At 34.7% G+C, this 72,089-nt stretch overlaps 3 protein-coding genes and 1 long non-coding RNA gene across 4 annotated transcripts in view; 2 read left to right on the forward strand and 2 right to left on the reverse strand.

Annotated features, from left to right (window-relative positions):
- LOC147070847 (uncharacterized) overlaps nt 1-3,029 on the reverse strand; it is a 12,746-nt gene extending 9,717 nt beyond the window's left edge. The window contains exon 1 of the mRNA XM_085948954.1: nt 802-3,029. Within this exon, the coding sequence (XP_085805080.1) occupies nt 802-2,821 (2,020 nt within the window). The 5' untranslated portion in view covers nt 2,822-3,029. The remainder of the gene's footprint in view (nt 1-801) is intronic.
- A 4,789-nt stretch (nt 3,030-7,818) lies between these two features.
- Nucleotides 7,819-13,109, forward strand: LOC147070848 (uncharacterized). Its single transcript, XR_015070893.1, has 5 exons — nt 7,819-8,153; nt 9,981-10,728; nt 11,830-12,012; nt 12,282-12,435; nt 12,822-13,109. It is a non-coding gene; the product is annotated as an uncharacterized LOC147070848 (long non-coding RNA).
- Nucleotides 13,110-35,519: 22,410 nt separating this feature from the next.
- Nucleotides 35,520-54,127, forward strand: LOC147070849 (uncharacterized). Its single transcript, XM_085948959.1, has 6 exons — nt 35,520-35,798; nt 35,881-36,778; nt 44,155-44,337; nt 49,354-49,507; nt 51,609-51,755; nt 52,258-54,127. The coding sequence occupies exons 1-6, from the start codon at nt 35,649-35,651 to the stop codon at nt 52,460-52,462; spliced, it is 1,737 nt and encodes a 578-aa protein (XP_085805085.1). The 5' UTR covers nt 35,520-35,648; the 3' UTR covers nt 52,463-54,127.
- Nucleotides 54,128-66,994: 12,867 nt separating this feature from the next.
- Nucleotides 66,995-72,089, reverse strand: part of LOC147070850 (uncharacterized) — a 10,201-nt gene continuing 5,106 nt past the window's right edge. The window contains exons 5-6 of the mRNA XM_085948958.1: nt 68,871-69,017; nt 66,995-67,552 (exon numbers count right to left, since the gene is read on the reverse strand). Of these exons, the coding sequence (XP_085805084.1) occupies nt 67,390-67,552; nt 68,871-69,017 (310 nt within the window). The 3' untranslated portion in view covers nt 66,995-67,389. The remainder of the gene's footprint in view (nt 67,553-68,870; nt 69,018-72,089) is intronic.

The raw sequence follows: 72,089 nt of genomic DNA on the forward strand, positions 1-72,089 counted from the left end.
AAAGTTTGGAAACCACTGCACTAGACTGAACCGGATCACATATCATCTAAATTTGTCTCGTCTGCGACACAGCCATAAACGAAACCTTGTTGAAATGTCGCATTCATGTTGCACAGTCGGCCATGCACATAGGGGCTTAGCGACAGTGGCGATTGCAACCTCTCGAAACGCCAAACGCTAAAACAGCAATTATTATGTATTGGAACCGCAGAATTTTTTGGGAGTGGTCTCTCCTTGTATCATCATATAAGCACGGATATTTTTTAATCTCCCGGATTAAGTAAATATTGGTGCCCTCATCTGCCATTTTGAACGCAGGTAAGTAGGGGATACGGCAACCGGACGGTTTGACATTTGAATTATAAAAATGGCTAACATACAGCGTTTGCGCACGCGTAACTGCAACACGGAGGACGAGCAACATGCGAATGCAAGTCGAGTGAAAGTTATTGCTACACTGGCTATTTTTTTCAAATTAAAATGTCGCACTCCAACTGTGTGTAGAGGTCCTTTAGGTAACGTGTGTTTTGTGAATACCAATAAATTCGAGACGAATTTAGATGTGCGAGCCGGCTGGCTAATGCATTTAATGCATTAGCTCAATCCCCTGATGTATGTGGGTGGATATATTACGTATTATAAAAGCCTATACAGTAACATTGCACACTGCAATTGCTTAAACTTTGATACTAAAATTATGTTGTATTAAAATATTTTATGATTGAATTTAGATATGTGCTGCATCTATAGCATTTATGAACCACACGCCATTGATAGTTAGTTATACATAAGAACACTCACCAATAATCGTAGAGACGGCTATCGGTTGGTTGTTAGGTTTGTATTGGATTTTATGAACGGCGTCCTGCAGAACGATAGACCGTAGTGATGTCTGCGGTTTGCCGGGAACGGCGGTGGTTTTCTGTTTTTTTTTCTGAGATGTTTTCGGCGCGACGGGGTGTGACACGAGTGAGGGCGGAGTCATTTGAACATGAGGAGCGGTCGGAATCTGCTGAACGCGGGGGGCGGGCTGATTCATTTGAACGTGGGGAGCGGGCGGAGTCATTCGAACGTGGGCAGCGGGTGGAGTCATTCGAACGAAGGGAGTGGATGCAGGCTGAGGCATTCGAATATGGGGAGCGGGCACAGGCTGAGGCATTTGAATGTGGGGAGCGGGCGCAGGCTGAGACATTCGAATGTGGGGAGCGGGCGCAGGCTGTGACATTTGAATCTGTGGAGCGGGTGGGTAAAACAGAGGCTGACTGGGAGGGGGCATGTACACAATCGGTTCGGGTTCCTTGTACATGAGAGGCATGCCTCCCATATACGGGTATGGGGGTGCAGAATTCGAATCGAACTGGGGTGGCAAGTGTTCATGCTCAAAAGTGGGGTATGCATTCAGAGGGGGCCCCGGGAATGGCATAAAATACGGGGGAGGATCGGAACTGACGGAGCTGGGGTAATTGACGGAGTTGGGATAATTGACGGGTACATCGACCTGAAACCGCAGGGGTGGATCAGCATAAGCGAGATCCATCGGAGGTATGTCTTCTTTGACCACTTTTTCTCTTGACAAACTCTTTCGGACACACATCCGGTCGTCCTTGTTTGATCGCCGTCGCGGCCGAATCTTCAGTTTTGCTGCCAACACCAGGCGCTCTCCAGAATCACGGGACGGTCTCAGGGGCTGACGACCGATGGGACTACGTCTAGCATCGGGCACTCGACGACGCCTCGCAAGGTCAGCTTCAGCAGAGCGTCGTTCTCTCGAAAAAGATCGTGGCCTTTGACGTAGGATTCTTTCTTTGGAGCGACGTTTGTCCAGCAGAAAGCGTTCTCTGGAAGAAGATCGCAGCCTCTGACGGAGGATTCTCTCATTGGAGCGACGTTCTTCTGACAGAAAACGCTCCCTGGAGTTGAAATGTCGCGGACGCCGTACCCGGTATTGCGACAATGGTGGGCGAATCCGTTCTTTAGAAATGCGGCGATCTTCGTGTTCGTACCGCAAAAAATCACCATTGACGCCTCTCCGCGAGTGCAGTTCTTCGGTTGCCAGGAAATCTCCATCGAAATATTCGTCTTTTACAAAGAAATGTTCCGGCCGGTCCTCGCAGCGGGAGGGTGAGAGAGATAGCGACCCATGCTTGTCCATCAGAACATAACGATCCGCAGATCTATTCGGGATGGGACTGCAGTACCTGATGGGCGAAGGGCGGCGGGTCATGCTCGATTTCGAAAACCGACCCGGTTGTCGCGGCGGGCTGGCGGACAGGCGCCTGGGCCGATGATTCTTTTCGGAAATCTGTCCCTCGACGTTGCCTGCTTCCATTTCCATGCCAGGCGGGATCAGTCCCGTTTCAAGTTTCTTCACAATGTCATCTTTGGTCTTATTGAATTTGTCTTTCTCGATGTCTCTCTTGGTCTTGTTCAGATCCCTTCTCTGACCGAGGGGATTCGAGCCCTGCGAAGTCGACGGAACGCCACCACTGCCGGGATTCAACTTCTGGCGGCCGTCTTTGATCCCGCCTCCATGTTTATATCGACAAGCTGGCGGAGCGGCGACTTTTTTCTTGGGAACCACGCCGTAGTCCGTTAGGTAATTTTTGAATTTGTTCACCGCGCTCTCGGACGTCTCTTCAAATGGGAGCGCACGAAGGCCGGCTTTACCTGTCGGGTCCCGGGCCGAGGGAGGTGCATCGACGTCTCCTGTTTCGGCGAGCATGCGGTCACCGGGTGGAGCACCAGGTATGTCGGTCTTCAGTCCTGGCAAATTGTCTTTATTAAACGCAGTCTTAATAGGCCCGTCTCGTTTTTCATCCATGCCGACGAGTCGGTGGAAAATCGTTCGACATTGTTTTTAAGGAAGTATCTATCAGGTTATTGCCAACTGAGATGATAACAACTAAGTACCTAAAAAATATTATCAAACAATTACTAGATTTATTAACAATTATTATTCTGAGAACGAAATATGAACAGTCAAGCCATAGCCATCATAGATAACAAATATCATACATCATAGATAATATACGCAGCAGTGTTGCCATATTTTGAAAGTGGAATTATAGTACAGAGCCTCCAAAATTATAGTATTTGGGGATAAAATATAGTACGCGTTGTCATCTGTTGAAAATTTATAGGTTTTTTGTTTCTCAATAACGGAGAATTTAGTAGAATGTGTAAATATTTCACCGCGGGCCGCAGATTCCCAAATTTTCAAAGACGGCTCGATTGCGGCATGGCAAATGCGAAATTATAGTATTTTTTGCATATTTTTTTCCGATATTCAAAATTATAGTATTTTGGGCGTACTTTACCTGTTTTATATCGTACATAGTACGCGGACCAAAATTATAGTACAAATACTATAATTATAGTACGGTTGGCAACACTGACCCACTGACATTTGTGTGCTCCCTCTGTGGGAGGAGTCCAATCTCTTTGGAGGATGGCCCTGAGCGTTTTTGGTCGGTAGAGATACCTTCTACCTAAATAAAAAGGGGTCTCGGAATTTTTAAAATTCTCCGTTATTTTTTTTGTGAAACAAAAATCCTATACATTTTCAAGATGTGACAACGCTTACTAGGTATGTACCAAAGAGATTGAAGACTGGAGAGGGAACACGCCATCATTTATGTACTAAAAAATACGAATCGGAGAAAGACAGTTGGTAATGTTGGTATTCTGGAGCCGCTACTTCAAGTTCGTGTAGTAAAACAACATGGCGGATATAATATTGTTATTCTCTCGATATTGAAAGAAGTAAGATATTTTCGTCGACGTTTTAAGTAAAAAACCATGGTCTCTTGCAGTGCAATAGGATGCAAATCCAGGAGAAATGCCGGCGTATCTTTTCACAGGTATTTATAATAATAATATTACATTTTTCTTTACGTTTATTGACAAATAAGTGTTGTATTATTATACGTTATTATTCGGTAAAAAAGTGTTTATTATTGGAAGAATACAAATGAGTAACAGCATTTCGGAACAATATGCATACTATTAAGGGGGGACATGCTCGTCGAAGGTCAAAATTGAGTTTTTATTGTATATTCAAACCATGATCCTGGACACTCCTTAAACGTTGTAGATGATCTATTTATATAATTTTAAAGCCTTATTATCCTTTATAGTTATTTTAAACATTTGATGACTGCATGAAGTATTTTTGATACATAAAATAGTATTCTTTTAAACCTCTCGCTCTAATGTTTTAGAATATAGTCATATTTCGGTACATAACTGTGCAGTGGTGTTAAGATTTTTTACGTTTATTAATTTTTAAACGCATTTATAAAACCATTAGTATAATTTATTACGAGATAATTTTTGTAAAATATTCACGATAAAAAAATATTTTGATAATCTCTGTGATCCCAAATTTGACAAGAATTAGGCATTTTATTATTCAAAAAATCGGCAAGATTAACACATTTAAAGATAAATCTAAAGATATTTATTATAAGCTATGTCTTTGACCATTCAAGTGCGATAAAAATCCTATGAATAATGATTGCTTTATAATAATTATTGACCTAAGAATAAGGTAGTGTTTTTTTGAAATACGCCATTTCTTTTGTCATTCCCTAGTAGTTAAGCTACAACATACGGCCGTAGCCATAAAATGACAAACTATAATTAAAGTAGGAAGTATAATTATGTTAACGCGCGTGTTTGAACATGTACTTAACCGAATTTTTTTTTATTTTTTTTTAAACGGTACATGTTCAAACACGCGCGTCAATATCATTTTACTCCCTACTTCAATTATAGTTTGTCAATTTATTGCTACGGCCGTATGATGTAGCCTAACAACTGGGGAATGACAAAAGAAATGGCGTATTTCAAAAAAACACCACCTTATTCTTAGGTCAATAATTATTATAAAGCAATCATTATTCATAAGATGTTTATCACACTTGAATGGTCAAAGACATAGCTTATAATAAATATCTTTACAATCATCTTGAAATGTGTTAATCTTGCCGATTTTTTGAATAATAAAATGCCTAATTCTTGTCAAATTTGGGATCACAGAGATTATCAATATAATTTTTTATCGTGAATATTTTACAAAAATTATCTCGTAATAAATTATGCTAATGGTTTTATAAATGCGTTTAAAAATTAATAAATGTAAAAAATCTTAACACCACTGCACAGTTCTGTACCGAAATATGACTATATTCTAAAACATTAGAGCGAGAGGTTTAAAAGAATACTATTTTATGTAACAAAAATACTTCATGCAGTCATCAAATGTTTAAAATAATTATAAAGGATAATAAGGCTTCAAAATTATATAAATAGATCATCTACAACGTTTAAGGAGTGTCCAGGATCATGGTTTGAATATACAATAAAAACTCAATTTTGACCTTCGACGAGCATGTCCCCCCTTAATTATTTATACATTGATAGTTTTTCCTAAAAGATCTTTTACAATAACAATTCACAACTTTTACATCAAACGTCAAATGGTTGTTTATTGCGAAAAATCCAGGGCCGTATGCATAATATTATTTTGAACCCAAAGTAATATACGATCTGTTTTTCAAAAGTAAAAACTGTTAGTGCTAGTTAATGACATTCATTATTTACATAGATTTCATATTTCATTGCAGTGTTAAATATATTTTTAAGAATACCAAACAAAAAATTGTATTTATATGTAGCAATTTTATAATGTTATATAAATTAAATTATTTCAGATTTCCGAAAAATGAAGTTCTTCGGAAATTGTGGATTGATGCAGTCGGGCGGGAGAGCTGGGTGCCATCTAAATATTCATTACTGTGTGTGAAGCATTTCTTGGAAAGTGATTTCATCAGAGGTGGACACATTATCAGCCTGAAAGAGTCTTCAATACCATCGATATTTTATATTAATGTACTTTTAAGACTTTGTGCATTTTATACATTTTACTATAGTTTAATGAAATGATATCTCTATAACAACTTGCCTTAAGTTTCTTTTGAAAATTTTGCAAATAAAATTCAAGTATTTCTTTGTCAATGCCGAAGGTTCCTAACCCGCCAACACTACATCTAAAAATAGCGCTCTACCAGCAATTTCATTTGGTTCTCCCTGTACACCTCGACGGTTTATGTTAAAGCATAAAGTTTCTTTATTAAGATCAAAAGTAAAAAATCTTCGTCAGAAAAATCGTCGACAGGCATTAAAAATCCCTAGTTTAGATAACATTATATTTCAAATAAAAACATTTTCGTTTTAAACAATCGATTTTTTTTGTATAAATTCATATTATATATGCAGGGCTTCTCTGATAATAATATTATGTTAAATAGACAAAATATTGTAATTAACTATATAATCAAATTTTCAACATACCTACCTGTATTTTGTGACTAATAGGTTTATATAAACAAGTAATTTTATACACAATATGTCAAAAACGAACCCATGTTATATTTTTATTTCATAAAATATTTTCAAAATACACATGTGTAAATAGGTAGGTAATATAATAAACTTTTTTTTTGTTTATAATTAACTGTAATTATTTGTGTTTTTTATTTAACCGTTTTATCTAAACAATAATGCTATGTTATTTTGTATAGAACAATATGTAAAAACAAGACCATATTTCTTATTCCAATATTTTTTTATTGCGGGAACTTTTTATAATGAAAATACGTTTATCATAAATTGGTTGTAAGCTTGTGTTGATAAAAAAAAAAAAATACTCAGTGGGGCGTTTTTATGTCTGAGTATAGCCCATTTGCAGCAAAGTGTACCTAATTTCAGAGAATTAAAACTTTGTCTCACAAAACGAGTATACACTGACATTTGTGTGCTACCTCTGTGGGAGCAGTCCAATATCTTTGGTATGTACCTAGTATAATTTTTTCCGAAATTACTTTAATTTCTTGGACCGCGTCAAAGGGACAATCTCTTGACCGCGTACTATTCGGTCGCAAAAAGATGGCAACACTGCGCAGTGTTGCCAACCGTACTATAATTATAATATTTGTACTATAATTTTGGTCCGCGTACTATGTACGATATAAAATAGGTATAGTATGCCCAAAATACTATAATTTTGAATATCGTACTATAATTTAATATAAAAGTACTATAATTTCGCAATCGAGTGGTCTTTGAAAATTTGGAAATCTGCGGCCTGCGGCGAAATTTTCCTCTCCTAAAAAAAATGAGCTGACCATGAAAAATAGGGAATCTGCGGTCCGCGGCGAAATATTTTTCCTAAAAAAAACGAGCCGACTATGAAAAATTGGGAAAATTTTCATTTTCAACAGATGACAACGCGTACTATATTTTTCCCCAAATACTATAATTTTGGAGGGTCTGTACTATAATTACACTTTCAAAATATGGGAACACTGACACTGCGTATCAGTGTTGCCAACCGTACTATAATTATAGTATTTGTACTATAATTTTGGTCCGCGTACTATGTACGATATAAAACAGGTATAGTACGCCCAAAATACTATAATTTTGAATATCGTACTATAATTTAATATAAAAGGGAACCTGCGGCCCGCGGCGGAATATTTTTCCTAAAAAAAAACGATCCGACTATGAAATATTGGGAACCTGCGGCCCGCGGCGAAATATTTTTACACACTACTAAATTCTCCGTTATTTTTTTTTCTGAGTTACAAAAAACCTATACATTTTTAACAGATGACAACGCGTACTATATTTTATTCCCAAATACTATAATTTTGGAGGCTCTGTACTATAATTCCACTTTCAAAATATGGCAGCACTGATCCCAATCCATAGTTGTTGTCTATGGGCTCAATAACTATATTAGTCTATGGACTCAATGTTGCTTGGATTTTTTGACACAACATAAAAGTACCAAATAATAATATCATACAAAGAGATTTATTAAGAGCATATTAGACTAGACTGACTAGAGTGTATAGTGATACGTATTATTACAAAGTTTGAAAATTGATGCTGCAAGCTTTATTACTAAAGTAATAGAAATGGACAAATATTATTATCAGGATCAGGTTATCGTCAATCACGAAAGCTGTAGGGCGTGCATGAGGGTTGATGATGGGTGTGTTGATTTGTCCAAAGTGATAGACATTAAAGATACCGAATCGCAACAGACTCTTGCATATATTTTTAATAAGTGTACCGCTTTGGAGGTAATTAACATTTGTCAGTTCAATTCAATTATAATAATATATAGGTATAATCTAAGGCCAAACGGCCTTTTATCCTCCTCATCTGTAGTACTCGCGTTTGTATACCTATTAACGAAGAGCGCATAGCTCTTTGTCGTGGGTCTGAAGAAAAAATGAAAAAGAAATGGGTAAAATAGGGGATATACAGTGGTTTCTCCTTCGAATTGACTTAGTCAGCACTGCGGATATTTTATTTTTTATATCTATTTTGATGGAGAGGGTACCATATGGCCTCCTTTTTTGTCTCCTACTGTAGGGAAAAAATATAGGCTAAGAAGACTTTAAGGGTAGCATTGCTCGTGGTCTCGAAAATTTGGTGGGGATAGCTGGATCGTAATTGTTGAGATCTTTGATCGACTGCTTTGGGAAGTCTGCTATCATGAAACTGTAGATTTTTTTAGAAAGTTTCAAGACATGGTCGTAAATGGTTTCTACGTTCAAGGTCTCTATGAAGAGTGGTATTGCGTAAAAACCATGTGTAATTGTCTGTCACCAAGGAAAGAGTATAGAACTTTTATTATCTGAGGTTCAAGACCAGCTTCGAAAAGTTTAACTATAGTGCCTTCAATCCATACTTCATCTGTCTAAGGAGAGACCAGTTGTGAAATGGTGGTGATTGAATCCATCAACAATGAATTCGGTGACCCGCAGTAACTGATGATTAGTAGAATGGCTGGCTCGAAAACCATGTTGCTCATCTGGAATAAGTTTTTTGTCTCTGACAGGAGATTCTATTTGTGATTTAATGACTTGTTCTAATAATTTGCTCATAGCTGGGACCAAGCTGATTGGTCGATGATTTGCAGGGAGTGAATGGTCTTTTCCTGGTTTGGGAATTAAAATTATATCTGCTGATTTCCAGGAGGTAGGAAAATGAGCTTGCTCGAGGCATGCATTAAAAATATTGGTTAGAGCAGTGGCGCCGCTATCGGGAAGATGTTTTATTGTGCTATTGTTTATTTCATTGTTTTTGGGAGCCTTGTGGTATTTAAGGCGCTTAATCCTGAATTCTACTAGGGTAATAAGGAGAGGTTGAGATTCAATAATCTCTGCTAGATCAACAATTGTATTATACAGTCGAACTCGGTTATTACGACCTCGGATGTAATGAGGAAACATTCGTTGACATTTTGGTTTATGATTTTCTTCTTACATTTATTGACTGTTATAACGAGTAACTTATCGGATATACCGAGCTAAAATACTGTTAATGTGTCAATCGTTTTAAAACATTTCGACCCTAAGCAATAAGATCCGATCAGACAGGATGCCGCCAGGGTCGGATTACGTTTATGACACTAGTTAAGTGTCTAAGTACCTACCTAATTGATGTTTCGCTGACAATAATAAAAAAAGTATCCACGCATATGGTTGAAAAAACAACTTCATTTGTAGTTTATGAATGCCATGCTTGTTTCTGGGATTTTTACGATGGTTTTCAGATTTTTTTTTTCCGACTTTTTGTGCAATGTGACCACTCATTTAAACATACATATTCTCTGATATAACGAGTAACGCTTATAACGAGCAAATTCAGTCGGTCCCATCTTCCTCGTAATAACCAATGTATTAATATTAGGGCAGCAGGTCAATGAGATTTATTTTCGACTTTTTGCGTAATGTGACCGCTCATTTAAAAATACCTATTCTCTGATATAACAAGTAACGCTTATAACGAGCAAATTCAGTCGGTCCCATCTTCCTCGTAATAACCAATGTATTAATATTAGGTCAGCAGGTCAATGAGATTTATTTTTTAAACCGACCTGTGTTTATTTCTCCTTATAGGTTTCAACCGAAGATGGGCTTCCTAAAAATGTCTGTCAAAGCTGCGCTAAAAAACTACAGACTTCATATGAATTTCGTTTGCAGTGCGAAAAAAATGATTTAATCATGCGAAATATAATTGCGAATAGTACATCGTCATTGGAAGATGATAATATTATATTAGTGCATATTGATGATAGTGACGAGGAAATCGAACATGCAGTAGATGCGGCGAAACCTTTCAAAATTTTACCAATAAATGAAAACAATACAGTCCTAAAAACTACTTATCAATCTGAAAACAAACAGAACTTCAAAATCAACTCTAAATTGAAAAACAACCTGTTGGAAAAACCTAAATTTGACTGTAAAACATGTCACAAAGCTTTTGTTTTGAAATCGGCACTTTCTGAACATTTAAAAGTCCATAATGTTTTTGAATGCCTGCAATGTTCTGAAACTTTTCAAAATGAGAACAATTTATTGAATCATATGAATATGGCCCATAAAAATGACGCAAGTGCTTTTAATTCAAAATTAAAAGGACATAAAACATGCCTACAGTGCAATGACATATTCAGATCCCACGATGAATATATCACTCATATGAGAACAGTAGTTCATGATAATATTGCTGATGTATTCTGTTGCAAAATATGTATGGAAACTTTTACCCGAAAACTGGACTTCCACACGCATTTCGTACAACATCCGATAAAGGAGAGAATTATCCTAGATAAACCTTACTTATGTATATATTGTAATAAATGTAAGTACTTTCATTAATGGTAACATTTAAATTGTACGTATTACATTTCACCGTAGCACAGCTCGCCGTGAGCTTTCTTATCGGAAAGAGATGACTATATTATATGGTCATCTCTATAGCACCAATTTCAGACAATAATCTTCCTTCAAGAATGAAAACCTAACCTAACAAATAATCCATTTAGACATGAATTTTATCTCAGTACTCTACGACCCAAAGAGGTTGGACGGTCTTTAATATACGACCATATATTTCCAATACAACATTTCACGGTGAAGTGTGATACGGCGAACTGCATACGTACAGATTTCCGGACACGTTCATTAATATCCTTAGCCAACCAACCCAGACACCCAACTATTAATAATTAGATTCATTGTAAATTTAGTTTTTTGTTAGAATTCCATTTTACAAAATGATATAAATTACATTAAATTATATAGGCTGGTTTATTAATCGATAGTTATTTCTGTTGTCACACTATTATCAAGATTGCTAATAAGTAATATAATATAAGTTTAGAATAAATACATGGTATCATTATACGCCTACAATGGCCGATCGGCTTATAATTTAGTCAGTCCCAAGTTCGAATCCTGTATCTGGCAAATACACATATTATTTTTCAATTTGTATTTGGAGTCGGAGTATGGAGCTAAGAAGTGGCTAACATCCATTTCTCGTATAAACTAAAATATGTCAATACGAACCTTCAATCTGTGAAGGCTCATACTACGATCCTATATGGATCGGACACAGTCAAAAAAAGAAAATTATGACATACATAGTATCACTTATTTCTGAGGATCCTCTGCATAGCATCTACGCACGCTACTGGTAAGAATGTAGATATAATGCTCCGACATTAGTAAATGATGATCAAAAATAACCTCTGGAACCCAAAAATTTATTGACGGTTTTTGTTACAAAACAATCAAGCAGTTCTCACAGTTCTGGGATTTGGTTCCATTTTTATCTCTGGTTTTAACAATTCAGCGACGATATGCCATTTGCAAAGAAATAAATTATATGATAATTTACATGATGTATTTTATAAGATGAATGATACAAATTATTTGTCATTTGATTCCATGTTTTCAGCATTGAAATTCCTGAACGGGCTGATTACTCATATACAAACACACAGAGATAGCAAATCTTATCTGTGCTCAGAATGTGGCAAGCATTTTGGAACACTGGGTAATCTAAAGATGCACATTATCAGTCACTCTACGGCTACACCCTTCGCCTGTCATGTGTGCCCTAAGAAATTCAAGAGTAATGGTAGGTACTAGGCATTTCAGTGGCAAAAACTGGTAACTAAATTGTTTACGTTTACATTTAAAAATAATTTTTAATTATATAATATTCCAATGCCGCAGATAGCGCAGATCAATTAGTTTTTTTGTGCAATCAATAATATAATATTATATGTTGCTAATTGAAGTTTTTGATTTCATGGGAGTTTGAAAATTGATGACACCAAATACTAAGTAAAGTAATAAATAATATTTTTCGAGATATATGTAAATAAAATCATGATTATATTTCAGCATCATTGAAATTACATGTGAACACTCACACGGGTACCAGGCCTTGGGTCTGCGATATTTGCGATAAGTCCTTCAATCATCCCAAAACACTCCGCTTGCATAAAACAATCCACTCAGGCATCAAGAAATTCAAATGTGATACTTGTGACAAAAGGTAATATTGCACTACCTCTTGTGTGTTCCTCACTATATAAAGAAATATATCACTGCGTTAATAATTGCAATGAAGGTTCCCGACTGGTTTTTTTTTAATTTTTATAAATGAAAATATAATTATATATATTCTTTTTAATGCTACAGTAGGCCCAGAGGGTCAATTGCAGTAGTGTAGTTTAGCGTAATCATAATGTATATGAACGACCCACTGAATTCATTTATTCCTCAGCTCCGCTTAATATAACCTTTCCCATAACTTGATCCAATTCATCGCATTGTTTTCAATCACAAGTTTGAAAATCTTCAGTATAATAAACTAATACGGATAATGGAAAATATAATATGTACCGCCATTTTAACATTTTTTTAATTTTTTTCTGACAGGTTTATAGCCCGAGACCACTTGAAAAGACATAGTTTGACACACACCGGAGAGAAGCCGTTTGCATGTCAATATTGCGACAAAAAGTACAACCAAATGTATTGTTTGACTGTCCATTTAAGATCACATGTCGGAGAACATATGTATGAATGTACGGGTTGCGGTGAAAAGTTCTGTCGTAAAAATGAACTAAACAAACATTACCGTAGCTGTTGTAAAACTAACCGCGAGGATGCCGCGGTTTCTGATAAATAGAGTTAACATTATCCTAAATAATATTTTTTAATTAACTATTTCTTTTACTCAACGAATAATTCACAAGATTTAAGAATGTACCATTCTAATTATTGAACATGCATAATTTTGAAAAAATCTTTTTGTAAAAAGTAAGACACCCAGCAGGATCGAACCTGCATCTCATGGGTTTACGCCCCAATCCGCGCATTATCCACTATGTATTTATAAGTATTTTCTATTGGTTATAATATATTTTCTCAGAAGTGTTTTTCAAAATTATGTATGCTAAATAATATTGTTCTATCCCAGTGGTCGGCGTACTTATTAGTCAACAGAGCCAAATATCAACAGTACAACGATTGAGATTTTTTTTCAGAGCCAAGTTTCTTAAACTTATTATATAGGTAGGTACACCTACATAATGATCTTATTTATTAATAAAAATTAAATTGTAGGTAAGGTATCCATAAAATTAATTCATGACAATGACTGACAACCACTTAATGTGAACAATGGCCTTGCATCTCCTTGAAAAGTTTGGGTAAGTCAGGTTTGTATGTTGTTTTTAATTTTAAGCACGATTCCAGGTTCTCATCAATAAAACGACTTCTCAATCTTTCTCTTGATAAGGTTCATGCTTGAAAAAGATTGTTCGCATGAATATGTAGAACCGGAAAGGGTAAGAACAGCAAACGCCAGTTTTTTCAACTGATCATATGAGTGAGGAATACTACTCCAGGTATTTAAAATCATCATGTCTTCCTTCTCCAGGTCTTTCAAAGCAGACTACTAAACTTGTGAAAATGTGACACGTGTTCACATTTGTTTTTCTCCAATATGTCTATATCAGCACAGAGATTTTCAAATTTAGAGCTCCATAATTCTTTATCCATAAGCTTTATCTATAATAGAGTTGATAATCTTAATCACCAATTTCATAACTTTGCAAATGTCTGCGCACAAAGCTCTTCTTGAGGAATGATGCATTGGTAAGCAAGTATCTCGTGATTTTTTTTCTTTCAAAATAGCAACACCCCTCTTTCTTACGCCAGTCATACTTAACTGTTCTGTTGAAATTTACACAATTTTAACGAGTCGTATATGATGTTTTCCATACACTCAATTACAGCATTTGCAATATCCTCTCCACGTGTTTGATATTTGAGCTGCAATAATCCTACAAGTTCTTCTTAAGGACCTGTAGATGAAATAAATCGTACAAAACGAGAAACTTGTGCTGTATTATTTATGTCACAAGGCTCGTTAACTGCTATTGATAAAGCTGAAACCAATTATTTAAGATCTGTGACTTGCTGGTTGGTTATATTCGAAGACATTTTGACTGCTCTATCTTTCACTGTTTTAGTCCGTATGTGGTCAATTGTGGCAGAGCCACACCCAAGGGGCCAAAGAGCTACATGTGGCTCGCGAGCCGCGATTTGCCGTCCACTGTTCTAACCCAATCAAACGTAACCAAGAGATTAAAAAAAGTGACTGGACAAGCAACAAATTATCTAACTACTATCATTTTACTTCAATTATATGACATACATACATATTATCTTTATTTTTAAATATCTTTAATTATTATATTATCTTAAAATATAATATATTAAAAAATTGTAACTTTATTGCAAACCAAAGTCGTACAATGACATTATGAAGTGGTATATTATTTATGTCACCATCCGAGTCCGAAACTTCTTCTTCAGTCTTCAGATTCAGTTTCCGGGTTTTTTAACTCAGGGTCATAGATCACTGTGATCCCCATAATATATTGTCTTCGTGTTATCGAGAGTGGCCGCCGCAACAACTGACTTCATCACCTCCAGGGATCGTCACGACTGCTAAGACATCATCGATTATAAGGTGCCTAAATAATAAAAAACAAACACGTCACATTATCTCACTGTAAATTTGCGCCACGGGCAAATAGTTGCAATGTCGTTTTACTTGGTATTTAAATGTATCAGAATGATACATCCCTGTTACAGGCGGGCTTCTCCCGGTGTAAAATAATCATTTAGTAGTTATGAGCCGAAACGTAACCCTGACCTCTAGAAACGGCTTCATAAAACATCTAATCTGATTCCTTCCTCAACTACGTAAATATTTTATTCATAGGTAAAGGCCTTCGTCCAGTGTGTGAAAATCACATACCGGGCGGAGGTGTAATTAAGATAAATTTTAAAAGTGTAAATGATGGATGAAAGAGATAATTTTAAGACTAAATATAAATAAGTATTTAAAGGTTGTAAATTTTGCCGCGGGTAACGTGATCCTGAAGTCTTCGCGCGCCTGCGCCGAGGTGGTCCTCGTGATTCGCCAAATCAAAAGATCATCCAATCGGATTTGGCCAATCACGAGAGTCCTTTAATGAGTCGGCGTGGGTTCGAGAAGAATTTCAAAAAAAGGGAACCCCGAGAGGAAAGTTAGTGAGCGTCCTGTTTTCAAAGCATACGGACCTGATGACTGTAACTGTAAACACCCAAATATAAATTTGTGAAACTCCACGTTACGAACACGAAAGACCTTGTTTTATTTCCATTCCTTTCGTTTAATTTTTTTGTGAATCCGGGGTTCGATCAACACCTGAGCTAGCCACTGGAACCCTGGATATCTCAAAAACCACACGAAAGTCATAACACGTATCACGCTACACCACCAATCTCACGCATGATAGAACTATTTCATCTGCAAATACAAATTATTTTACATGATCTCGTGTATCAATTATTGTGTTTTGTAAATGAATGACCTACAAATGACAAGTAATCAACACAATGTTTCTGTAGGTTGTCACTGTTATCAGTTTTTATTATTGAATTTTTGGTTCATATTTCATGCTCTAAAAATCCTGGAATAAAATGTCAAACACCCATTTGTTTCCATAATGCTCATTTCAAACTCAACCAACCCTCCAAAGTCTCCAGGAGTTCTTCAATTTTTGGCCATATAGCTGTAGCTAGAACATATAATACTAATTCAAAGAAGCTAATCAGCGGTAGAAATTTTAAGAGACTAGCCCTATGATGATCCGTTAAGGTGAAAGACAATACAGGCTTTTTGATGCGTTTAGCCATGTGGATAGCTTATGTCGGACTGACAGGAAACCACCCAACAACGCTACGGACCCAATTCGGTTGTAACTTTGTTACTCTACACAAAAAAATATTACGTTGAATCCTCCCAAAATACCCAACCAAGTACAACATCTGCTGGATTATTTATTGTGGTACCTACTATTGTTAAAGGTTTTAAACATAGAAATTGAATAATTATTACACATTGAATTTTAATGAGTAACACTTGGTATCCACCACAATATTATAAGATTGCTATGCGACACGTGTTTCGCTACTGTGAGCTTTATCAAGCATGAGTACCGAAATTTGAATTTGAGTTTAATAGTAGTCTTGAGAAGTAATAAATATTATATTACATAAATCTTTCTTTTATCAGGCAGTTAAGGCTATACCTCAGTTGAGGCACAGTCCAAAAAGATCGTGGCTAGGCGATGCGCAGATTGCGGGTGCATTTGACGCATGCCAAACGAAATATAATTTGTCATATAAATCCAAAATGCGTCCATTTAATGTTCTGTTTATTGTTGTATTAGTAACAGTAATAATATATTCATTGACATGTTTTCTTTTTCAAGTAAATGGGTAACGTTTTTAGTCATCTACACGATTTAAGAATTAATACCCCCGTCGCCATCACGAAACAAATTGACGTGTTCCCAACTCGGCGTTCTCTCTCCGAATGGCAGCGAGTCCAAAATTTCGTCGTGCCTATAGTTGAAAATTATTTGCCGTATCACCTTAATATTATAAAAAAATTAGTTATATTATATTATAAAAACTTTAGTTAAACCCAATAGGTTGGGATAAACGCAGTTTTAATAAATTAAAGTTAATTATAAACGGTCTTATATCACCAAAAAGTGTTACCAGGTTTAGGTATACATATTGTTAATAAAATAAAAACATTTTCGAAATGAAAATATTGAAAAGTTAATTTCAGAACTAAGTTGGGTAATGGTATGTTCGTCCTTTTATAATATTATGTACTTCAAAATAGCAGCATTATTTAACTATTTGGAGATGAAATTATTGGTATGTGAATATAGACTAGGTATATACATTATAATATTGTAAAAATCGATTTGTCAATCGCAGTTCAACTTGATTTGTACAAAAAAGCTATTAATCAGCCAAATTTAGCATTAGCATTAGTTTAACACTGATTCCCAACCCTGTGCCTATTGCGTGCGCCAATGGACTCATTTGTCAAAAACAGGTTTTGACCCACTTATATGAATACGGTGGCCGCGCGGCATAAGCGTTGGAATATAAAGCCGTGGGTCCCAGGTTCGAATCCTGGGTCTGGCAAGTAGGTACACATATTGTTTTTCAATTTGTGTGTGTCAGGGTATGGACCTAATAGGTTGAGCAAGTGGCTGACATCCATTTCTCGTAAAAAATAAAATCTGTCAATACAAACCTCCACCCTGTGGAGGCCCATATGATCCTATCAGGATCGGACATGGTCGAAAAAAAAAAAAAATATGAATCTAAAAAATTGATTGCAGAAATCCAATGCCAAAGATCGCACTACCTAATTAAATTGACATTATTTTGGAAAGTATATATTAATATTTTGATACCTTACTTCTCTTCTTTCTTCGGCCATATCCGCCCCTTAATTGGAGCATATGGACACCATGCGGCGCCTCCAAGAATCCTTGTCGCTTGCCAGTTTTCTTGCTTCGTTCCAGGTCAAACCAGCATCCCGTAGCTCCTCCGTATATACTCTATAGATAGGATTTAGCGGCCTTCCAGGACGCCGGAATCCGGTCAGCTTGAAGAACAGGCAAGTTAGGTTGAGGTTCTCTTCTGGCATCCGCAGCACGTGGCCGGGCCGGGTCCAACGTCACCTCTTCACTCTCAGCGTGATGAGAGGCTGCTTGGTGCGTTCTCTTATGTCCTCGTTGCTCCCAGTGTCCGTCGCACAGATCTGTTTTCGAAGCTTAGTATACGGTAGCTCTGAGCCTTCGTAAGGTGCCATGATTCGCTACCGTAAAGCGGCACCGTGAAAATGTAAGCGTCGAATAGGCGGCATTTTGTTTTGACCGAGTACAATCGTGAGTTCCAGACATTCCGCATCGAGTTGAATGTTGCTCCAGCCATTCCCATTCAGATAGCGAGCTCTTTCTGGAAAATTCTATCTCCCGTGATGTGTTCCCCCAGGTACTTGAAGCTGTCGACGCACTAGATGTTTTCTCCGTCGCTAATCAGAAGGAAATCTGGATCAGGACAGGTGTTTACAAAGAAAGTATACAATATTTATTTTTAGGATATTCCCAGAATTTTTCAACATAGTCCCTGTTACGATTGATGCACTTGGTGAACCGTGGCACTAAGTCCTTGATTCCCTTGTGGTAGAACTCAAAAATGTTCTCCCCACTTCCTCAACGTCCTGTCGGTCTAGTAGCGTTTTCCAGCCAAATCTTGCTTTAGGTGAAGAAAAAGATGGAAATCACTCCGTCATCTGAGGACATCCCATTTGAATGAGTCCAAAAGCGCAGTCTGACGAAATTTCCGGTAGCGAGGTGAAGAGGGGTGGCGCCATGTAATTGATTGCCTTTTTGACTCTGGGGTTAGGTGGTGAACCCATTTTTCCAAGTGAGTCCAAAAAAAGCATGCCGTGGTTGGAAAAACTGTCCAAAAATACCTGAGCACTTTTCACATGATTTTGTTTGCGAGCTTCTGTCAGCATTTTGGGCACTCGACGAGCACACACCTTTGCATATCCCAATTGAGGATCTCCTTCCTCCCCCAACTCATCATGGACACTCGTTCTACTACTCGAAAACTCAGCACACCGGCAAACGTCCATTTCAATCGGATGGAAAAGTCACACTAAAACAGCTACCGAGCCGGCTCACCACTCGTTCTGGAGAGGTAGACTGCGCTACACGCCAGTGCTGCCATCTTTGAGAAATAACATCCGCATCGCCGAAAAAAGGTCTTTAATTCTTGGACACTCCTCGTACCTACCTTGTTCTAAGATCGTTTGAAAATTTTCCACAAATTCTCATTTCAATGAACCTTGATTTTTGAAGTAAATTTTTCATTTAGTTCAAATGAACTTAGCAATACACAACGAATTTTACAATTATTTAACAAATAATCAACCCAGACATTCCCGTTTATAATTAAATTCATGATTAATCCCAGAAAGGGTTATTCAATTGATCTGTTGAAGAAATTTTTGACTTTTTTTTTTAATTATAAAGAAAAGACCCTTCTACATCGAATGGCATTATTTCAAAACCTTGCTTTTGAGTTGTTTTCCTGTAGGCTAGGACATCCAGGTAATTTTTTTTAATAAAAAGAAGAAAAAATTACATATTTCTAATTATGTGTTTCATTTATTTCACAGGTATTTAATAAATTTAATGTTTTTGAAAAATAATTACCAACTTACCTTCGAATACTTAAATATGCATACTTATATTAGGCAATATTTTTTTAACATGGAATAATAGATTATAATAATATATAATACACTAAGTACATAGATTCAAATAGTAAAAAAATGTACCTATCTTATAAATTGGCAAAAGCCAATTTTTATAACTAAAAGTGTACTTTTATTACAATATTCAAAAATAATAATATAAAATATTATATCGAATTTGAGTTGTATTGTTGTTTTTATTTAATAAAACGCATTTTTTTGTAGTACTTATTCCACTTTTAATCAATAGATTAGGACCGGTTTCGTCCGCCTCAGAGGGACATTTTCAAATGAATACATTTTTTTAAAACAATATTTATCAAACATAATCGAAAGCGACAGAAATAATAAAACAATAGGTACATAAATAATTATCCGTCCAATAATATCTTCCCAATAACAGATTAATTTAAAATTGAAAATGTCCCTCTGAGGCGGAAGAAACCGGTCCTAATCTATTGATTAAAAGTGGAATAACTACTACTACAAAAAAAATGCATTTTATTAAATAAAAACAACAATACAATGCAGTTCCACCATGAATTGACAGTTAACTAAATAAAAGGAATTTGAGTTACACAAACATGTAATATATCGTCACCATAGATGTCGAAGGAGTCAAGCCACAAATTTGGTGAAAATGAGAAGTACACAAAAGCATTTTAAAACCATCAAAACGGTCAATGGATTTGACCCACAAAACTCTTTTAACTACCACACAAGTATGCCAACTGTGCATTTCAATATTCAGTGGTCAAGAGATATAACATACACAACTACATACATAAAATACTAATTTTTTAGTTATTCATTCAAAATAATAAAAAGATAACCATCACAAAGTACCTATCTTTTATGTTCAAAGTTTCACTGTTCTATCTTAAAATTATAAACAAAAAAATTCAATCAAGAAATGTTTCTTTTTTTGTCACACAAAATCTTTGCGCGCCGATTTCTTAGCTTTATGATTTTGTGGACTGGCTCCCTTGACATCTACGGCGACGAATTTTAAATGTTTTTATTGATGCGGATCAAAGAGATTGGACTAGTCTAAGTATAGTTTAAGTAGGTATATTTATTATTTTGTCAGAATTTTAAATGAATGGTAAGTATTTATTTCAAAGTATCGGTATAAGCCCGCCAGTTTTAATGTTGAATGTAAAATATTGGTACAGCAAGAAATAATATTCAAAAATCAGTAATAAAAATAAATAATCATTATTTAAATGACATGGGCCAATAGATAAAACCAATATCCATTATTATTTTGATAGTATGAAAAGTAAAAAACATTCAATGGGGCGTTTTAGGGTTTCCATTATCGCATATAAAGTATTCATGCATTCATGAATATCGGTAAGAACAAACTATTTATGATTACATTATTATTAAAAGAAGATCAACTAAGAAGTCTCACAGGTGCAGAAAAAAGAGCTAGATGGACAATTCACACAAGAAATGCGAATAACCTCAAAGATTAAATTAATAATTGATCAAAAATATAGGTAATCTAGGTAGGTACTACAAATATTACAGAAATCATATTAATATATATTTTTTAAACTAAGTACATTTTTATTACCTATTATTGTCTAATTCTATAAAAAAAAAATAATCTAAGTTTGGCTACATCTACAACAATAATTAATAGTATGATATTAAATTTATCACAATTAAAATTGTATCCTTAATTAATTAGATAGGGTTCGAATTTTTTTTGATAATTTCACATGTTTTGGACTCATTACTACAAAAAAGGGTTTTTTCAACGTCTTTTAAAAAATTTAATTTAAGTAAGTATTTTAATTATTTATATAAATGTATATTATTATTTTTACTATTAGTGTAAATGCCGAATCAGATAATAATTTAAAATTTTCAATTTATTATAGTATGTAATGTAAACGAGACCATGAAACTTATTGAAGGAAAAGATTTTTATGTTATTGTTTGACTGTAAATAATTTGTTTCCCATTGTTTATTCGAGGGATGTGTATACTAGATTATCATTTTCAATCATTCACATTGATCGACATCTGTCATTTTAGTACCTAATAGGTTGTATGTAATTGATACGTAATTGAAGGAAACGTCTTATTCTGTCATATGTTTGTTACCATTGATTATTATTAAGAATTTATGAACTTAACAAATGTATTTATTGTAAACAACTGAAGTCTGTCTTATTATTTAATTCTGATATTGAAAATAATATTATGTATTAAACACTACATATATACAATATATATATACAACTCTGAAGTATGTCTTATTATTATTGCAAAGTTGAAAATATATATAATAGACACTACAATTGTATTTAACTCCGCAATGAAGTAGAGATTAAGGGTTTGAATCTCACAAGGTAAGGTTACATATAACTTTGAAGTGCGCTTAGATCAAGAGTGTATGACTAACAGCTACCTACAACCAATGGTTTGGAATTACAATGAAATAGTATTTTAAAGGCACTAGAAGCACTAGAAGCTCAGGAGACTCACATTGCATCATTGAGCCATTTTATAGATACACAAATGCTGCTACACTAAATGAGCGTAATGGATGAAATAATAGAGAAATACTATTCTAATAGTACAATCTGTTCTGGAGAGCCAGATAGAAAGAACAATACTATCCTACTAAATTTAACATAATAAGGAAGCTACTAAATAAGTTATTTCTGTAAAAGAAAAAATCTGTCCAAAATAGATTTTATTCTGACAAATTGATATTTATACTTACCATTAATTATTTCAATAATTCCCTATAATAATTTAAATACTTCCATTGTTATTATTTTAATACTTACCAATAATCATTTTTTGCTAGCTGTTCATATTAAATAATTCCCACCTCTTTAATAAAATACTTGCTAGATTTTTTATTAAAATACTTGCTGTTATTGCATATATATACTTACCCAATAATTTGAAGCCGATATAAATTATTATACTGGTGGTTTTCTAAATGCGTTTAAAAATTAATAAATGTAAAAAATCTTAACACCACTGCACATTTATGTACTGAAATATGACTATATTCTAAAACATTAGAGCGAGAGGTTTAAAAGAATACTATTTTATGTAATAAAAATAATTTATGCAGTCATCAAATGTTTAAAATAAATATAAAAGATAATAAGGCTTCAAAATTATATAAATAAATTATCTACAACGTTTAAGGTATGTGCAGGATCATGCTTTGAAAATAGAAAAAAGCTCCATTTTGACCCACGCTGAGCACGTCCGCCCTTATTGTTAGAACAAAAAAATCAAATTAAATAATGGATATAGTAATTTTCGAATATACAGCGGTCAGCGTCGGCCTATAATGTCGTGGGTCCCAGGTTCGAATCTTGGGTCTGGCAAATACACATTGTTTTTCAGTTTATGTTTGAGTCAGAGTATGGACCTAATAGGTTGAGTGCAGCGGCGGCTCCTCTAATACCATGCAATTGCTACGCACCGCCTGCATTTTTGAAGACATCGCTCAATTTTTCATTGTTATTCATATGTGTATCACTCACTTCGCGAAGTAGAATACGTAGCAGTATTATGAACAATACTCCGTTCATGGGCGCAAAGCGATTGCGATCCAAATAGATTTTCAGTTTGCACAGGATTACAATGAGGTCATTGTATACTTCTTAAACCGTGGTCCAATGTTCCTGTAGTAGCGTTTTGTGTAGCATTATTTACACACTTTATGATCGGCGCACGAAATTAGGACTCTAGAAACAAAAACGCCAGTTTCTGTTTTATAACAATGTTGACGAGTTAATTTTTACATTTCGCCTTTTTCGCCATTTCACATAGCCAACATTTTACGAAAATACGAACCGCCGCATTTATTTCTAAACTATACAAATTCATTCAATATAATAAAAAAAAAACACATCAGCACTACATGAGTAGTAGGTCGTAGCTGAATATAAAATACGAACGATAATATAAGAGAAACATACTTTTAATGCCATATAAATACATCAAAAATAAAACTGAGTTCGAATGAACGTTGATTTACAATATAAATATTACCCACGTAATGTTAGTTCAATTTTATAATTTCACATAAATTAATAATAATGTGAGATTTAAAAAATAAACATACTGCTTTGCACTTTTAACGTGAATTACCCAGACGTTTGGCTGACGCATTGTACGGAGCGTAAAGCCATAAACGGTGACATTTGTATTTCTTTATTGATATTAAATCATTCTACGTGTTCAAAAACTTTTTTAAGAAATAGAATAAATAAACAAAGACATATTTAATTTACCTTCGACGGTTGCTATCACCTTTCGATAGATGACATCATCCGATTTGTAGTAGATACTGATATATCTTAGTAGCTTCACTTACCCCAAAGTTAAACTTACCCCGACTCACCTTAATTAATTATTTTTCATCGTTAGAGTTTCGATATGTTTTAATATTGTTATTAAATTAATTTTATTCTTTTACTTTTTGTGTGAAAACTCATACAAATTCCCTATCACGCAGCTAGGACCATACTATCACACTTACGCGCGAATAGCCAAGTCTACCCTCGGGACTTTTCCACACGCGTCACGAATTGAACACAGTGCACGACGATGGGTTGCCCCCTTGCGCTCGCTCGTGGAGCGTACAAATCCAACATGTTTCGGGTCACGTAGAAAAGTCTCGTGCAAAGTATGGAACAGTTCGCAACGTTGTGGCGGCACGTAGACTCAATGTTGCGCGACATTTTGTCCCCTAGTGAGTACGAGGCACATGCGAAGTGACAGCGTGCAACAAGTCTCGCGTCACGTAGAAGATCCGCATAATATGGTGCGTGCACAGTGACGTCCCGTGGGGGTAGGCAGATTGAGCGTCGCTTGGGGGCGGCAGATACTCGAAGGGCGGCAAATCGATGAGAATCATTTGGTATTATATAGAAATAGCTACCTAAACTTAGTTATATTATAACCAGAGCTTTGGAGATGTTTTGTTCCGGATGCTTTTTTTTATTATTATCCAGTCGGTACTCACAGCGATTTTAGTATGATGTCACCACGCTCCGCTAGAGATTTTTTTATTTTATTTTTGACTGCTCGGTTTCGTATACAAATGCTAATAAACTTGGCGCCTATACACATTATGAATATTTTTATAAATGTAAAACATCACAAACGAATAATAAATCAGTCATAATAATATAATGTCATTTACTCAGATTAAAGAGTTCCTTTCATAACAGTGGTAGGTATACTGCGCAAAAACCAATAATTATGTCGCGCCATAGTTATTAAAAGAAAATAATATTATATATTATATCAACGTTGGTAACGAAACAAGGAGAATTTATGGTAGAGATTTATAGGTAGGTAGGTACATACCGTATTTTTTAATTTATCCAAATATTTTTGCCAGTCATTCGCGAGATTTAAAAGTTGCCGGATGTACCTATTGCAAATAGATACCTATTCATAATGATTATTAATCCTTATTGACATTTGACATAATCAATTAGTATTCGTGCATATAATAGGTATTTACGTTAAGTACCAGCTAATTGTAATAAAAACGTACACTAGTAGGAATCTACCTAGATTATATCATATTTATCGTGCTGTGAATACAATACTGTGCAATACCTTCTTTTAAGTCGTTTGTTTTGTAAACATATTTTTTGCTGATAATAGTGTGGATTTGTAGTTTATTTCAATCATCAACGGTTGAATGATGAGACCATTAATTAATAGTGTATTTATGATTAAATTTAGGTTTATATTAAAAAATAATGAGGAAAATTATTTTGTTTACATGTTGTAGGGTACAATAACAGCATAGAAAAAATGGTGTGAAAATAATACATCTGCGTAGGTATTACTAAATGATACAAACCAAGTGTGTCAGACATATTAACCAAATGGCATCTCAGACTCTGGTGATTTGGGTAAGTGTCTAACTAATATTATATTTATTCGCTTATTTATTTATTGATATCTAAATTTAATTTTGTATGTTTCAGCTTAGTGGTAGGTGTATATTTTATTAGTAATGTATCCAAACCATGGCCACCACAAGGGGGGGGCTGACAGGGTTCAAACCTGGGGCTCGGGCTCGATAAGTGAGATAAACACTTATCACAAATTTGCTCTAATAGCAAAAAATTCGCCTGCGGCGCTATTTTCCTTCAATAATGATATTATTTAAAATTATGTGGTTACACAATACAATTTATAATTCTGTAGCGATACTCAAAAACTCCACAATTCAAGTGTATGTATTAAAATATACAAAAAAACACTAAATATACACATCAATTTTAACGCGTACACCATTTGGAAAATATTACTGTAGAGCGTCACACTGCTTTTATCCTTAGCGATAGGTAGGGGGGGCAAAGATCCTAACATGGGGCCCGCTTCAGGATGAGGGGGCCATGCTTCATACAACACATTTCTTAGATATTGGAGTAATGAAAGGATGATAAAAAAAAATGGGGCGGCATTTTGACGCTGCCTAGGGGCGGCATTTTGTCTAGGGACGTCACTGTGCGTGCAACGATGGGGGACAGCGCGCAACGTTACGCCGGCACGTAGACTCAATAGCGGCCTTTACACACACATCTTTACCGCATGCTCAGGAGCGTGCGCGCCGGAACCCGCTATTGAGCGAGTAATATCACATGTGTCAGATTTCTGCTGCTACAATTTACATGTCAACTATGTCTTGCGCGATAGCACAACGTTTTGCTCATGTTTTGAGGAGCGCGCGCCGAGATAGAGCGTCTAAAAAGGCATATCGCGCGTTCATTACGGCGTGACCGTGGAAGTCGTTGGAGCGTACAACAATTCAACGGTTTTAGTAAGAGTGTGTTTGAGTGTGAGTGTGTTATATTGACACAATGCATTTTGACATTTAGCTCGAACACAGTTTCGTAAACAAACCATTCTTGAGATAAAACAATTCAGTCGAATCCTTCCGCACACAACATAACCAAAAGATAACACGTAAACAAGTTTAGCTTTATTTTTATACAAAAAGGCATCTGTACACACTTAATTTGTACATTATAAATGGATATACAAAGAAGAAAACTAGCTGAGCTTGTGCAGGCACAAGTATAAGTTGAAGTCAAAACAAAAACGAAAAGTCTGTGTTAAAGACTATAGACCCTTAATTCGTGAATTACGTCAAAACTATCCCGATGATTTAAAAAAATATTTAAGAATGAACAGTAGGTCATCATTTGATTACAGATTCATCCTCATTATCCCCGATCTCCTAATCCATATTTGACATGTTTGCCGTTGGAAGCTCTTGGTCCTTCGTGAAGAGCAGCAGATCGTAATACCACAATGATGGCTCATATACCTACTTCATTTCTTCCGCTACCGCTACGTCGACTTTCCTCTACTTTTTTAAACTCTCCGAAAAGAACCCCTAAGGCTTTGAATTTTTTTACTACAAAGTCTCTATTAGCCTCGGGAAATTCTCTCTCTTTGGAGAAATTAATTATTTTTGCATACGCCACATCGCGTAAATTTCTATTTTCATATGCCGCCGATTTGATTCTCCACACACATGGGAATATGTTATACATGTCCATAAGGTCCGTAATAAATTGGCGAGAGAAATTGCGAACGTCCATTTGTGACGAACGTAGTAAAACGATTTGACGTACGGCACACGTGAAAGATTAAACGTGGTAAAATGTCTTAAAAAAACGATTTGACTCACGGCACGCGTGAAAGATTGGACGCGACTAACCTCACTCTTTCCGCTGTTTACTACGCGACTTTAGACACACGATCATTCCCGTGCAACATCGCGCACACGAGGCTTTCACGCAGACAAGATTGTGTGTGTGCAGGCCGCTAATGTTGAGCGTCATGTCGCGGGACATTTTGTCTCCTAGTGAATCCGAGGCTTGAGTCAACGCATATTTTCGCATCATAAATTAGAAATACAAAGAATGGAGACATAAAAACTGGCTGCGGTACCAAATAAAAAAGTGTTTCGGTGGCTCGAAAATGAAACGTGCTTATTCAGTTATGTGTAAATGCCATAGGTGTCCCGTGTAAAACGGCTCTATTAGCTATTATTAGATTATCTCATTAGCTCTGGGGCGTTCATAAACATAATACAAATGACCCTTTAGTTGAATACAAAGGCCTCCTATATTATACTAACAAATCCTTTAAATGAGCCTACCATTGACGGAGCACCATCCATACAAATTCCTCCATGATATTTTAGATTGTTCTAAATATGAAGAAATAGAATCAAAAACATATTTTCAAGTCGTACGCTCGGTGAGTTCTTTGCAGCATAGATATCGATCCACTATTTTGTTTTCATTTATGAAACGAAAACCTGTGAGGCCACCGGTAGACGCGTGCGATCGATTCGGCAACATCGAAATCACATTAGATCTTTCATAGGCTTTCATAATTTCACGAAGGACTTTTTCGGTTTTCGCTATTTCGCGGATTTTTCTGCTTTTATCATTACTTCGCGGTGTAACAAGCCAGCGGTGCACCGGTTAAGAACCACTGGTCTAGAGCCACAATATTTATGCTGAATTTCACCTAAAAAAATGACATGAATGAAATGAAACCACCGACTGTGGTCGGCATGGCCCCCACATCATGAATGTTTGGCGGGCCCCCTTACCTATCACCAGGGTTAAGGGCAATGTGATGTTCTACAGTAGTGTTCCCAAATGGTATTCCGTGGATTTATCTATATTTTTAAATAATTCCCTTGAATTCTTAATTTGTCGGACCTCACATCATATTATCGATCGTTATCATACTATGAACCACTGGTCACGACCCCCTCTTGTGGTAGCCAAGTAGCATTCGACCCTTCGATATTGGATAAATATACATTTTTATTTTTCTAGAAACACTAAAAATAATTGTAATATAAAATGATTCACGTGAATTATTATCATGTAGTTACGTAAGATATATCATATTTTCATCATACTACATATTTTTTATGTTAATTTTGATGAAGTAGTACCTATAGCACCACATGCAATTTTTTTTATAATAAGTATAACAAATTTCTGGTGTGTGTTTATCTCACAATTAGATGGGCCGCCACGCCGGGCCCTCTTAAGCCCGGGCCCCCAGGCTGTAGCCCTCTCAGCCCATGCTGGCCATGTCAGCCATGGGCCATGGTGGTGGGTGTAGTCGTTCTTTTCGCTGAATTTTTATCGTCGATTTTGGGTTTTTTAATAGTGAAGTTCCAAAATATTAATTGAAAATGGAAAAAAAGTATTATTGCATTTAACTTATAGGTACACAAACCTACCCAACAGAACACAGCCTAATTTCTCGTTTATCGGACTTTTGTCTATTGCACTCGGTGTACACCACTCCGGAATTCGGGTGGACACCGATAATTTTTTTGACATTTCCATTATATATTGATGATTAAACTGGCGCTAAGGTCTATTTAGGTCCATGGCCGACTGCACAACCATCCCCCAGGCGTCTCTGTCCAGAGCTTCTCTTTTCCAGTCGGTCACACCCAGCTTCGCTGCATCCCTGCTGATGGCGTCCGACCATCTCGTCCGAGGTCGGCCTAGAGGCCGGATACCCACTGGGACTCCCTTGTAGGCCCTGTAGAGAGCTCTGCTTTCTTCGCACCTTACAACGTGACCGGCCCATCTCAGCCTACTTGCCCTCAGAATATTTCTGATCTTCGGCTTGAAAGACTCGTAAAGTTCGGCATTCTTACGAATGCGCCACCCTTGGTCCTCTTTAATTGGTCCAAGTATTCTTCGGAGAATTTTGTTTTCAAATACTTGGATAGCCTTTTCTTGTTTCTCCGTAATGCTCCAGGTTTCGCATCCGTAGAGAACTATAGGTTTTACGATCACGTTGTATACTCGAAATTTCATTTTTCTGGACAGAAGTTTGGACCCGAATATGCTCTTCAATACAAAGAACGCTCTATTTCCACTCTTCAGTCGGCAGGCAAGCTTTGTGTCAAGATCATTTTTTTCAGAGATCCCAGTTCCTAAGTACCTAAATTGTGCTACTTTTTCAAATATGGAATTGCCAATTACAATATTTCCTGAGTTTCGGTTTTTTCTCGACATTCTTAGGTATTTGTTCTTCTCTGCGTTAACCTGAAGATAAATTTTCTTTGCCGTGGCCTCCAATGCAGTGAAAATATCAACTATATGTGCCTGATCATCGCCCAGGATCACCAGATCATTTGCATAGCCAAGAACTTTATGGGTTCCATTCAGGTCGACTCCTCCGTCACTTTTGAGAGCTTCTCTCACTGCTTTCTCTAATGCAAGATTGAAAAGCAACGGTGATAGAGAGTCACCCTGCCTCAGCCCACCTGTCACCTCGAAGGATTCCAGATACATCTCCTTGGATAAGTATCCTGCTTCGTGATCCTTCTGTATATGCCCTAACCAAATTGATAAGCTTTTCTGGGAACTGAAACTCTTTCAATATTTTCCAGAGAGTTTCTCTATGCACAGAGTCGTATGCAGTTTTGAAGTCAACGAAGAGACAGTGGACATCTTGGTTATATTCCCACCTCTTTTCTAGTATCTGGCGCAGTGTAAAAATCGGATCCATTGTGCTGCGATTTCTCCTGAACCCACACTGATAGTCACCCAGAGCAGCTTCTGCATAAGGCAACATTTTTGCTAGGACAACATTTGAGAGAACTTTATACACTGTCGGTAGGAGAGATATGCCACGATAATTTGTGCAGTTGTGCTTGTCTCCTTTCTTGAGGATTGGGCACACCAGTGACTCTCTCCATTCGTCAAGTATTCTCTCTTCTTCCCAGATTTGTTTAAACAACCCCAGCATGGAGGTGAGAAGAGCTTCCCCTCCGTGCTTGAGTAGTTCCGTGGGAATGTTGTCGTTACCCGCCGCCTTATTGTTTTTAATTTGCCGAATAGCTCCTTTGAGTTCTGCTCTGCTGGGTGGAATTATAGATTGGGTTTCAAAAAAAACCCGACATTAGTGTTTTGAAATTTTTGTGTTAGAAATTAAAATCTAAGATTTTTTTCTAAAAAGGGTGCTGGAGAATTTCAAATCTTTTTTTGCCGTGTTTTTATTTGTCTAATTTATTGGCTTTCAATTTCAATGTTTTTGGGGAGGGCCAGGGCCTCTTGCCCCCCCCCCTGGGTGCGCCACTGCTACCTACCGCTTCTATTCATAGTACATCGGGCCGCTCTGGCCATTTCCATAGCCTCCCGCACTTTTGCATCGATGTTGTAATAAATAATGTTGTGTAAATAATGTTTATTAATGACTTTCATAACGGGCAGCCATCGAGTTTTAGGCTTAAAGCTTTCATCACTAGACTTTCATCAAATGTAGACACTTGGGTTAGAAGACTCAGAAGAAAATGCGTTTTCAATTTCCCCATTTTTTTTTCTTCCTTTGCTTGCTCATGCAGTTCTTTCTTTCTTTGCCTCTCTGCAGCTCGTTCTGTTCAACCTTTCCATTTCTTCTTTCTTCCTCTTTTTATTTAGGAAATACTCCTGGCACAGTTTATCGGAAACAATGGTGGGGATTTTTTCCCTTTTCTTGAATTTTTCTTCCCTATTACCGGGGAAGAAAAATATCTTGAATGGACTAGAAACATTTGATAGACCAGCCACCGGTTCACTAATGATTGGAGATGAAGCATCATTACAAATCGTTAGACCAGCCTCAGGTGCCCTAGCGATTGGAAATGAAACATCATAACAATCCATAGTATTCCAGGCGGCCAAAGACATCATACTATTGGATTCCTCTTCTTGCAATGCCTCATCGATGAGTCTGACCGGCTCAGGTGTAGTGATATTTTCCAACTCATTTTTTACTTTTCGCCACAGTGCGAACGGTGACTTGTCATCTTAATCAGGTTTGCTGTTTTTGCGGAATGATTCAAGTTTTTCCTCATCAATTTTTTCTCTCTCCTCTCTCTTTTCTCTCCTATCTCTGAATACCGCTTGCGTTCCTCTGATGTAACCATTGAAGGCACACTTTCAGATTCTCCTGGTACTATCACAGTTTGAGGGTTCCATGGACAAAGTCCACATTTTCGGAAATTTCTTGCGGAATTCTTTTGTACTTGTAGAGGACAGCCCCACCTGCACTCCCTGTTACCATGACGGTTATGCATTCGTTTCCATATTCATTTACCTGCCAGTACACTGTCTTGTTTCCTTTTTTGACCCTGCTCCCCTTGGCGTTAAGGAAAAAATCTGTTTCGTCACAATTATATAATCTGAGTTGAGGATTTGGCCGAGATTATTAGCTGTTATATTATATTCTTCAACCTCTTTGAACCAATTAAGGATATTTTGGCTTGTTACTTTAGCCTTACTTGATGTAAAATTTGGAGAAATCCTATGCAAAATATCTGGGGCTCGTTTCATAAACGCTGTTATCCAGTTTCTGCCAGGGCGGTCATCCTTAAAAAGTGTCTCCTCATAATTATCTTTTATTAGACGCTAAACGCTAAAAGTGACCTCACCCATGGTCACTGAAAACCCTGCAGAGGCCATTTTCAGAATCCAGTCTCGAATGACGTCCTCTTCTGCTTTCGTCAGCACTGAAGCAGGACCCATCTTCCTGAAAATTTAAATTTAAGTGCTTATAATTTCTTATGTGGGTACGGAAGTACTTATATTTCGTTATATGGAACTACTTCATGTAGTAAGTACTAGAGGTGGGAAAACTGGTCGATTTTGAAGACTAAGTATACTTACTACCAGTATAAAAAAATACTTGGTATCTAAACTTGTTCCAAAATACTTACTAGTATTTGAAATATCAGCTTTAATAGAATCGTTAAAAATACGTCGGCTTTTTGAAATGTCCCATTTTCGAGACAGGTACAGCTAGAACTGTGGCGCTAGTCACTCATGTTTCAGTAGTTATCCATTTATACAATCACGCATATAATTTGAATTCAGTTTATGTTTACAAATTACAATTATAACACTAAAAAATCGAGAAACTTGACGTGACGAAACCAGATAAACGCGTAGTCAGTTAACGTTATCAGTGGGTCTATTCTATACTTATCGACCGCTAAAGTGATAAAGTGATAAATATTATCAAACTTAGGGTAGGTTTGTATCAAAATATTAGCACTTATTGTAACAATTACACGAAGCTGGTTTTTATTGTTGCAATAAGTGCTATATTTTGACAGCACCTATCTTGCTGCTGTTAAAATATCGCACTTATTGCAACAATAAAAACCAACTTCGTGTAATTGTTACAATAAGTGCTAATATTTTAATACAAACCTACCCTAAGTTTAATACTATTTGTCACTTTAGTGTTCGATGAGTATAGAATAGACCCACAGAACTCCGTTATTCCGGCTTGCGACTGACGTCAATTCGATGTAAATGTCTTACTCAACTAAAACTAAAATTAAAACCCGTCGCATACTAAACATACGCGAGTCGCGACACCGAAGCGATGATTTCAGACGTGGCAAAACTACGAACTAGCTAGCGGTCGGCGAGATCTCATACCATGTGTCGAACTCCTGGACTCGATAAAGTTTCATACTCAACTAAAACCAAAAACCAAAAACTCTTAAACAAACCTAAAACCCTAAGGCGAACTCAAAAGTATCCTATAAAACGAACACGTGACCATTTCTGTCCTTCACTATACCAACTTTACAACAGAGGAGAAAGGGAGAACAATGACAGTTGAGTATAATATCACGGCTAGACATACGTGTATCATGATATCTCGCTCGCGCGCATTTAATATCAATAGCGCTGAATAGCGAGTCACGGCGCATATATTAGCGAATGCGTTCGAATTCGAACATCTAATACGTTTCAAGATTCTTGAAACAAGTTTATTGGGCAACAAATACTTAGTATGGGTATTTTCATCCGAAACTTAAGTACACAAACTTGTGACAGTATTTCCAACTCACCTCTAGTAAGTACCTAGTCTCAATTATATTTTATTGCATTCAAAGAAATTTGTCTCTGTTTATGTAAATTAATGCAAGAGAACCCACTTCTTACCTTTCAATCGGGTGTTTTCCCTCAACATTGTACCTACTTCAAGGTAATTCTCGGCACACCACACAAGTGCTGAAAACACAAAAAATCTAGTAATTGACCATATTATGATGTGTCAGTAGTTGATCTACTGGATAGAACTACCCTGGACACTTATAATTAATAGGTAATTAATCATCGTTCCACACTTATGAATGTAAAAATTGATATAATTTTAATTAATTTATTGAGTAGTTGACCGCCCCGGTCAACTACTGAAAAAGTATTTAAAAAAGTTTGAGTAGGTAGTTGACCCCCCACAAACTTGCTTCCTTGTAAATATAACTAAAAAATTAAAAATGATCTCGATACTTTAATATTATGACTGCCCGTAATGCATTAACTTGATATTATGAAGTCAAAAACATTAAATAGCCATATTCTTACATCCACTGATATCCTTAACAATTTACCTAAGAAATTAAAAATAAAATACTTACTGCGTGAGGTGTTGTTTTTAAATAGCTGCTATGACGCTCCTATGACATATGGTGATGTGTTAGTTCCTCAATCTGACCACAGGTGGCTTCACTTGTCTAAACTTTACAATTTAGAGCAATCCCGCGTCTACGTTTCTTATTTTGGACACTTTTATAGAAAAAAGGTCAACTACTGGTAGGTACATGGTCAACTACCGGTACATTTACCTTACTAAATTATATAATTATTTATCGTTGTTTTTATTTTTAAAGTAACAACTGCCACTATGACGTTTAATAGTTTGTTTACGTCAGCGCTCGAAATGGAAAAGTTTACGAACCGGAGCGCTCGACAAATTTTCTGAAGATATTTACATAGTCATCAAATCGTATGTTTTTTTTATAAAAATAAGTGTGTCAGATTTTCTATTCTATGGCCTATCTAGCTTAGACGGTCAACATATTTTTTCCACGAGACGGAGCGATAATTTTACAAATTTCACGAGCCGGAACGGCGCTCCGGTGCGTTCCGTTCCATTTCGAGCCCTGGTTTACGTAAGGAATTGCAAATGGCCGAAAATGATAAATTCGCTGCCTAGGCAACGGAACAATTCTAAACTATAATATTGTACTGTATAATCGTCACGATTGGAGTATCATACTGTGGCGTAAAGGTAGTGCGTTCAGATGATAACCGAACAATCGGTGGTTCGAATCCAATCGAGTGCGTTTATTTTTTTGTGAATATGTGTTACATGTCACACTCCAAAAATACACTCTGATCCAAAGAGATTGGTCAATCTCTTTGCTCTGATCTGATTTTCCAAACGCGCCTAAAGAAGTATAACTTCAAAAATAAAATACAAAACCATCTGTTTAGGTACTCTAACGCATGGTTTCCCAAACTATGGGTCGCGACCCACCAGTGGGTCGCGAGCAAATATTGAGTGGGCCCTCGCCACTGTATACATAAATTAAAAAAAAAATAGGAAGTGATAAATTTGATATTTCATTCAGCTATTTATAATTCCTAAAAATTAAAATAAACTTAAGTTACGGAAAATATTGAAATAACTTTGTAAAAAAACCTTGCAGGTGTAGGTATTTAAGTAATATTTTTTTTATTTAAGTTGTGTTTCTTATTTCAACAGTCTTTCATTCATATTGGTAACACTTATAATTAATATAACAAATATATTTCAATTATAACAAAGAGATGGGTCCCAAGATTGGAAATTTTTGTTAGATGGGTTGGAGCCCAGTCAACTTTGGGAACCACTGCTCTAACGAATGAATTTTCATGTAATCAATAAATAATATAGCTCTGACATAATTTATTATAAAATAATAATAATATTATCATGGATAGTATCCCTTGTACGCTAATTAATTATGTAGTTCGAATTTTGAAATGCGTCTAACCACCATACATATAAAGAAAAAGAAGAAAACTGTGAAGTACTGAAGTATACGCAGAGTTGTTTTATATTGTGGTCAATGTGGCATTTTGAATTTATGGGCATTTTATTATTTTTACGTCAGTTTCTTTTTAGTTCTCGTCGATTTCAGTAATTTGTTGTAGAAAAATATACTTATAATGGATGCTCTCATTGAATTAAGGGGCGATCCGGCTAGCTATTGCAGAACTTGCATGGATCGGGATGATAACGCGCCAAATAATAGTTTCACTAATTTTGTCAATGTACCTGTAATCGGTGAAATGTTATCGTCGTGCACAACAATTCAGGTAAATATAAATAAAGGGACTTTTCGTTTTGCCAACGTCAAAGTCCTAACTCAAAAAGTTATATCCTCGGTATTGTTTACAGATAAACAACAACGATGGCCTGCCAGAACAATTGTGCAAGGCCTGCATATCCCACTTGACGAATGCTTTCGAGTTCAAGAAGCGGTCGGAGCAATCCGACGAGGAGCTCCGGAAAATATTCAGTCTAGCCGTGATGAAGACTGAACCCATGATTCAAATAAAACAGGAACCAGACGACATTAAAGCGGAGCTAGATTTTCTCGACGCCGACGACGATTTCAGAGGGTCTGATTACGAACCGCTAAAAGTCAAAAAAAAAATATCCAAACGGAACTTAAACGGTAAACACGAATGCAAAATATGCGCGAAGATATTTCCGAAACCTAGCAAACTATCACGGCACATGAAAATGCACATGAAAGAGACTACAAAAATTCATCCATGCGAAGTCTGTCATAGGATTTTTGATAGGGCGTCGAAACTCGAAAGGCACATAAAAATTCACAATCCTGAGCTAAAGCCTTTCGAATGTTCTGTCTGTCAGAAGCGATTCAAAAGAGAAAGCCTTCTATTGAGCCATGTGATCACCCATCCTCCCGCCGTGGTTCTTCCAAATGGAGAAACGGACGAAATGCTCGTCAAGCAGGAGGAATTGGATATTAAAGCCGAGAACGAAAAGCATAATTGCACTCAATGTACAATGTCGTTCGACTCCAGCCACTCCCTATCGGCGCATATGAGAAAGCACCGCGTAAAGAATAGAATCCTCTCTTGCCATATATGCGGTAAGATCTTCAAGAAATCCAGCCATCTCAAGCGACATGAGAGAACTCATGAAGATAACAGACCATACAAATGTAACCAGTGTACAAAATCATTTACCCTCGAGAGACAGCTCATGGAACATATTAACAAACATAAAGGTGTTAAACCGCACCTCTGTCCTGTTTGCAGTAAAGGTATTGTGTTGCACATGTATTCATATGGTTAAGTTAGTAAACTGCACAGATATTCACATTGCTATGTTGGCATTTCCGATTTCCTATCTCAAACAATGTCTACCACTTCTTAATATTTATTGTGGTTAAGGCCATTGGACCCGTTTTTTCCTGTCTTCTCAGAATCGTGGAAATGGCAAGGACGTTTAACACGAATTGACACATAATAAACACTTTATTTATTTAAAATCTAATAAATAATATTCAAATAACACTTTTTGTGTCATTAAAATTTTCTGATTCGCTTTAATTTTTAAAATAAATGACAAATAGTCGGTCCTGTTTTCGCGCCACAGTGAATTTTTGAACTTAATAATAGTTTTGCAGGTATATATTGTATGAAAGAAATGGGTAAAACAATACATTTCATTGATTAACTCACGTACTTTTTTTAATTTCAGAAAAATAAAGATTTTAAAGCCATTTTAGTTGTATACATCAGCCAATTTTGAATGATTTTTTCTCACAAAATAATATATACTGCACAATAAAAATATTTTTTTATTATAATATAACATTTCCGTAATACTATAAATAATAATTAACAATGAAAAAATAAATAAAACCCTATAAATTCGGTACAATTAGTGACGCTATATTACCAAAACACGTCGTACGTTTTCATGTATTTATCCTATTTTCAGACAATTTAGATATATAATTATTTTGCAAAATTAACAAAAAGAGACCATTTGATCGATTAATTCATATAGTTTTTCTAATTTCTCATTTCTAACCTTAGTAGGCTTGTGAATTTCAACGGGTGAGGACGTCTTTTTTTTCCAAAATTTTATCCGTCGCGAACAGTATTTTAACTCATAGAAAAATGACCTTTACTCGCATTGCAGTAACAATCAAATTGGCAAGACCACATAACGTAGACCAGGTGTTATAATTTGTGTTGACAAATCAAACATCATAAAATACCAGTGAATGTCAAACTGAGAAAAATGTAGTTATATTATATTATTTATTATCTTGTAATACAAATGGTTGCAGCATGTGAGATATTGTAAGATAATTGAATCTTATAACCACGATGGCTACAAAGAAGTCCTAAAGGTATTCGTTCGGTGCAACATTTATAAAAAAAAATATTTTGGACTTGAGCAGTTTAGATAAAATATAGGTGGACTTTAATTATTTTGATAAATACCTACTTGGTTGGGCTTAATACAGTTTTTATGTACCTGGGTCGCCATGTTTTGTTATTTTCAAAGGGACGTATCCAGGAGTATGTTTATTGGCATTATCAATAGAAACAAAATAATATTATTTTTCAAGGTCTATTTATTATCGATCTTAAGTGGTTTATGTCACAAATAGTAAATTTGTAGAAAATTTAAAGTAAAATACGTTTTCGAATGCTGTCATAGTAATGGCCACTGAAACATGTGTCATAATTTTCCTAATCGTCAAAATAATAATAAAATAAGTGTTTTGGGGCACAAAATCACGTATATGTTTTATGATGTATGTATTTTTCAGATGGTTTGTGGTAAAATCTTTTTTTTTCATATTGCCACAATTCAACTATTCATAATTAATTGTTTGTTAAATTTTTCATTGTGCACTTTGACTTAATAGGTAGGTGATAAAGTTTTTACCTTACTTTATTGTATTAATTTATTGTTAAGTGAGAATTAGCTGCTTTCGTTGTCAGTGTATATTTGAGGAGTGCGCATCCTGACGATGTCGAAAGGCGAAACCAGGATCACATAAAACGACTCAAATGAAATAGTACAAAACTTTTAGAATTTAATATATTTAATGCCGAGTTGAATTGAATGGAATCACCTTAGGCATTTATTAGTAATTATTTAACTCAAGTAAAACATATATTGAGGTAAGAACCTATTTCATTGAATAATAAAAACAATATTACTCTTCACATCACAAGTGACAAGATTTATATGAATTGTGTATTGCCTGAACTCGTTGATCAGACTAACACGGTCGATGGATATAAGAAACCCTCAATATAATAATTATCAAGTTAACAAATAATAATATCAATTATCAATTAATAGCTATCAATAGAAAAGAAAATAAAATTATAAAAAAAAAACAATTTATAATAGTTATTCTAATACATTGCATACCGTTAAACCAATACACTAATTAAGGAACCAATTATTAATTTTATATACACTAATGTTCCGAAATCCTCCGCGGCGACCAAAACGTACTGCCGTCAAATACATGCTATTATAATAATTGTTTCTTAAATCATAATTGTTGTGTACTAAATTTAAAAAAAAAAAACGTTCCTCGACAAATATTCATTGAATTGCTTTCTTTTATGAGTCATTTTTTTATAATTTAATAAAAACGCAATAATAACAGAAATCTTTCATGCCATCTTGTGAATGTTTTAAACTTATAATTTGTAATGTTAGCTTATGAAAATGAATAAAATTATATTTGTTTACACTTTCGTGTTTTTTAGTATTAGATTTTTTTTTGAAAAATATTTGCACTGAATTTGAACCTAAATATGATAGGTTCAAGAAAAGGTGTCACTTCACAAATTCAGCATATCAATAATATGAGGTTCTTATTTAGAGGTCTACTATTTTTATTCTTATAATTTATTCTACCGACTACAAAAATGTTTATAAAATTTGTTAGGAAAAAAATATTATTAATTCAACACTTTTAAAACCTCTGATTTCGTATCTACTACATGAGAAGCTGCACAAATTTGCCCTACAAAATTAACCAATGATAACTCACCTGTTGACTAAATCAGTAGACTGGCACCATGAGTGGAATGTATTGTGATAGAATTTTTGAATTATTACCTTGGTTATTCAATTGCCTAAGCATAGAAAAAGATGGGGAACATCTGATTATCATGGATTATAGTGTCAAAAAGTGGCATCCAAAATATGTTCACATAGAGAATGAAATTAAAATAAATTGTGAAGCATATAATTAGACTTCTGCCATGTTGGCCTAACCCCCTAACTTAATCTCCCCTCTATGTAGGACGTCACAATGTAATCATAAACTATTTACCGTGGAACGAATAGCATACGTCTGTCACAGGTATAAATCACGCTCCAGAATCAATTTCACATGTTGGTTTTTTCAATATGTGTTTGTATCCAGGCAGTGGACCTATAAGAGTTGAGCAAACAGCTAACAACCATTTCTCGTAAAAAGTCCTAAGTATATTGATTGGATTAATGCCCAATATATGTCCAGTTTATACTGAAATTGAGTTATACGTAAAACATCTGTCTTTTTCTATGCTGATTATAGGACGAATGTAAAAAAATTATAGTACACGTAACATTATAGTTATATAGTATATCTGGCATAGAATTTTGTATAGTATGACTTCTAATTTAATTTTTTCTGCGGAATCAAAATTATAGTATAGATCAGAGGTGGGCAAACTTTTTGGCTGGAGAGCCAAATTCAAGAATTCAAAATGAGCAGCGGGCCGCAAGTAAAATACCATTTTTAGATATATACAATTTATTATCACGAAAAATAAACATTACAAAAAAAATAATGAGAAGAATGAAACTGTTCTACATTTTTTAAATTCAGGTGTTAATTTTGTAGTTGATATTCTCAAAATTGCTTGTAAATGGGCATCGGAGATATTTGATCGTAAAGAATTTTTATTGAGGTTCATGATCGAAAATGTTTGTTCACATATATAGGTTGATCCAAAAATAACGAAAATTTCTCTTGCATAATCTTTGCGTTGGTCGAATTTGTCTGAATTAAGGTCATTGTAAAATTTGGAGATTTCTTCATGACAATGCAATTCTCTTAAATCAGTGTCACACTGCAGATCAATAATCTCAAGTTGTAGCTCTATCAGTACACTATCAATATCTATTGAAAATGGATCGCGTACTATTGGTAAACAAATTTTAATCTATTGTCAATATTTTTTTAAAAATATATAAAAAGTTATTCGTTATCAGAAGTACAATTAATGATATCGGGCCGCAAAAAAATACCCGGCGGGCCGCAGTTTGCCCCCCCCTGGTATAGATTATACAGTACATGTTAAAAAGACTAGCTCACAGGTAAAGCGACTTGCATCGAACCGCTGTAGTTATATACTGAATCATCCTAACACGCATGCGCTGTGATGTGACCACGTGACAGTGACAGCTTTCACACCTTCGTCGGCCATCTATTGATATTTTTAGATGTGTTTTTTTATGTTTAGAATGTGCTGTGTTTCTAGAAAAAAGTTTACGCTACAGAATTTGCATTCAGATTTGAACTGAGATATAATCTTTGGTCAACCAGCAACCCTTATATTCAGGATTTTCCCCCAATTATATCCATATTTCTGTTATCTTTTAGATAGTTTAAATATTCGCGGGAGATTAGTTTTTCTACTTGAAATTTTAATAAATCATTAGCAACACTTGCACTGGTAATAGGTACAGTAGAACCTTGATTATCCGGACTAATTGGGGATGAAGATAGTCAGGATAAGGAAAAATCCGGATAATCTAAAAAAATCATAATTGACAGGGAAAGACAAGTACTTATATTCAGTATGAATAATTTTTATTTGTCCAGATTTACATAATATACATACACATGTATAATAAATTATTTTTTATTAAGGCTATACCTCAGTTGAGGCATGGTCTTAAAAGATCGTGGCTAGGCGATGCGCGGATTGTGGGTCGCAGGTGCAAATGACGCATGCCGACCGAAATATAATTTGTTATATAAATCCAACATGCGTCCATTTAATGTTCTGTTTATTGTTCTATTACTAACAATAATAATATATTCATTGACATGTTTTCTTTTTAAAGTAAATGGGTAACGTTTTTAGTCATCTTTACACGATTTAAGAATTAATACCCCCGTCGCCATCACAAAACAAAATGACATATTGACACCTCGACGTTCGCTCTCAGACTGACAGCGAGTCCAAAATTTCATCGCGCCTATAATTGAAAATTATTTGCCGTTTCACTGAAGTATCGCCTTAAAAAGTCAATTATCGATTTTTGCTTAAAGCAGGTTCTACCGCGTTACCAGAACTTACTAATGGTCTTTTCAAAATTTTGTTCCATGATTTTTGCAAAGTTGACACTTCTAAAGAATTCCAACTATCTGCTGCCATGTAGCAAAAATCTTTTAAATTTATTTTTTTGTAGAAACTGATAACTAACAGTTTATTTTTATTTTATTTATTTTTTTTCATCTGCTAGCAATAATTGTTGAAGCATATGTTTTCTATATAAAAGCTTGAATGTTGAACACCCTGATCCATCAGTTGTATTACCGACGTGACTCTTTCGTCTTTGTATGAACCACATAAAAATACACTTCAACTTCTTTATTTCCGGATTTTTTCATAACTTTCCGCTTTGAGCTTCTATCTTCTGACATTAAACAATTAGTGAACTCCATAATAGTTTTTTTTATATCCGAGATAGTTGACGTCCAACATCATATTTATTAGATAGATAACGTCCCGAGTCACCGCGTTTCAAAGTATCGATTATATCCAATTTGTCTTTTAATGAAAATAATCCGGATAATCGAGGTTCTACTGTACTTGCCTCGTAAGAACACGATTATTCAATTGCTAATTATATATCTAACTTAAATAATACGACCATGTTCGATATGTATGCAATTATTCAAGAGATAACTGCTGCGTAAAAAGATTGTTTTTAAAATGGGAGGTTAGGAATATTATTTACCTTGTCCGAACTGCTTAGATATTATTTTTTATTGAAAATTTGCACTATTTTCAGTGTACTACCTTTTTACTACTATGATAAAATTAACACCGTACTATAAAATACATAATAATTGTAATTAAATAATATTTATATATATATTGTACTATAATAGTATGATGATAGTACCGTTAGCAGCACAGAGATGGCGCTGATGGATGACAGATTATTTTGTTGCACTGCGCATGAGCGAGGTCGCAGTACGAGTCCGCATCGTGCACCATTGCAATAGTTAGAATGCATGAACAATTAAAAGATGAACCGATTATACTATGGTAGTAGTACGGTCGGCAACATGGATCCAAATAGCATGTTATTAAGAAGATATGTTGTTATTCAAATACATAGTACGTCCATTTGCCTTCGATTTCCAAATGATTCGAATATTTCAAATTCAATTTTCTTAAAATATACTAAGTTTGGCATACAAGGCACAGCATTATTTTTCATCAAAGATTAGTCTATTTTCAGCAGTGCTGCCAGATGAAACTGTCAAAATTCAGTAGATTGATAAAAATGTATAAAAATCAACAATGTTCTAGATTAGAGGTGACCAACCTTTTGCATAAAATGCGCCAATTTTTTTCACAGACGAATTCAATGCGCCATACAACTCAAGCACCTTTTCTACCTTCTTACGTCCACGGTTGGGGTTGGAAAATAGGGATAGGGGTAGGATCTGCTTCGTTTACGGGAGGAAAAGGAATAACTCAATCACCCAATTAAATTAATTAATTTATGCCAGTTCAAAAACCACATGTTTATTTGGTCACCAATCTACAATAGTCAGAAATGATCTCTTGGACGAGAGGGTGATCGCTGTCGTGGACCCTGCTGATGGTGCTACAGCTGCTGGAGAATCTCGTTTGGTGAAGATAACCCTGGACCACAGTTGTTAGGTATGATGAGAGAGAGAGAGAGACCTCTGAGCGGGATGGAGCACTGTGAGCTTATGAGCGTTTGGATTTCGCTAGTCTTTTAATGTTTGGTGATAAATTTGGTCCTAAACTAACCTAACAACTGTGGTCCAGGGTTATCTTCACCAAACGAGATTCTCCAGCAGCTGTAGCACCATCAGCAGGGTCCACGACAGCGATCACCCTCTCGTCCAAGAGATCATTTCTGACTATTGTAGATTGGTGACCAAATAAACATGTGGTTTTTGAACTGGCATAAATTAATTAATTTAATTGCATCATTGAGTTATTCCTTTTCCTCCCGTAAGTGAAGCAGATCCTAGGCCCTATCCCTATTTTCCAACCCCAACTGTGAACGTAAGAAGGTAGAAAAGGTGCTTGAGTTGTATGGCGCATCTGAACTCGTCTGTGAAAAAAATTGGCGAATGGTATGCAAAAGGTTGACCACCCCTGGACTGTAAATAGTTATTATCGCGATAGTTTAAAAGAAACATATTAAGTAAGTACATGCACGTGTACAGCCGCTATAATGGATAAAGGACTCCCACTTGGAAGATTTTTGATGAAGATTTGGAGTGTTTCAAATTATGTATGAACTATGTAATGGTTCTATCTATTAATACCTGATATCTTTGATGATAATATGTCTAATGAGGTTTCCTTGTTTCTTTTTCAGCTTTTGCACAAACCAGTACATTAAATGCTCACTTAAGAGTGCACACGAGAGAGAAACCTTATCTGTGCGCCACGTGCGGGAAACGGTTCGACAGCAGTACAAACCTAAATCAACATTTGAAGAGACATCGTGGTGAAAAGACATTTTACTGTACACTCTGTCCCGGAAGATATGTCAGCAAAGGTGAATGTCTCTTTTTTTCCTTTTGATATACTGAATATCTCTTGAGTTAAATATCTGTTATGAAGAATATTTTATAAAATATTTTACAGTTTCAAGTGTTATAAAATGACATTTATAAAAGGTAACCTTATGTTTTATCAAACATTGGTAAATTGTGCATTAAACAAAAATTTTCAGAATTCAGTGTATTGACAAAAATGCGGAAAAATCAATCAGTGGCTTTCAAAGCGTGCTCTTACAATCTCACATAAATGTGACCATTAAACCAATATTAATTATTTGTCATCTGTGTCTTACGGCGTTTAGTAGAGTTATCGATCTATAACATTTTTTTCTCTTGCGTCATTTATCTCTATGACATATTTTATATACACAGTCGGCTCTCGACTTTCGAACATTCTACTTTCGCACAATTCACTATTTCATACATTTCTTAAAATTTAGATTTTTGTTGATAATGCAAAAACTGTTCGCTTCCGTGCAATCGCCCCTCTCTCCTCCGCTTACCGTCACCTTATCAAATAAGTTAAAGGGTGGTATTCAACTATCTCTTGACAACTTTATAAGGAAAAAACCTGTGGGTCTATTCTATACAAAAGACGGTGGTTTTAATATATTTATGTACTGAGACAGTTAATTGTTACAATAAGTTAACTGTGAAAAGGTGCTATGTTTTATCAGTCCCACTCTTGACTGTGTTAACTTTCAGAGCGAGATAGACAGTTTTAACAGTTTAGACGGCTAACCTATTGTAACTATAATACCTCAATACATAAGCGCCTTGTGTATTGAATAGACCCAATGATTGCTACTACGCACCCATTGATAAATGAATATTTTAAAGTACATTTTTTGTTGTTTGTTTACATCCCTTTACTTTCGAACATTCAACATTCGAACACATTCTCAGGAACCAATTACATGCGAAAGTCGAGGGCCGCCTGTACTCCATCTATTGCCGATACTTTCTGGCTGTAATAACCAGAAAAAATATTTTCAGTTCTTTATTTTTATCAGTGTTTTTAGTGTTTGAAGGTGTATTAGTCAACCCAAAATATTCAAATGCAATCCGTTAATCCGTTGAAACAAAAGTTCATGGAATGTAATCTAAAGGGCCCCGACCCGCGTGTAAACGAGCAAATTTTTACGGCACTATGATGCGGTTAATAGTTCCGCAAAACATGAAAATAGTAGTCTATGCTGCCGAATTTTTCCATTATTAGCCCATACTTTCTGGCAGCACGATTGGTCGATATCGAATGTAATCAAAAATACGGCAATAATTCCTAGACAAATCTATTTCCTTCTCGCTGTGCTTGATATGTGCGTCTTTGTTTCACCTGCCGCCGATCTACCTCACCCCTAGCAACAACAACAACAATATCGTAGCAACAGCTGATTCGACAATACATTATTATATTTTTTCGCCATGTCATTATTAATGTTATTAGTTATTACTAATTGTCAATTCACACTATGTGTAATGAATAAATGGACAATTGGAGCTTATTAATGAGGTTCATTTATGTCCTGAGCGAGCTATGGAACGTGGAAGCCAAACTATATAAAAATCTAAATATGAAAAGCACAACTGTCAAAGGTGCACAAACTTCTGGATGTGGAATAACGTGAGCAATTAAAGAGTTCAACACCCACTCCTGTATGAGTATCCTCCATTGCCAAAACTCAAAGAGTGATTGGCAGTATTGTAGTAATCGGTGTTGCTTGCTTCATAACTGTATCTACTTTCTTTTTCTTTACATTAATACTTTGATCGCCATAGGGGTCACTGGTGGCCAGCAAGGAAGACCTACATTTGAGTTGATTTTCAGCGCCGGCGGGCACGCGCGCTGTGTATTATCCTATATGAGGTGGCCGGCATGGCTCTTCTGTATGTTACTACTGCTTGGCCTGAGAATATTCCTTCCAAGTAAATAAAGATAGGTTCACTAATGTAATGGTAAAAAAAGTTTTCCTTTTAAATCGTAAATGTGTTTTTATTGATATAAAAATGAAAATTGAAGAAATTATAAAAACGTAAGTTATAGAAATTATAAAAAAATAGGATTACAAAAATGATTATAATGTATATGTATATTTCCAGTTTATGTGTATCCAGGTATAGGTACTAGGTACACAATTTCATAACTTTTATTCCGTATTTGTGCCTTTTCTGTTTATTATAATATCTGAATATAATCCGACCTCGAAATGGCATCATGCTCTAATCAACACATTTGGACAGGTGACCGGCAAAATGGCCGGCCTGGTGCAATATAATAAATTAACCTGTAAAGTAAATACAAATACCTACTCAATGTCAATTTCTGACATTCTAGTAAAGTTTTTAAATAAATAATTATCAATAACTAATTCCTGGCTTATATTAGGTACTTATTGTTTCACGTTTGCTTATTTTATGTAGTACCAGATCCAAATTCTTCTTTTATTTTTGATTTGTTTATGTGATTGTTTAGGACGGTGTGTGTGCACAAAATACATCGGCCTCACTTTCCCGGCACTGATGTCGGGTCATACCTTTCTTTGGTTTCACCATTTTTTCTGGCAATAGTGCCGGCAATCAGCAATTTTTGATGGTCGTTTATTTAGTTATAGTTATTATAGTTATTATAGCTCGTATAGTTATTGGGAAAAAAATGTTTAATTCAAAACAGTTACATAAATTCTTTAATCCTTTTTCACGCTTAAATGGGTGATGTGAAAACTGCTCCTAAAGCATTTATTACATACTCATGTATGTGAGGCGCCGAGTCGCTAAACTGGCTCCTGGGGGTTTTTTGAGTTTTGAGTAAATCACGAAAAACTGTTATGGGCAGTGTGATGTAATTTAAGTTATTTTCTAGTTTCCGGTTTATATGGAATAGTAAATTAAAACGTCAAATTCAATTTATATGCGCCAATATTCCAAATAAATGCATTTTAATTGTCCGGAGAGCACACTTGCATCACTCGCTGTCGCAAGGAGCCAAATTTGTGACTCACACTTTGACGTTACGTGTCAATAGAGTCGAGTTTGGCACTTACTGGAATAAGGTCGGCCGGAAATGACTGTTCAGTAGCGGGCCATATTTATTTCAATTAATATAGATATTTTAGAATTTATTTTGCCAAACAAATATTTTCTAACCATACTTACGTACTACATGGTAAATCCTTTTTTACATTGCATCTTTTTAGCATTTATAGCGGTAGGTATGTATGTATATGTACATAGAAAAAAAGCATTTTTTCAGAATAAAGAATCGTGTTTATTAATAATGAGAAGCGAGCAAGAAATTACACAAGTATACCAAATATGTGAATAAGTGATGGTCCCAATAACACATGCATAGAAAGCATAATAAAACACAATGTATTGTTTAATCGTTTCAACGGAATATACTTTACAGTATATCGACCACAGATAATAAATAATTATTAATTGCGGTGTTTTAGTCTATGTATGCTATTATACATCTTCCATTCATGATATTTAGTTCCGCCGATAAGTATACCCGACTCTGCGTCTTATTCCGGCAGTAATGTGGCTCACTACCTTTTAACTCCTTTATAAATGCAACAACACTTGCTCTTTTCCCTATAAAACTCGCATGTGCCTTATCCCCGCCTCTTCTCTCGGTGGGAAGTTTTCCCGCGCTATTTTGAAAGCGCTTCACAATACCTTAGATTCTACCTTTTTTAATGTTTAAAATACCCAAAAAGGTTTTTTGGCATACGGGAACCAAAGCACCAGTTTGACTTTTTCGGGCATAATATTTTATATTGAAAGATTTTTTTCTTTCAACCCCACTGTGTGACATCACTGAAACTCCTTCACAATACTTCACTATAAATGTATCTTGAGCAAGTTTCACTGCCTTTTCATAAAATGCAGTATGGAAATGTCTAATATCAGTTCCATTTAATGAACTGCACTTGAAGTTCCTAGTGTCATGATTACACTGAGGATACTCGGGCAAGTTTTTAGATGAATATCTGCAACAAATTATGAAAAATACAATAATCAATAACTTTGAAAATAAAAAGTAAAGATAGAGGTTAATAAAATATATATACAAAAGTATAAAATAATGACTATACTTAGATATTATGTAAATATATATAATGAGATTTATGGCGGTTATCTTAAATCAATTTATTATACTTATGGATTCGCTTAGAAAGTCATCAAGTGATTAAAAAATAATGTTCAATTATTAAAGGTCCCAATAATATTATTTTTTGACACAAGCAAAATATGTTAAAAATCTGTACTTAGAGATCTCATAATAATTACATCACGCTAAATATACAATATACGGCATAAATTAAAAAAAGCATACGAAACAAAAAATTTTATTATGAAACACCACTGGATTATTGAAACATCTATAGCAAAAATTAATGTTAGGAATGTCAATTTTTAAATACTTATCTTGGCGTAACACGTTACATTTCCAGCCAGCTGGATTTTTTAAACGCTTCCTTGATTCTCCTGGTAGAGATTCCGTTACACTTACTAATGAAACATCTATTATTAATTAGTAAAAACAATCAAATAGACGAAGCAAAATCAAGACATTCTCACTGCACAGGCGCGAACGGTTTGACGCGGTTGTATAGAGATTTTACCGTACGTTTGAAATCAGTATTTGAATGGCGGCGTCTGATTGGTCGGTTAAGAAGAGACAATTTAGCAACTCCTTATTTTTTCAAAGAGCGCGCTTGGCGACTCACGTCAATATTCATTTTGATTTTTTGATGAATTTGGGAGGAATTTGAAACTCTCAACTGGAAAAGTCGATAGATCTATCGATAGAGCATCTAAGTACATTCAAAACTCATTTTATCGAAAAATCGCCAGGAGCCAGTTTAGCGACTCGGCGCCTCATGTCACTTATACCTTGTATTTATATTCATAACCGATTAATTTTTGGATTAAATTATTTGTGTGTTGCAGCACATGCCTGAATAAATTTTACATGCAGTTTATTTATTTTGTAATTCTGTTTTCAGGAGAACTTCAGTCGCATATGTCCACCCACACGGGGGCGCGGCCATTTGTCTGCGACACGTGCGGCTCGGCGTTCACCAAAACCAACTCGTTGGCCAAGCACAAACTTATTCATCTCGGCATCAAACCCCATGAATGTGATGTTTGCGCAATGAGGTAGTCATAATCACACTTCTTCTGTATGTTGTGTCAGCCCCCCCTCCCCCCCAACATTACCAAATCACTGTAGTAAAGACATCTCTGTCTGCATTGCCTAGAATGGGTCCATTGTCCAGAACCACATAGCAGGAGGAAATTCCCAATCATCTTATCCAAGATATGCACGCATGCATTGCTAATGTTATACTGACGTTTTTGAAGATGGTTATGTGGTCAGACTGAGCTGTCTGCAATTTAAATTTGGGAATGAACGTTGACAAAATGATGAACAGCCATCCTTGAAGGTCTATTCTAACTACAACTACTTCATAACACCATTTCATTATATTTCCGAGATCTGAGATAACCCCAATGTGTTTTGGATGAAATCTGTGTGTAAACCGGTTATCTTCAGTTACTTATCCAAAAGGCAGTTGGTACCCTGAAGTCATACTTGCTCAGGATGACATCACAATAAAATGACAGCGATTATCTAATTAACACAGGACGGAACTGCTGGTAAAAGTGTTATTTTATATGCATAGAATACAACATAGCCTTTTTATCACAATTGTGCATGATTTTGGTGCTAAGTGTTATGTCAACACTTTGGCACCCGATGTTTTTGCGCAAAACATGTACATAATCAAATTTTCAAATATATTTCGAAATAAAATCATAGCTTTTTATTCATTCGAAGTAATTCTTTCAAACAAAAAGGGTTGGGAAGTGTAAAATAATGGAACACCGGTTGTGAAATGTAGAAGAGTATAAGTAGTAAAAAAAATACAATGAATCTTTGTACTTATATTGAGTCCACTTATGTCATACGCTCAATGCCTAACATAGCTGACACAACCACACGGTTCGTGTGAATTTGTCAAATGTGTTGACAAAATATTAGTCGTAAATAGCTCATTTTTATAGCATCCAGGAAATCTCAAACTGTGTAACTTTTGTTTGAACTCACGTGTGTACATATGTATGCACTGTAGGAAGAGTAAAAATCAAACTTGAGGACTACTGGTTAATTGAGAGTGATGTTACGTGATGTACCTACCACCAAGGCTTGGATTGCACCATTGGACCGGAATCGAATGGAATGGCACATAGTTTATATAACAAATAGATCAAAAGGGTTTATTTTTAGAATACGTATTGTTGAGCATTCCAATTCGTAAAATATTCCATTTCGAACACTGCTTGCACTTCTAAATACTGTAGACAACAACGAAAAAAATGATTCTCATGTATGTCCGCGCTAGCAGTGTGTAAAAACGCAGTAGCGCGGAAGTGGGTATCTGAGTATGTAATACGAAAATTTCTGCATTAATGCAGGAACGGGTTGAATGGTAGACCTGCTGAATATAATATTGTTACGTAACCTCACTGTGGCTGCTACTATCAATGCAGAAATATGTAATTTTATTGTCACCAGTGGAAGCTATCGACTTGCAATTGTGTACATATTCCAAATTTTGATAAGAATGTATTATACTAACGTATTGTAATGTATTAACTATATTTTAGTCGACACGTCATCCTATGTGGTGTGAAGAGGTTGGACATAAAATGATGTCTGAAAGGGGAGGGGGTTTGTAGTTTCTCTATGGCTGCTATGACGCGTGAGCCAAAATATAAAAAATATAATGTAGTTTTAATTTAAAATATCGTATTAATTTGAAATAATGATGACATTCTAGCACAATAATACACAGTTTCATCAAATTTATTTTTGATTCATTAAAAACATTGACTTGCATAGAAAGCAATGCATTGACATCATATAAACATAAACAACGGCTGCTTGCGAAAGGTCAGACCATGTCAATTATTGTATATAGATAGGCAACCAAAAGCACCGAACCAATTTTAAATATTAAACGACCGATCATAAAATTCGCATATTTCATAATGTACATAATAACGAAACATCATAACAGGACTGCAAAGAGGCTTAAACTCTTCGTTATTTCAAATTAATAATTATCTGGAATCTATCAAGATTGTCAGTCTTTGTCATTAGGCTAATTTAAGGATTTTTTATAATAATAATAATTTAATAATTAGGCTAATTCAAATTTTTTCATAGTAATTAATGTGATGTGTGGTCTTCCAGATTTAATAGCAAAGACCATCTGAAGAGGCACTACCGGATACACACGGGTGAGAAGCCTTACAAGTGTGAGTTCTGCGATAGAGCCTTCACGCAGAGCAACGACCTCGTCAAACACACCAGGTCACATTTAGGGGACAAAATGTATAGGTAATAAATGATTTTTTTTAGTTAAACTTTTTTACGCGCTGCACTGCAATTTTGCCGTGGACTTGATGAATAAATGATGAGCAACGTAAAACAAAAGATACCTTCTCGCAAGCGCAGAACTACAAGGTTCCGAGTGTTTATTTTTGGCAAAACAAAAGTAACAATTAGGCAGTTAAAAATGCAACTTTATTGTCATGTTTGTTTTGTCAAAAATAAACACTTAGAATCTTGTAGTATTAGGGTCTCACTGTCAACATCGAACTACCAACCTTTGGGTTGATAACCAGGCGCGTTACCAAATCCATCAATGAGGTTGTGCGAGATGTAAAAAAATTTGAGAACGCTTAGTATGTACACACGTCTACTTTCAATGTGGATAAAGGTGAACCAGGTGAATTGCTTTTATTTCGAGTCGGCCAGCCAACTGTCTAAACTTGACTTTCATTATAATTGTAATAATAACAAAACAGATATCGCCATTTAATGCGGAACTTATTTGCAGGTGTACCATTTGTCCGGAAGGCTTTAGACTAAAAACGGAGCTTAGAAAACACGTGTCAATACATTTCATGGACAAGACAGTCAGTGGAGAAGAATCCTCGCAGGACAAACTCGAAAAGGAGATGAAGAAAGAGCCCACCTACGATGTCATGTCCATTGTCCAGCCTATGCCTGTAGAAGTCATCACAGAAATTATTTTGAAATAGAACATTCCCAGTACCTATTTATTTATATCGGAGAAAAATATCCTATTTCCCATTGCACGACGGATTGTCAAATAGCAATTTGATGTTTATGTAAATGTTCGTGAGATTAAAGACCACGACGTTGCTAATGGCAGCGGTGCCAAAGGAGACTCGTATACATGATAGTGACATCGTCAGCATTAAAATATTAATCATAACTGCTATGCTATAATGCAGAGATTCTCGACCGGGTCCGCAGAATCCTGGAGCTCCACGAGAATTCGGAAAAGCTCGCCCAAGACGTCGTCACATCTTGAAAACTTTTTTTAGGTTCATCCGGCTTTACCTTTTCGTCGAAGTCCACAAATTTTTCTCTGAGAGCATTTTCATTCCGGCCTATGATGTCAATGTCATGTACTCATGATAATATTGGACACTATTGTATATTATACATCGGTTTATTGACTATATTCGATCAAACCTGGATTGAAAGATTTTCAAACCATTATTTACCGTATTACAACTTTACAGCCATGCGGGTGGTTATGGCGTAAGAGATGCTAGCTTTATATTTGCTTTATGGAAAGTAACTCCCAACCGCTGCGATTTGATTTTCGCTGACTCATAGTGCCTGACACCACAAAGATATTCAATGTATATAATGAAATAACCCGAAGATGCATTGTATAATTTATTATAAAACCCCGCAGTGTAGTTGTTGCAAAGCATTCATCTCCGTGCTGGTTCAAATCCCACATCTGCCAAAATTACATGTTGATTTTTTATGTGTTTGATCTAGATCAGTGATGCGTACGGCTACCATACCATTTGTTATGGTCCACCAACAAATGAAATATACAAAAAGAAAGTCTTATGTATATCTAATAGTCAACTATATCTAAAAAAGTTCACATATTACACTGAACTCTTTACACGGTTTTTTTTAACAATACACAGTTACGAAATAACACGGTGCAATGCCATCTACTCTGGATGCATATTGGAGACCAATTTGGCCAGAATGTGTTTAAACATGGTGAATAATTTTTGTTACCTTTGATTTTTTGAAGTATTTTAGTGTATACTTTTTTTTACACGTTTTTATAACACGGTATCGTGTGGCACGTATCTACCATGTAAATGGAGAGTTCAGTGTATATGAAAAATATATAAATTGGTATTACACCCTCTTGTTTGTGGATATATCGATAATGTGAATTTTACAAATAAATATTATTTTTCACCGTTAAGTATTTGGGTCTGTGAACAATTTAACAAATACGTAAATTTGCCCCTGTGATTAAAAGGTTGTGCATCACTGTTTTAGACCAAAGATCCAATGGGTTAGGGAAACGGCTAACAATTATTAAATATTAACTTCTCGTAAAAAGTCTGCTACTTCTAGAGGTCGTGGTTGAGAATTCTCATTTCATTCTTGAGACAAAATTCTATTGATACTAGGCTAAACTGCTGATTGGACTTTTTATAAAAGCAATAAAAAAAAAGCTCGACTTTCATTCTGAATAGAATTTTTTAAATTTTCCCTGTGAATAAAATTTTTGACCGGAAGTTTTTAGAAAAACAATAAAAACAAGTTTTCATCTTATCATTCTGATTGGTATTTCAGGAATGAGAAAAAAAATTGACTGAAAAGACTAAAAAATATTCGAAAAGAATCAAGGAATCAAAAAATCAATCTCGAATTGTCGAGAAAACAAATATTCTTAATTTCGGAAAATCTCCAGAAATGAAAATGGTCAAATCACAAACTCCTAGTTACCTCCACTAAATTATGCTCCGCTTAGCTCAAGTGGTAATTTGTCATTATGTTCATGAGATTTATAGAGGAAGCTTGAATAATCTGTAGAAAATAATATATTTTATTGTGAGCGAACCGAACCGCTGATTATATGTGATTTCCCTTACTGTTTAGGACATTTTTTTTTATTAACATTACAAAATAATTATATTTATAACAGAACGTTGTTTTTCGAATTCTGAATCCTTTACAAAGAATGCATGAGTAAGTGTTACACAAAACGTATAAAGTGAAGACGTAATTTATACTTTTGAAATAACTCATGTCTAATAATGATGATGTACCTTTATACGTATAGTTTATGAAATATTATAATGTACCTATAGCAATTTTGACTGCTGTCGTAAATGTTTCTGGGATTTTTTTAAAAGTTATATTTACACTCATATAATAATAAATGTAATCTGTAAATATGTAGAATGTACCTCAATAGATAAAATTAAGGGTTATTTTCCATTTGTGTAGATTGTTTTTTCATATATTATAATCCTGTTATAAATTAATGTTATATTGATATAAAAGCTTAGTATTACTGTAGAGTTAAGTAGGTATGTCATTGTCTCTACCACGAGTTCTTTCTGAGTATTTTTGCTACAATGTTTGCATGCCAATAATTAACATACAAACACTAAAACAAAACTGTATGATATCTAAGGCCCACATGCATAGAATGTCGACGTTATGTTAAATTGAAATAATGACTAAAAATAAAATGACATACGAAAATCTTAATGATGGCAATGCTGCATTCTGCGATCAAAATTATTGCCATTTTTTTAAAATTCATTCGTTATTAAAATATTTTTTAATCGACAATGATTAGAAAACAACATTATATAAATTAAATAATTAGAAATTAATAGTTCATGTAAACTTTAAATAATTTAATGGTTGCTTTATCAGTAGCTAATTGAGTAAATGGACATATTACAGATACAGTATACCTACAGTGTCATTTGTATATTTTTTTATTGACAATTAAATTTGTATATTATTAACATGGTGTCTGTTTACATGGTAGATGTCAACAGTGTGAATAGTATATTTTGACTTATTTAATGCTGCTACTCTTTCATGCTTGCCTATATAACCAATACTCAAAATATTTTTTCTTTTTCAGAAACAACTGAACAAAATTAAAAACTATTTATTTAATTTCTTATTAAAATATGACTGCTGTCAGATTTTTAGAATATCTGTTGCATGCACACATGCATTCTCCAATAAACACTAAAACAGTTTATTAGCGTTTAGTGATTAGCGACATTCCATGCATCCCGGACTATATCAAGACTATACATATTACAACTCATCCTATTATACAAATACATTGTTTAAATTATTTAGAATCGCATGTCATCTATTTAATGTTTTCATTACAAGCATTCATACATATCTACATACTACTATGGCAAAAACAGATTATTTTACAGATTACAAATGGATTAAAACTATATAAGATATCGACTTAATGTTGCTAACTGATAATATAGAATGTTGCCATTTTTTGAATGCATGTGCATATATTATTATGATGAAAATTATTCTATAATACTTACATATTATTCAACTCTAAATTATTAGTGAGTATCAAGGAATTATTTGATGTCTATTGTTCATTGAAATTTATACGCTTATACATATTTGATCATATTTTCTTTTATATCTAATGTTTTCAGATTTTTATAAATGTATTGTTCTCCATCCAGCACTCCATTTTTAATAAAATTTACAGTATTCTATTTTCAAATAACTTTTTTGTATGTAATGAAAATTTCCAATAGACGGCATGATTTTTTTTTTTTAAATATTTATACATTCAATAAATTAATATCTTGCGCAGTTTCTTCGGTGAATGGTTTTATTAATACCTATACTGTAATGTACTGCATCTATGAATGAGAATAAAAAATATTCATAACATTTAGAATTCAATGTGACATTTTATTAGAATGCTTCACAGATATCATACCTATATGAAATATTTTATTTAGAAATGTACATAGATAATTATTATGGAATCAATTTTTTCTTGTATATATTTATATTTCCTCGTTTTTAACCTGATTCACGGCTCTTGCTATTAATAATAGTAAGAAAAAATGTGCTATTTGTATAAATTGCTCAAAAACTTTTCTTCTAATTGTCATGAATCATTACCGTACTCCCAAAACTGTAGATATTATTGTACATAATAATTGACAGAATTCAATATTTGTTTATAATTAATAAGTGAACCAATTTTGTCATCAGTATCTGTAATGCATTACATATTTATTCTACCGTTTTATGGTATGTAATAATATAAATCAACCTGTACTATCGTACTATTCCAAAGAATCTTTGTCCTTCGCATTCTACAGACTAGGTTAAATTTTCTAGTGCGTTATATAAACGATCTATGATATTGCAGCTGTACTGGAAATTTAAACGGAAATATATCTTGTTTTCTGGCAATGAAATTCTTACCGTTTCACCTGTATTGATTTAATTACTTCACAATTTATGTTACAAGACCAATCTGTGAAGAAATATTCCATCAAGCTTACATAACAATTGGGAAATTTAATATCTTGGAAATTTTTATCAGCTGACACAGCGTTTGTTAGGTTAAAATTTACTCATTTAGACAATTACAAAATCCTATTTATTCGTGCTTGTTAACAAAATGAGACTGTTCAGCAATTAAACTGGCAATATTCTCTTAACTTTCCTAGTTCCAATATGACATACCTATTCATAATTATTACGTTAGCTAAGTGTATAATTTATTGTATAATTTAGCACAAACATGAAATCCACATCGTTAAATTGATTTTTGTAGATATTTATTTATACACTATTATAATGTATATAGAGAGAAATAAAAAATAAGTCATTAATAAGAATCTGTCTTTTATTGTTTGTGATGTACTCGTCTGACCCTGGCTATGTTCAGCAGCCAACCTGAAGCCCCCCCCCCACTTGACTATCCTCAACAACGCACACTAAAGCGACATTTGAGTTCTATTATCTTGATAAGTAGATTGACAACACCAAAGTTATATCTGTCTGGGAACCATCCATTATGAATCTATTAGTAAAGGTATCAGATCGATATGATCATTAACAAAAAAGTTGGTTTTTCTTTAAGGTGATGTCTCTAGGTAAAGTTGTTATCGAAAAATAGCTAGAAAAGTTTATTAATCGGTAAATATATATTCAAAAGTAATGAGAAAAATAAAATAAAAAATTAAGATGTATCGTGGAGTTCTATATACCAAAAATACGTGTCAAATTCGGTACATTTCTATCGGGTGGTAAGAATGAATGACATAAGATTTATTATCAAAATTACGATAAAAATGTACGTAAATCTATTACCTAGGGAAACGCTAAACGTTAATTGGAATTTATTATATCCTTATATCTTTTTTTTCAAATTTAAAAAACATCGATTTAGAGGTTAGAAAGCATGCAATTAAAATCGAAACATCTCGGTTCAGACTTAATTTATCGCAAAAAACGATTAGCGTTTCTATTAAAAATATTATTTAATAATTTTTAGGCTAGTTATTTAAATTTAATCTTGTATTTTTGTATATTAACGAATCGATTGTAAATAAAATGAATATTTGACAAGACTTTATCGACATATGCTGCTAACGCGGAAATAAATCGAACTATTTTTGAAACAGTACTTGCATAGATTAAAAAATACATACACCAGTGGCGAAGGGTGGAGGTAGGCTGTTAAGATCCGCCATAAACAGTGCACATTAAACTTTTTCACACATACATATTTGTTTTCATTGAAATAAGACTACAATTTACAGATAGTGTTGGTTAGTTTTTAAAATTCAATTAAACCATTAGAAACCAAGCCATAATAGATAATAGTCAAAAAATACATGTCTATTTCTAAAATATCTAAAAGTATGCAATTAAATCATACATAACTTTGAATATTTTGTAAATAGAATAATATTTTTTATTTATTATAGTTTGGTTTAGTCAGGGCTTAATGAATTAAAAAAATTAACCAACAATATGTGTAATATGTATATTTAATCCAACGAAAACGAATAACTATGAATGAAAAAGTGTGCACAATTTTGTCGCATTGCCCAAATTAGACCAAATCTATTATGGTTTCGTTTAGGCATGGTTTAATTGATTTTTAAAAACTAACTAACACCATCTGTAAATTGTAGTCTTAATTCAATAAAAACAAATACATATGACTAAAAAAGTTTAGTGTGCACTATTTATAGCGAATCTTAACAGCCTACCTCCACCCTTCGCCACTGACATACACACACACATACATTGAAAATAAAGGTTCGCCAGGTACGAAGACAAAAACTGTGTTAATTCTGCTGTCAATAATTTTTGTTTGCGATATTGGAGCATATGTCAATGGACTACATATATCAACCTCCACTTTCTGAAATAGTGTTGTGTAATTATTTCAGATATTTATTACTGTTTTGACGTACCTACCTTTTATAAAGCGATTTTAAAATAAATATAGTTTCATAATAATATAAAGAAAGCATACGCGCAAAAATGCCTAAGATACTTCTGACACACATCAAATTTAATCTTTGTCTAGTAACTGTACAATTTATCCATATTTATGTTAAGTGTTTAAAATGTTATAAGTAAAAAAAAATCGTCTATTCACGTGGTAGTCGCAAAAATTATGAACAATATACAATGTTAAAAATAATAAGAATTGTTAAAATTTCTAGTCACAATATTATTCAAAGACAAATTAACCCGATCAAAACAGCCTCGACAAACTTCCACTTCACTAACTTTTGTTCTATATGTTTATCCTGGATACAGCGGCAAACACATTTTGAAAATAGCCGATATACTGGATTATTTGTTAGTTTGGGTTAGTTTAAGTTAGATTAGGTAATCCTAACAAATAATCCAGTATATAGGCTATTTTCAAAATGTCTTTGCCGCTGTATCCAGGATAACCGACTTGTACCCTAATTTTAATTACATACATACTATTGTACTATATTTGGGCCATCAAACGTTCATTCCTGTCTACGGCCTTAAAATTATTATCTACGTGCCTATATAACTGTATGCCGTCCTGTCAAAAAGTGGAGGTTGATAATTTAGTATGTAGAAAATAGAAGTTATTATTAGTCTCCATAAAATATAGGGTAAACAATTCAGTGAATGAACACATAAGAGGTGAATTTGAAAATAAATTAAATTAAAAACGATTAAATGAACTAAGAAAATTATAACAATAGGTAGGTACAATAAATTGTGTATAACCGTGGTATTACTAATTTTATGCCGTGATGCTTTGATAGTTGAACTTTTCATAATATTTGGATCACTATTTAGTTGCTCATTTATCTGCTACATCATAAAGTCGTAAATATTGTTTTTTTATGAAGCAATCATAAATACAAAAAATTAAGATCTACTTTTCAATCATAGTAGATACCTAGGAATATGGTATAGGTGTTGATAATTTTTAATTATTTATTCGAGATCTTCAGGGAATTACAAAAGTCCACACCTAGAAACCACTGGGCCAATAAGGTTTCTTTTTATATCTCCAAATCCATTTCACTTACACATTTATAGGTAAAATAAATAAAACTATCTTTTATTTTATCTTGCACTGTTCTTTAAAATCGACATTAGATTTTTTCAAAGAAATAACGTTCTGTCTTTTTCTTAGAATATTATGTAATCAGTGGTGCACTTACTTCAAATTCTAAATTTTTTTCTTACGTTTTACAATTTTTTTTTTAATTTGTCACTTATTTTGTCCTTGGGTTTGCTTATCAAGATTTGTTCGCATGTTTATTTACGTTTTTTCTTACCTCCAACTTCTTTTTTATTCAATTCGTTGCGTGTCTTACTTTATTCTTATCTCAGATATAGTTAGTTAGTTAATACAAACCGTCCACTCTGTGGAGGCCCATATGAACCCATTAGGATCGGACATGGTTGAAACGAAATGAATTGGGATGTCTATATAATATCGACATTGTCATAATTATAACTACAGTCGAACTCGGTTATTACAATCTCGGACATAGCGAGATCTCGGATGTAATGAGGAAACAGTCGTTGACATTTGGTATATGATTTTCTCCGTACATTTTTATTCACTGTTATAACGAGATACTTATCGGATATACCGAGCTAAAATACTGGTAATGTGTTGATCGTTTAAAGACATTTCGACCCTAAGCAATAAAATCCGATCGGACAGGATGCCGCCGGGGACAGATTACGTTTATGACACTAGTTAAGTGTCTAATTGTTGTTTTCGCCGACAATAAAAATACCTATTCTCTGATATAACGAGTACCGCTTATAACGAGCACATTCAGCCGGTCCAACCTTCCTAGTAATAACCAAGTACAACTGTATATTCCTTATTTTGTTTAATAATAATTCGAATGGCATTTGTTTTGCTATTCATTTCATATCATTCTTTTATTCCACCTCTAGTAGAAATTCGATGTAATTGTCAATTGTACAAGATTAAACTCAATCTTATAAACATTTGTACTTAAATGTTCATTTACTACTATAAATGAATTTTACTGTAGAAAAATATTTATATTAATTCGTATTGACAACGTAAAAAAATCTGGTTCATTGACTGGACAGGATACCCTTGTATTGCCACTGTAAAAAAAACTACGGTAAACAAAATGTAAAAATCATAAACACTTTAAATCAAATCAAATAGATATGTTAGAATTGTAAATATTTTATGGGGAAAATATTAATTGTAAATATTTTTACATAGGTAAGTAAATATATAATAAATTTAAATGCATTTTTATCAAGCTTATGATTTTTAATATGTGGCGACACACAATATTTTATTTTATATTTTATTGCCATCTGGTTGCGATCGACGAAAGTTTTTAGTAACACATTTTTAGAAATTCATGGTAGATGCCTGTAGATGCCTTTAGATGGCGTTGAAGTCACATTTGATCGTAAATTGAGGCAAAGAATTCGCCTTAACAACATTGTATAGAGACGTGATAACCCACAAATTTTAATATAATGTATCGCCATTCCATTAGCACATATGTATAAAACGAATTTCATTTCTTAGGTATATGGTAACTTGGTAAATTTACAGTGCTCTCAATGGATAAGTGATAAAATTGTGGGACCCAGGTCTGGCAAACTCACATACCGTTAGATGTGTGTTTGGAACCAAGGCATGGAACTGGCTGAGCAAACGGCTAACATCCATTTAAAACCTCCAAAGATGTAGACTTGTAAAAAAAATCTCCAAAGATGGCCAAGATCGACCGAATTGTAGAGCCAATGAAAGAAAATATGGTGAGAGTATTCTCTTTTGGTATAAAAGCTCGACAAAAGTAACAATAAGTTTTGTCAAACTAGGAACCCTGCTGTGCTTCTCATGTTTAACCCTAGGCTATGGAGACGCGGATGAAAAGCATATCTCATGTGGTAAGAATGTTTCGGGCGACCTCCAAAAACCTGACATGTCCATTTTTCAAACCACATGAATTCATCCTGGAACACTGTTAATGTTGAAAAAAAACCTTCTATATAGATGGAACCTTAAAATGTATAAAATTGAAATAAGAAAAGGGCTCTAGTCTACTGATTAAGTCAGTTACGAGTAGCTTTGCATTGCAGGTTCATTTGAAGAGAACTTCACACTTTTACTGACAATCTACTAAAATTTCAGATGCACCCAATTTGTTAATTTTTCCGACCATGTCCGATCCTAATAAGATCATATTATGGGCCTCCACAGAGTGGAGGTTTGTATTTTAAAAAATCGGTGTGTGTACTTATGTACGCGCGATAGAAGTTATACTTTGGCGTAACAAAACTTGTGATAACCTAGATTCTTCGACTAGCTCTTAATTATCTTGTTAAATTACACGCCATTGGTTTATTTCTATACACTTATAACTTATACTAAATTATATAATTATTCATCATTTTTATTTTTAAAGTAACAACTGCCACTATGACGTTTAATAGTTTGTTTACGTAAGGAATTGCAAATGGCCATTAGTAAATTCGCTGCCTAGGCAACGGAACAATTCTAAACTATAACATACTGTATAATCGTCACGATTGGAGTATCATACTGTGGCGTAATGGTAGTTGCGTTCGACTGATAACCGAACAATCAGTGGTTCGAATCCAATCGAGTGTGTTTATTTTTGTGTGAAAACTAAATTATGTGTTACATGTCACGCTAAAAATACACTCTGATCTGATTTTCCAAACGCGCCTAAAGAAGTATAACTTCAAAAAATTTTGTTTTTTTTCAAACAAATGAGATCCCCGGGGTTCCAGCGGCTAGCTCAGGTGTCCATCGAACCCCGGATTCACAAAAAAAAGGAGTATATAAACGGTTGGAGTATAAATAAAACACGGTCTTTCGTGCTCGTAACGTGGTCTTCTTATATTTTCTTAATTTTTAGTTTTACAAATTATATTTGGGATTTTTACAGTTGTAGTCGTCAGGTCCGTACCTATCGGAAAGGGGACGCTTACTAACATCCTTTTTTCTTTCTTTTTAAATTCCTCGTACCGACGCCATCCAGCAAAAAAAAAGGACTCTCGTGATTGGCCAAATTTTATCGCGTGATCTTTGATTCGGCGAATCACGAGCCTGACCCTGGCGCCGGCGCGCGAGGATTTCACGCACAATGCGCGGCAAAATTTATTATATTTAAATCCTTATATTTAGTCTTAAAATTATCTCTTTCATCCATCATCATTTTTACTTTTTAAATTAAAAAGAAATACTTACGTGGTTGAGCAAGGAATCAGATTAGATGTTTTATGAAGCCGTTTCTAGAGGTCAGGGTTACGTTTCGACTTAAGCTACTAAATGATTATTTTACACCGGGAGAAGCCCGCCTGTAACAGGGGTGTATCATTCGCCCCATCTGGATTAAAGTCGAAAGGTACGCCCTGATCTCATCGGCCACCCATCCAATTCCTTGTTCATCCGTTAAGTACATGGCATGATAAACAGTTTATAAAAGAATTCAACTACAATCTAACTATTCTAACATAAAACTCTATACTTTAGCTCTATTTTTATTATTTTCTATATTTATTTTGGATTATTATTTTCAGCTCAAAGCAATGCTTTCGCGATACTTTTGAATAGGTCAGAGTTTGATTTAATTTCAGTGTAGTACATTTATTTTGTGTTACTTTGTTTTAATTAGGTTTTCTTGTTATTTTATTCGTTTTTATTAGTCAGCGGAGGGGTCGCGAAGCTGCAGTCTTTGACTCTCGCGCTTTCCAATCTTTCTTTTGTATTCCTAGGGGCTACATTTGTAGACGTTTGGCCCTCGTTCGGAATTATTATTTCGTGTTACGTTTTTCTTCTTCTGGTGCAATAGGAGCGTACCTCGTTTGGCGTCGTCTGCCTTTGCAACCAGGGCGTGGTAGTGGCGTTACTATTGAGCCAGGCTCGTTCCGAGCAGCGGATATCTTCCTGTGGAAAGTTTTCCACTGATCTGCTGGTCTCTGGAGTATCACCTCATAGATGGACAGGTACTGTGTCTCCATCTGTTCCCATTACTGCGGGCAAGGCATCGTATAGCGGTACAACGGCCAGGCTCGTTGACGGCGGCACGGCTCTCCCACAGGTAATAGGATGGATGTTTACAATAAGTATCCTTTTCCCTTTCTTTTTTTTTATAGATGGTTACACTTCGGAAGTACCTCTTGTTGTTTCACGATATCTTTCAGGCGTCACGTCCCTAGTCTCTCCATGAACCTGCGCGAGAAAGGAGAGTGCGCACTCTCCACTCCATCAAGCTTTGGTATCATGAATTTTCGGCTACGCTGCCTTTAGATGCGCTTACTTCGAGAGGTGGCTCCCTTTGTGCTTCCAAATCGTCTTCATCTGTATTTATTCTTTTTCTTTCTTTAGTAATTTATTCGTTCATTAGACTTCCTGTACTTTAAATTTATTCGAGTTTACTTTATTAATTACTCCTACCCCATACATTAAATGGCTACTAATTTTATATAAAATCTTCCCATTGTACTTATGGTACTTACTATCACTTTTAATATTTTACCCTAATACCCATAATTATTTTGCAACATTGTATTTACTGTATAAATCACATTGATATTAAAAATTGAAATATTCCACCCTCTCATTATATTTATTTCTGAATCAGTACACTTAAAACTGTGTAATTAACTTTATTTTTAGTGAAACCCATTTTATTTAAAAAAAATTGTTTCGTTTTACGCGCCCGACATCCTATTCCAAAGGCGCGCCGCGCCGATTTACGGTGCCTCTCACGTTTTATTATTATTATTTTTTTTTTTATTATTGAAACCACCCCGTTGAGAAATTTACGGCTTATTGACTCATTTTTTTTTTTTTTTTATCACAAGCATACAATCTCTACTTTTATCCTTTTATACCTAATTTTAACTTATTATTAAAATTTAACATAACAACTAACACTTTGTCGAGTGACGCCTTATTATTCCCGTTCCGTTTTCGCTGTGTTAAATTTACGATTGGTAATTTGTAAAGAAATAATAGGGACGGTAGTGTACTATTTTCCTCGTTTCTCTTTGGATTCAAATTATTAACACGGCGTAACTTTGAAACAGGTTTCGCGCTACTGTAGAATATCGTCTTTCCCGTTTATAAAATTGTTTGCGATTTTCAATGTTAATGTTTTCGAATTCATTCATATTTACTTTATTTGAACGGAAAGAATTGGCGTCACTTTGCGGAGCGTTATTTTTAAAACTAGAATGTACATTTTTCTTACTAACGAACTTAAGATTATAGGGCTCAGAAAGTGGGTCCTTAATTAACTTTTTATCCGTAATTAGAAGAATTTCCGGATATTTACGATTATTATCTTCACTTTTAACTACACTGTTTACACTGAAACTTCCAACAGCAACTCGGCGTTCACCCTTGACTAGAGGGTTGGCGACTGGTCCTGCTTCATCTCCTCGTGGTCGAGCCTGCGCCCGTACAGCTTCTTCGATTCATCTCAGCTTGCGCGCCTTCTCAGCCCTCTTGTGAGGCTCCCTAGCCTCGCGTTTCCTTTTTCTCTCCTCACCGAACATCCCGTGGTCGACTAGGGTACACATGTTAGTGATACCCTAGGAAAATCGGCATTTTGCTCGCCGTTTTTCGTCGTGAGTGGGCCGTGGCCTCTACGAGCCCTCCTCGCTGGATACCGTCGATGATGCGTCTGGTCTCCATAGGTGGGATTTGTGCAGCCATTCGTCGTACTGGAGACGCGCCGGTGCTACGGTCTCCAGCACGACGCTAGGCGCGGTCAGCTCCGTATGTGGACTGTCTTCGAACACCAGAGGGCTCTCCCGGTTTGATGTTGGAGACAGCACTTCTTCTTTGATAAGGGTTACGTCGGAGTCCACTTTTTAGTCAACCATTTCTTGGTTGTTCCGGCTCCTGGATCATAAACTTTTATTTAGCGTTCGCGGGCGTAAATTTTATTTCGCGGGTTCGGAAGAATTAATGCGATTCTTCACGCCCCATGTTGCCAAGGCGCCATTGAGATCCCCGGGGTTCCAGCGGCTAGCTCAGGTGTCCATCGAACCCCGGATTCACAAAAAAAAGGAGTATATAAACGGTTGGAGTATAAATAAAACACGGTCTTTCGTGCTCGTAACGTGGTCTTCTTATATTTTCTTAATTTTTAGTTTTACAAATTATATTTGGGATTTTTACAGTTGTAGTCGTCAGGTCCGTACCTATCGGAAAGGGGACGCTTACTAACATCCTTTTTTCTTTCTTTTTAAATTCCTCGTACCGACGCCATCCAGCAAAAAAAAAGGACTCTCGTGATTGGCCAAATTTTATCGCGTGATCTTTGATTCGGCGAATCACGAGCCTGACCCTGGCGCCGGCGCGCGAGGATTTCACGCACAATGCGCGGCAAAATTTATTATATTTAAATCCTTATATTTAGTCTTAAAATTATCTCTTTCATCCATCATCATTTTTACTTTTTAAATTAAAAAGAAATACTTACGTGGTTGAGCAAGGAATCAGATTAGATGTTTTATGAAGCCGTTTCTAGAGGTCAGGGTTACGTTTCGACTTAAGCTACTAAATGATTATTTTACACCGGGAGAAGCCCGCCTGTAACAGGGGTGTATCACAAAGTTAGTAAGCGTCCCTTTTCCAACATGTACGGACCTGTGAAACTTATTGTAAAAACAAAATATATAAACCTGTAAAGAAAATTTAAAATATAAGATAATACCAAGTTACGCACGAGACAGACGTGGTTTCATTTAATTTCTCCTCAATTTAAAATATCTTTTTTTGTGAATCCGTGGTTCGATGGACACCTGAGCTAGCCGCTGGAACCCCGGACTTCTCAAGATACATATTTTTAATGCATAGAAAATAGAATAGATAGAAAGCATGATAATGACCTAATGCGTTCTGCCTATACAAAATACAGGACTTGTAACATGTCGTATATTGTGTTTGCCATAAAGGTTAGCCTTTATAATGTAGAAAAAATGTTTTTAAATCATAAAAAAATCTACGTGGGAGAATGCTTTGAAAAAAAAATTAAAGTCCTTTTTGCGATTATCTCAGAACTTGTTTTAATGAGTTAATGCTTTCTGTCAGTATTACCCTCGATATTATGTGTTAGAAGTCTGAGACCGATTGTGTAGGAAGGATTATGTAGGTAGTAAATAACAGAACACATAATATGGTAGCGCAATTTATTAATTTAATTTGTGTTTCAAATTTAATTATTCTGTCATTCCGGACCTTGCGTTCATAAAAATATTACAATAATATATGTACATACATGTTACGTAATGTAAGCGCAAATATCCACAAATCTTATTATACAATATCAATGATTGAATAAATTTACCTAAACTTTAATTGTAAAAACACATCTATTAAACTCAATATCCTTTGATTTCTTAAAATATTCCTCATAAAAATACAGAGTAGTATATTGTATGATTTTATTATTATGTCCACAGGTGCAGGCAAACACTATACTATATTATATTAATATGTACGTATAATTATTTAAATAAATGATCACTATTTATGCAGACATAAATTAAAATATTATGCGTTAGTAACTTAATTTAGTTTATTTGGACTGACGATTGGTAAATTAGGTTCACTCTTTATTTTATCACTCATTTCACTATTGTCACCATTGTTTTCGGCAGCTGTGTAATGCGTCGGATAGTGCTGCTTCAATTCGCTGAGGAGTCTAAACTTTTCCATGCATATCTTACACCTGAAACGTAATATAATAAAAATATAGCCATTCACGCTCTATTCAATAGATGTTTGGTTTCCGAACCGAAAAAAAAAGTAACAGTTTTTGGTTCAGTAAACGGTCAAACACGCGCGTTAACACGATCATACTATTTACTTCAGTTGTCGTGACGCATCTCGACATAATTCTCATAATTTATAATATACCTATTATTTTTTTTAATTATGGTTACGGCCGTGCGGTGTAGCATAACCATGGCTAACATACAAGTACCATAAAATATTGTACTAAATTATGGTAGAAAATAAAATTTTAATACAAACAAAAACATTTAAAAATTAATCACTCGGAGCTGAACCGAAAACTGGAAAAACCATTATTTTTTTCAGAACGAAAACCGGAACCGAACCGATATATATTTTTTGAATTGAACCGGAATGAAAACCGAAACAAAAAAATAAACAGTTCGAAGCCCTGGTTAGAGAATGTACCATTCTTTATAGAATGTAATTCGGAAACAACTCTGGTGCCAGGCAGAATTTAAGTTTGCATCCATTGGATTCCGATCAATTTGCTTTACCAATCTAGCCACCTGCACCATACCCAATTACAACGAAATTAACTAAACCTATGCAATTGAAGTGTTTTACCGAATTTTGTTAAAATTGGCAACTGGCTGTTGTGCTTTGAATCAAGGTACCTATTAAAAAATAGATACCTTGATTCCTAGCCGGTGTCAGATCTCTCCGTTAGAAAATTTTCTATAAGTACTGATTATTTATATCCAGACTTCTCCAGTATTTATTAATATATGAAATATTTCAAACTTAAAATTATTGGTCTTCTGCGAAATGATCAATTTTGACTTACGATAGTATCTTACTGGGGGTGTTTGTTATTTTAGAATAAAATTAAAGGTATAATGAAATTTAATTATTAATATAATTTAATTTAATTTAATATTATTCAATTACAGAAGAATAATTTTAAAAGGTGCTATAACCACAGACATCTGGACATCTGATGTACCAAAATATGGCTTTAAATTTTTGCAATTTCAAATGATGACGTTCACAATAATTCCCTTTTATTTTATATTTTAATATAATTTATGATCATGAAATATTGATTTTTAAGATGCGAAAAGACAGGGCATTATAATGACATATACATCTTTCTGAGTCTAAAGATTGTTCAAACTTAGCTCACAAAGACACCCCAAACTCTACATTTTTGACCATTGTACGGCACCTGGGCCCTAAATAACCGCCGATTTTGAAAAATTGATTCATTTTCACTCGTTCCACTGAATATGAGTATAATTATATTAACTTACTCGTAAATATTTTCTCCGACATGTCTCCGTATATGTTTGACGAGATCGTTGCTTTGCGTGAAAGATCTTTCACAGTATTGACAAGAGTATGGCTTTTCTCCTGTGTGTATCCGCGCGTGTCTTTTCAGGAGATCTTTATATGCAAATCTGAAATAGAAACACAATAATACCATACAATAAATAGGAAGGAATATGGATGATGAATGAAAGAAATTAGAATAAACAGAACATTTTGATCATGTCTTGAATGATCTTCGGTTTGCTTGCAAAGTAGGTACTTTCCAATTTTTCAGCCGCATAAGACAACAGGCTTTTGCTTGATGGTTGATGAGAATATTGAAACATCTGCCAGATTAAGAGTGACCCCATATCAGATACCATAATAGCGATAATAGCCACATATGTATATAATTTATAAATTGAGTTTGTCATTATTTGGAATTCACCAGATTATAAAGATTGGTTTACAACACGTTGATACCAGATGAAGGTCTCCCACGGGAGACCACCTTAAAGGGACTGACCAAACAATCGACTGTCCCAAAGACCACAGCCTGCCGCAGCTTACTTCTGTACACTTGCGTAGAAACAGCCTATTTCGCTATCTCGAGCAGCCGTTTTCGCAAGCTTTGCGTCTCTATTTTGGTGGGAGCGCGGATGAATTTGAAAGTTCGGAAAATTTGAGTGTATATACTCTGTTCTTGGCTGAGGGTTGTGAGCGCTGCGAAGGATAGACACAGGCTGCGGTGCTTCCAACTTTTCAGGTGGAAGTAGGCTGTGATGCTTTTGACAAGTTGAAGTAGGCTGTGGTGCAAAATTAAAGTGGAAATAGGCTGTTTCTATGTAAGTGTGCAGTAGTAGGCTGCGGCAGGCTGTGGTTTTTGGGACAGTCGATTGTACGGTCAGTCCCTTTAAGGTGGTCTCCCGTGGGAGACCTTCATCTGGTATCAACGTGTTCCGATCACATAAGGTAAATGTACCAATTTCCGTCACTGCTCTAATTATCGGCAATTTTAGAAGAAATTCCAAAAAATAAGAATGGCAGGACTTCTATGGCTGTAAGAATGTGTTATCCAAAATCCACATTTCTTATGCAATAAATAGAAAGAGATAAAGTTTTTGCTTCATGCTTCATGCAAGTATTTTCTGAAATTCGATTGTTTCCTGCCACACGTCGAGTGATTTAGATGTACTGGGATATTTGAGGCGAAAGCTTGACAAGTAAGTAAACATTTTGAATATCTAGTGTTAAGCATTTTCAAACGTTTTTTTAAACTGAAGTATTAGATGTAAGGTTGTATTTTAATATTTAATTTGTTTTTTTGCCTAAAGTGTAAAATATTTTGCGTGTTTTTTGGTTAGTTTATCTAAAAATCAAGTAAATTTTGCTGCCGGTAATTGGCACCGATACGATTTGCACTTGTTCTTATTATCGGCAAAAAGTCAATAATAGGTACAAGCAAACAAACTTTTAAAAGCGCGTTATTGTTGGATAGAAATTAAACAATTTAATATTTTAAAATCTTTTTAAATTATTTAAATATTAATTAACCTCCTGGCTAATTTTCGGCACACCAAATTTATATCAGGAGAATCAGAAATAATCTTTTAAAATTGAATAATAACTTTAAAAATTCGGTGTGCCGTTAATTAGCACGTAATGTGCCGGTAATAAGGGATATCGATCATTATGCAAAAATATTAAATACTGTTTTTAAATTATTTTTATTTACACAAGTAGCAGAGATTTTAGGAAGAAATACTGTCCCTTCTTAATTTAAAACTTTTTAAAATAAGATATAAATTATAGTTTACTTTATAAAATACGATTACAATGTATGCCGATAATAAGCATGAAGGGTGCCGATAATTGAAACATTTTTATTTTAAGGATGAAGGTGCGAAAATTATACAGCCGGCAGTCGCTTCAAGATGCAATTGAAGCTGTTAAAGGAGGAATGGCCACAATGGCAGCTACCAAAAAATTCGGAGTGCCCAGATCCACAATCCAGGATAAGGTTCTAGGCAAATCATCATTGGACAAAAAGAGTGGACCACCAACAATATTGACCGCAAGGAGCACTGATTGTTGAATGTATTCACCATATGGGAAAAATTGGCTTTCCAGTGACGAAAGCCCAACTAATAGAGAGTGTAGCTTTATTGCTGAAAGAGCTAAAAAAGGCTAATTGCTTCACTGGTGGCATACCTGGAAGACATTGGTGCAAAATATTTTTGAAGAGGCATCCAACTATAACAACAAGTGTCTCCCAACATTTTTTCATCCCATTAAAAGCTTATGGAAAACTTCGATCCTCAATTGGAAAATACAAAATGACAATTCAAAACTGCTGCGAGAAGATTTTGCTCCATTACTCAGAACTTGTTTGGATCAAACAAAGAAGGAAACCATCAAAAACGGATTTAAAACAGGACTATACCCTACTAAGTATATATTATATTGTAGCAAAGTATGAATGTAGAAAAATATAAATATTACTTACAAAGTAATTGTTGTGCCTATATTTTTTAAACTTAAGTTTTAAGTTAAGTTTTTTTAACTTTATAGAAATTTCTTGTATAAGTTTAGTTGTGCCGATAATACGAACATAAGCTGCCGGAAATTAGTACCTAAATTTAATTCAGGTGCCGATAATAGGACCAATTGGCCTTATGTTGTTAAAACATAAAAAAAATAATATTAAACTTAAAATATTGTTGATATTGAACTTTTTTATTGTTAACAATATTTGTAAATATAAATACAAAAAAAGAAATATACAAATATATTTAAGCTGAGCCTATTATTTTAATCCCATGACCACATTTTCCTACTGGTGCCGATAATTGGTACATTTACCTTATTGAGTTTTATCAAGTACCTTACATAACTCATCTTATAAAATATAAACTAATATGAATATGAATCACCCATCAAATATACACCGTATCTCAGCAGCAGTATAATATAATAAATTTGATTTTTCCCAAGATATGTATAATATATAATTTCTGTCTACGTAGTAAGTCTAAGTAGTGGACGAGTATCTCTAAGGTTGTGTGCTGCAGATTCAAATTGCACAATTAGCAAAATTCACATTTCTTTCACTGTGTGATTGATTCAGTCCAAGGACCCAATGGTCAAGTGAATATCTAACGAGTGTTGCTAAAATAAGGCTGTTATGATAACCTCCATTCTGTGGAGGCCCATAATATGCT

This window comes from Rhyacophila brunnea, unplaced genomic scaffold (assembly GCF_057557595.1).
Source record: "Rhyacophila brunnea isolate RB1 unplaced genomic scaffold, BYU_Rbru_1.0 scaffold_21, whole genome shotgun sequence".
NCBI lineage: Eukaryota > Metazoa > Arthropoda > Insecta > Trichoptera > Rhyacophilidae > Rhyacophila > Rhyacophila brunnea.

Excerpts from the sequence above, each read along its gene's own strand:
- LOC147070849 (XM_085948959.1), top strand. The coding sequence starts at position 35,649 with ATGGATGCTCTCATTGAATTAAGGGGCGATCCGGCTAGCTATTGCAGA. Across the intron at positions 35,799-35,880 it reads CGTCGTGCACAACAATTCAG|ATAAACAACAACGATGGCCT; the intron begins GTAAATATAAAT and ends TATTGTTTACAG. Across the intron at positions 44,338-49,353 it reads CGGAAGATATGTCAGCAAAG|GAGAACTTCAGTCGCATATG; the intron begins GTGAATGTCTCT and ends TTCTGTTTTCAG.